We start from the raw sequence: 72089 nt of genomic DNA, 5'->3' as shown, positions 1-72089 counted from the left end.
TGTATCTTTTTCATTCTCCATGTCAGAATGCTTGCAGCACAGAAATGGTGGCATCACATCGTGCCACTTTGTTCTCTGATGAGCTCTCTCACCCTTTGACAAGTTACGTAAATGGGCTTTCCCATTATATTAGCTGTAAGACCACTTGGGTAGGTGTCCAGCAGCCATTTGATATTCAATGCACACTACGAAGTGATCATTGCATCCAAAGAAACATGTTAAGCTGCTAGAATTACAAAGATGAATAAAATATAGTTCTTGACTTCAGGGAAGTTATACTCTCACAAGGAGGTGGTTATATAATTCATAATACATAAATTACTACAATAAAGTAGTCACAAAGTTTAGAAAAGACTGAAGAATGGATTGGTCTCTTATATCTTGGGGTAGTGTTGAAGAAAGGCTGTATAAAGAAGGTGGACTTCGCACATTTTTATTAAAAATAAATTTATTTATTTATTTTTGGCAGCATTGGGTCTTTGTTGCTGTGCGCGGGCTTTCTCTAGTTGCGGCGAGGGGGGCTACTCTTCGTTGCGGTGCGTGGGCTTCTGATTGTGGTGGCTTCTCTTGTTGCGGAGCACGGGCTCTAGGCGCCGGGCTTCAGTAGTTGTTGCATGAGGGCTTTAGTGTTTGTAGCTCATGGGCTTTAGAGTGCAGGCTCAGTAGTTGTGGCACGTGGGCTCAGTAGTTGTGGCTTGTGGGCTCTAGAATGCAGGCTCAGTAGTTGTGGCGCACGGGCTTAGTTGCTCCGCGGCATGTGGGATCTTCCCAAACCAGGGCTCGAACCTGTGTCGCCTGCATTGGCAGGTGGATTCTTAACCACTGCGCCACCAGGGAAGCCCTCACACAACATTTTGGAAGAATGGAAACATACTTTAGAGGTTGACAAGAGGAGCAAAGACAGACAGGCATGGAAGGGGCTGGCATGTTTGAGAAACTGCACACAGCGTGCCTTACAGCTCTGGAGGTGTTGATTAGTAAAATTCAAGTAATTACTGTCTTAATAATGGTAAATTTCAATGCAGTTCAATAAATTCAATTCAATAAACTTTCAGTTCAATTTAATTAATACCTAGCAAAGCAAATGACTGACTGAAAATATTCCATCATTTAAGCAGTTTCTATGCACTTAACACTCCCCCAGAGTCTGTGGAGGGTCCGAAAGAAAAATTCCTAACGGATTTTCTGGTCTTGATAGAGAAGTAGGATTTACATGTGTGGAATAATCACAGAGAATGATGAGAGAATTCCTGAGGAAGGCAAAAAAGCAGAGTTTCAAAGAGACTTAAAAAAAAATAGGCCAGGGTTTTGTTCTAATTTGAGCTAATTTTGTTGGTAATGGCAGCCAACACTGAGGACTCCAGGGCATGTCAGGTCTTGTATGAAGCACTCATATTACCTCATTTAAGCTCAGATTCATGAACAGAAAAATCGAGGTCCCAGTGACTTGTATTATGGATATTTTTATATCCATTATATCCAGAAAAATATAATGGATATTTTTCTCCCATGTTTTAACTGTAGGTACTGAGAATGTCATCCCCCAAGTTTGCCTCACTCAACTTTAGTTGGTCTTCATGTATACATGGGGCTTGGGGAGTGCAGGGAGGATGGGGCTGTGTAGCATGGGATGAGACTGACACAGGGAAGTCTTTGGCCTGCCTGACTATGGTGAGACTTGCTATGAACAGATGAGCTGGGCCAATGTGATTCCTTCTCCAGGCAAACTGGTCTGCAAACGCAGAAAAAATCTGCTAGTTGGACGAGAGAAGGAAGAAGGGAGCAAATACATGAAGAACAAGAAGCTCAATCACATTAATGCCCAAACACCAGTGAGAAGCTCCTATGGCCCAACCTAACTGCCCTTCTGATTTTAGTCTAGATATTTGGATTTTTCCAAGGTCTAGATATTTGGATTTTTCCAAGGTCTCTTTGCACATTCATCCTTTTATAGGTGGTATGAACTTGAGGTCTTAGGATTAAGATGTGCAAAGATGTTTTTCTAATTCAACTGTCGTTTCAACTTTGGTTTCAACTCAGTCTCTTTTGGGTAAATACACATCAAATATGGAATTATCCCTCCCCCTCTTCTTCCTTTCTCCCTGGAGGGATGTAAATCCCACAATGGAGAGGAACGGGCCCTGGCAGAAAGAGGGAACTCTGGCCTGTGCAATGTTCACCCTCCCTGAGGCCCATGTGGTCCTGGGTGATCTCCTTCCTTTCTACGGCATCCCTGGCTGATGACCTAACCCTGATAGCTCTGAGGCTGGTCCTACACTGTGCCTCTTCCTCCTTCAGTGGCCAAAGTTGTCACCCCCACTTTTTCTTTGAGGGTCAGAGACTCTCAGTTGTGTTCCCTGAACCATGCAGGAGTACACTGGACCTGAGAGGATGCCCTAATCTATGAGACTGACATGCTGCCTACTGCACTAAGGAGGCAGGTTGGGGATGCCCTAATCTAGTCCGAGACAATCTAGGATGTGCCTGGACCCCACCCCCAGCATCACAGTCTACTCAGGAACAGTGTTGGATGCAACACTTCTCTGTGAGGCTTGCACTCTCCCCAGCTACAACCCTGGGCCCAGGCACAGCCCCTTCTGTCCTTGGAGCTCCCCAAATGCTAGCTTTCATTTGACAATCTGCACTCTGCCACACATGATTTAGCCAGGCTGAATAAAACCCAAGTCCTGGATGAGTTCTTCTAGAATCTTCTTTCCCATTCCCTGCTCAAAATTCACTTTGGAAAGATAGGTACCCTGCTCTTGTATGTTCATGCATGCTTCTCCTCTCTGGGGGTTGTTGCTTCATGTTCTCAGTACTGAGCCCTTTCAGGGAACACAGGCTTGCCTCTCTCAACTGGTCTGGCTCCTACATTAGAAAATTTACTTACAAGATTAGTTTCATTTCTCTTCTTAGTTTTAAGAATCTAAATTGGAACTCAGAGGTGAAGAATGATTTCTTTTTTCTTGCCTTCACACACTCTCTTCCAGTGAGCATGCAAAGTTGCCTGCTGTCTGAAAGGGAGAGTGAGTGTAATGGTTACAAGAAAGCTTGAGGAGAAAACCTTAATCGTATTGCAAAGTGTTATCTACTATATAACAATACTTGAGTATCTTGGTGAAGTTTCTTACAACCTGTGCAACACACCACCGGAATCCCCTTTAAAATGCTGCTATTTGTGCTCCAGGATAATTTACAGTATAGACTTCCTGAATTACAGTACAAGGTTTGCATGACATAATTTTGTCCACGGGAAACTGTCCAACCTACAATACAACCAATTCTTTTTAAAAAAAAAAATAAATTTATTTATTTATTTATTTTTGGCTGCATTGGGTCTTTGTTGCTGCATGCAGGCTTTCTCTTCGTTGCGGTGCACGGGCTTCTATTGTGGTGGCTTCTCTTGTTGCAGAGCACAGGCTCTAGGCACATGGGCTTCAGTAGTTGCAGCACATGGGCTCAGTAGTTGTGGCTCATGGGCTTAGTTGCTCCGTGGCATGTGGGATCTTCCTGGACCAGGGCTCGAACCCATGTCCCCTGCGTTGGCAGGCAGATTCTTAGCTGCTGCACCACTAGGGAAGCCCAGATACAACCAATTCTTGAAATAGCTTCATTACTAGATTTTTCTACAAAACTAGTTCTTTCAATTTTACATGTAAGATATCTGAAACCCACAGATAATCTACTAAATTCATTTTCACCATTATCTCCAACATCAATCTAAACATACTCTTTTTATGGGCAAGAGCAATTACATCTAGTAAAATAATTAAAATACAAGTGTGGAATTTTTCCTTTTCCAATCCTTGAGGAAGATACTAAGGAAAAGGAAACAGAAAAAAAGGCAGGACATGATAAAATGGTAGAGATTTTAAAAACCCACTCCATTTGGAACAATTAATATTATTAAAATGGCCATACTACCCAAAGCAATCTACAGATTTAATGCAGTCCCTGTCAAAAAACCCAGGACATTTTTTACACAACTAGAATAAATAACACTAAAATTTATATGGAACCACAAAAGACCCCAAATTGCCAAAGCAATCTTGAGAAAAAAGAACAAAGGTGGAGGTATAAGCCTCCTAGACTTCAGACTATACTACAAAGCTACAGTAATCAAAACAGCATGGTATTGGCATAAATCAGACACATAGATCAATGGGACAGAATAGAGTCCAGAAATAAATCCACACAGTTATGGCCAATTAATCTATGACAAAGGAGGCAAGAATATACAATGTATACAAGAATATACAAAGACAGTCTCTTCAACAAATGGTGCTGGGACTGGTTAGCTATATGTAAATCTATGAAATTAGAACACTCCCTCATACCATATACAAAAACAACTCAAAATGGTTTCAAGACCTAAATATAAGACCTGAAACCATAAAACTCCAAAAAGAAAACATAGGTGAAATACTCTTTGACATAAATTGTAGCACTATTTTCTTGGATCAGTCTCCTAAAGCAAAAGAAATAAGAGCAAAAATAAACAAATAGGACCTAATTAAACCTAAAAGCTTTTGCACAGCAAAGGAAACCATCAACAAAATGAAAAGACAACTTACAGAATAGGAAAAAAATATTTGCAAATGATGTGACTGACCAAAGGTTAATATCCAAAATATACAAACAGCTCATATAACTCAATATCAAGAAACAATCCAATCAAAAAATGGGCAGAAGACTTGAACAGACATTTTTCAAAAGAAGACATACAGATGGCCAATGGGCACATGAAAAGATGCTCAGCATTGCTAAACATAAGCGAAATGCATATCAAAACCACAATAAGGTATCATCTCACACCAGTCAGAATGGCTATCATCAAAAGTCTATAAGTAACAAATGTTGTAGAGGATGTGGAGAAAGGGGAACTCTTCTACATCGTTGGTGAGAATGTAAACTGGTGCAGCCACTATGGAAAACAGTACAGAGGTTCCTTTAAAAACTAAAAATAGCAATTCCACTCCTGGGTATATAGCTCCCAAAACCAAAAACACTAATCCAAAAAAATGCATGCACCCCAATGTTCATAGCAGCATTATTTACAATTGCCAAGATATGGAAACAACCTAAGTGTCCATCAACAGATGAATGAATAAAGAAGATGTGGTATATATATATACAATGGAATACTACTCAGACATAAAAAAGAATGAAATGCTGCCATTTGCAACAACATAGATGGATTTGGAGGGTATTATGCTAAATGAAACAAGTCAGACAGAGAAAAACAAATACTGTATGATAACACTTAACATGTGGAATATAAAAATAATATAAATGAATGTATATGCAAAACAGCAACAGACCCATGGATATAGAAAACAAACTTCTGGTTACCAAAGGGGAGAGGAAAGGGGGAGGGACAAATTAGGGGTATGGAATTAACAGATACAACTACTATGTATAACAAAGATAAGCAACAAGGATATACTGTATAGCACAGGGAATTATACCCAGTATCTTATAGTAACCTACAATGGAATATAATCTGCAAAAATACTGAATCACTATGCTCTATACCTGAAACTAACACAATTATTGTAAATCAACTATACTTCAATAAGAGAAACAAATTTTTAAAAACCCAATCCATGCTAGGATTATGACTATGTAAAATGAATGCATGCAAATTCAGGGCATAAAGGAAGTCTGGAAAATGGAAACCCAGCTGACTTTTCAGTGAGGTGGGATTGTGATTTTTTTAATCTTTAAAATTTTTAGCTAACATTATTGTGTTAAATAGAGGAAACATTCTAAAGCACACAATAATTTGGATTTACAACAGAAAGATCATTGTTAAAGATTGAGAGGAAATAGGAGAGAGAGTAGAAAAATAAAGTCTAAATAATCTTAAAATCTTGGTGAATTCTAATTAATCAATTCTACTCATCTGGGAAGAAATGACAAGAAATCTACGCTATTTAGAAATCAGTTAAAACAAAACTCCACTGTCTCTCACATGTAGGCCTTGCGTAATTCATTTCATTAAATGGGTGTGCAGAAAGGAGATGGTTTCCCTCCAACTGAACAATTTAGATGTCTAATTTGAGGTCGGATCCCTTTTAGCAGAAGATTTTTTTGTTTGTTTGGCAAACACAGCAAACGCAGAGCTTCTCCTATTTATCCTCTCTCTGGATTATTTGCTTACTCTGGGAAATGAAAGGATGGCATGGTTTGTGAATCAGGAGTTGTTATTCTTTGCCTGCATATCATGTTGGCTTTTTTTGGTTAAGAAAAATCACAAGAGTATATAAAAATTTTTGATGAATAGAACCCTTTATTTTTAGGAGAAAATGGATGGAATGGTTTGGGGTTTTAGGGCCGCCTGTTGCTCTTGGGTGAACGCCTCCCACTGCCTTGACTTTTTATTCTGCCATGTACTTGGTGCCAAGATTTACATGGCCGCAGTGAGGAACAACAGGATTTAGCATAAGTAAGAATAATTGCTTTTCCCCTGGGGAGAGACAAAAAGGATAAGTGCACAAGGTGCAAAGACAATATTACCGGGAGTTATATTCCTGTTTGGCTCTTTTATTCACTCTGAATCCTGGATTCTGTTGCAAATAATAAAAGCAAGAAGCCAGTTGGCTTAGAGCCAAGGTCTGGGATTAGCAGAAGAGACTATTTTATTTGGGGCTAAAAATATGTTTGCCGGTGATGGTTCTGTACATTATAAATATGGCCATTTGGATTAATAATTGTTCCTTTTTTCTGCAAACTGAGACATTGCCAGGAAAACACAAATTAATAACGATTTGAATTAGGCAGGGAAAGACAGGTTTCTATGAGTACCTGGGAACCCACACGCGGTGCAGGCACACCTGTTACTTCTTGCCACACTTTCTCAGTTTGCACCTGTGTTCTCTGAATTTGGGTTGGATTGTCATTAGTCTTTTAATAACCTGAATCTTGTTCTCTCCGTTAATTCAAATCATGAGATACTTTTTACTCTAGCACTCTAAAATCAAATGATGTCCATAAACAACAAGGTGCTACTGTAGAGCCCAGGGAACTATAGTCAATATCCTGGAATAAACCAGAATGGAAAAGAACATGAAAAAAGAATGTCTATATGTGTATAACTGAGTCACTTTGCTGCACAGCAGAGACTGGCACAACACTGTAAATCAACTATATGTCAATTAAAAATTATTTTAATTAAAAAAATAAAATAAAATGATGTCATTTTTTTCCTTTTTACCCTCCTTTCAAATATCCCCCTTTTCCCCCAATAAAATACATCGAGTTAATTGCAAGAACTCATTTTGAATTCAGGCAAACCTGGGTTGGAATCCTAGTTTCCCTGCATGCTACCTATCTTTGTGATCCTGGGGAAATTAATTTTTTTTCATTTTAATTTCCTCATTGATAAAATGAGGAATCATAATAATACACATCTTGTTGAGTTTTGTGAAGATCAATGAAATAATACATAAAGAACGTTTTGCATTGCACCTATGCAATAGTAACGTTGCATAGTAATGGTAAATACTCAACAAGATCTTATCTCGATTGTTATTGTGGGGTAAAGTGGTATTCAGAGGGAAATTTATAGCTTAAAAATATAAAAAATACGAAAGCCCTAAAAATGAGATAAGCATTCAACTTTAAAAGTTAGGAAAAGACAAAGAAAATGATTGTTACAAATATGATGACTTCCATTTCTGATTATATGGAAGACTAGATGTCCAGAGAAGTCTTCCAGTACAGAACTAAAAATTCTGGATAAAACATACTTTAAAAATTTTTTTAAAAAATACTTGGCTGGCCTATCAGGAAAAGGAGGACTATCCCTGTTATAGATAGTAAGAAAGTAAAAATTCAGAGAGGTAAGCCTATCTGATGCTGATGTTTGCCACGGAGGTGTCTGGCTATCTTAGGTGGCCATGTGCTGAGGAGGAGAGACAAAAGCATGAGGCCTGTAAAAGCTGAGATGATGGGCTGGAAAACATCCGCATGAAGCCAGGATTCCAGAAAGGTTATACTAGGTACGTTCAAGAGCACTGATCTGAGATATGATGGTGAGAGTGGGGTGCCCTAGAGAGAGAGAGAGTGGAGGGAATTTACCTATCGTCCTTGCATCTAAATGAAACGTAAAAATGGGGAAAAATACTTGGAGAATATCTAACCACAAGTTTGTCATCACATGTGTTTGAGGCCAGAATTAATACCATCTGTGTTACACACACCCCAATCAACCTGAGCCAAATATTTGGTTAACGGGAACAGAATATCAGAATAAGCCTTAAAAAGGCAGAAGGATGGAAATAATGAGAAAAAATTAATGAAATAGAAAGTGAAGAAACAGTACAGTCCTTTGAAAAGACTAATAGTAGTGATAAACCTTCAGAGAGTTGCCCAAGAAAGAGGAGAAAACACTAAAAACGTTAGCAGTGGAAAGAGGACGTAATTTGCCAATAAATTTGAAAACAGGTGAAATGCACAAATTCCTACCACAGTGTTTCTCAGATTTCAGCATGTATCAGAATCACCTGAAAGCCTTTTTTGCTGATTGCTGAGACTCCTCCCTAGGGTACCTGATTTAGTAGGTCTGAGATGGAGTCTGAAAATTTGCATTTTTAGTTAAGTTCACAGGTGATGAAACATTGAGAACACAGACATAGGGAATATAAATTGCCAAACACATTCTGAAAGAAATAGAAATTATTTTCTAATCCAGTGCTTTCCTACCTTTTTCACATCATGTCACATACACACAAAACCCAGCAACACTGTATGGCACACCGAGGTAAACAGCGGAGGCTGCCCTTGGCTGGGAATAATATGCTCTTGAACTCGGCTTATCCCGAGACCGCCTCGACCTACCTGTTCTTGGCAGCCCCAGTGGTCGAAGGAGCAATATCTGGGTTTACCTGTAATCCATACTCCGTATACCAGTGTGCCTTGCTGCACCTGCTGGGAAGCACTGTGCTAGGATTTATACTCAGACATACTAATTATCTATTGCAGCATTAAAAATTTCCCCCGATTTAAACGGCTTGAAACAACGTACATTTATTAGCTCACAGTTGCTATGGGTCAGGAATCCAGACGTGGCTTAGCTGGGTCCTCTGGCTCGGGGCCCTAACAAGGCTGCTATCAAGACGCGGGCAGGCGCTGCAGTTATCTTCTGGGGAAGAATCCGTTTCCAAACGCAATCATTTGGTTGTTGGAGGGAATCGGTTCCCCCGGGCTCTTGGGCTGAAGGGTGCTTGGCTCCCGTCTGGTTGCTGGCTGCAGCCCTCAGTTCTTCGCCCTGTGGGTCTCTGCGTTGGTTCAGCTTGCTCCAGCAACTTGCTTCTCGCGAGAAAGCAGGAAGCGCTAGAGAGCGAGAGCGAGGCAGAAGTCAGGTTTTTTTTTTGAAACCTCATTTCAGGGTGGCGTCCCACCACTTTTGATGTATTCTATTAGAAGCAAGTTACTAGGTGCAGGTCACCCTTCAGGGGAGGGAATTACACGTGGGCATGAAAACCGGGAGGTGGAGATTATTGGGAGCCGTCTTAGAAGCCTGCTTACTACACCAGAAGAGAAATCACTGGGTTAATGCACATGTTCAGCTTTACTGGATAGTTCCAGATTACTATTTATTAATACTGTGTGATGGTTGCCATTATTACAAATTCTCACCGACACTTGCTATCGTCAGACTTTTTAATTTTTGTCAACCTGGTGGGTATGAAACAAGAACTTCTATTTCTCTAGTAACTAATGAGGTTGAACATAGTTTCGTATGTGTATTTATCACCCAGATGTGTTCTTCTGTTCAAGGCTGTTCATATTTGTCGATTTCTGTATTAGATTTTTATATTTTTCTTATTGATTCAAAGGAGCCCATATGTCTGGTTATTAACCCTGAGTCCACTCTATGTGTAATGAGTATCTTCCTCCAGTTTTTGGCTTCTGTTTTCACTCTTGATAACTTGATATTCTTTGAGAAACAGCAGTTTTATTATAATGTAGTTGAATCTGTGCTTCTGGTTTTATGTTAAGAAATCCTTTGTTACCTCAAAGTGAGAAAGATACTGTTCTACATATTCTTCTGAAGTTTTAAAATCCTGTCTTTAAGGCCTTTATCTATCAAGAATTGATTTCTCTGTACAGTTGTGAGATAGGAATTCACTTAACTTTTCCCCTCACATGGTTAATCAATTAACACTTATTGAATAGTCTGTATCCCTCCTCCTAATCTGCAATGCCATAGATAAGTTTTCCTTATATTCATCTGTTCATGGGTATTATTCTGGACTCTGTTTAGGTCCATTGATCTATCTCAGAATTTATAACATGTTCTTAGTTTTTAATGACTTAATAACAAGTCTTAGTATCTGGTAGTAAGACCATTGCTTCTCCTGGTTCTTCTCCAGGATTGTTTTGGCTATTCTTGGCTCTTTGCTCTCCTGTATCTTAGAAGCAGCTTGTCAAGTTCCATGAATAGAATGTCATTAAATCTATAGGTCATTTTAGCAAAATATTGTTTACATCCTCTTTAATGTCCTTTATTGACATTTTATGATTTTTTTCCATAAAGGACTTGTACATCTCTTGTTAGATCTATTCCAGGTTGCCTTATATATTTTGTTGCCATTATAATTAGCATCTTTCTTTTAATTTTGTCTTCTATATATTTATTGCTAAAGGGTAGACTTGCAATTATATTTTGTCTGTTGATCTTACAGTGGCCTGAAAACCTCTTTTCCCAGTTCTTGTCTGGTTTTAGTGTCAAGGTTGTGCTAGCCTCAGTTAATGAGCTGGACGCTATTCCCTTTTTTTTTTTTTTTCTGTTCTGCAAGATTTCATGTATGATTGGAACCATCTCGAATATTTGACTGTTCTTGCCTTTAGAAATAGCTAGGCTTAGTTTTTTCTTTGTTGCAAAATTTGTTACTACTAATTAAATTTCTTTAATAGTAATAGCAGAGTTTTCTATCTGGTGTGCCATGTAAGCAAACTGATGTGTTCTGAATGGGCTTCAGGGTTTTGAAACCCTCAGCCCTGACGAGGCCAAGGCAGATAGGTGAGAAGTGGACATGGGCTGCAGGAGCCCCTGGACCAATTGCCTCTGGTCATGAGCATCCTCATCCCTTCACCCCACTGTACCTTTGATGTATATCACTGAAGCTTTTTGATTTCTCCATAAAGATCTTGCACATGTTTTGTTGGATTTATTCCAAGGTGCCTTATAATTTGTTGCCATTACAATTACCATCTTTCTTTTAATTGTGTTTTCTAATTATTTGTTGCTAAAATATAGATGTGCAATTTTATTTTGTCGACTGATCTTATTTATGGCAACCTTACTAAACTTTCTTATGAATACTCACAATTTTTCTATATAATAGCTTTTGCGTGTATGCCACGATGGGAAAAAGGTTGGTAAGCATTGCCTCAGAGAAAGTTTAGCCTTGGTTTCTTCATCTATAAAATGGGATTGAAAAAGTGTCTGCCTTATAAGATTGTTATGAGGATTAAATGAGTTAATCCAAGTTAGGCAACAGAACAGTACCTGGTAAACAGTAAGTGTTTAATTATTCTTCCTTTACCTAAGACTACATGTTCCCCTCCTGCCAGGTACATCCTGATACCTTAGGCTTTCAGCAGTAGTTTTGACCTTTTTTTGCATCTTATACCCACTTTTAGAACCTGAGAGAAGCTTTGGATACTTACCCCAGGAAAATGCAAAAATACATAATTTTGCATATAATTTGAGGAATGTCAAGATCCCCTTATCTTTGTGCTTAGATCTTCCCCTGCCTCCAAAAGATTTATAGAACCAAGTTGAGAATCCTGCTATAGAACAATCTTTCTGGATTCCTAGAGGAATTTGAACTGTTCTAGTGGGATACCCTGTGGATTCGGGATTGATTTACTTCGTTCCTAGTTCTGGTTGTGACATTGTGCCCCCATCTGATAAATGGGATTCAGTCCTGCTCCTCTGACCTGCAGCCTAGCTTTGGTAATCAGGGCCAGGTCTTACTTTCCTTCTCGAGCCTGTGCCTTGGCAGACAGCTCAGAAGCCCTGACATTCCTGAGATAGGGGCCATGCCCTGTAAATGTTAGTGTCTAGGGCAGGGTTTCTCCACATTGGTACTATTGACATTTATACTGGATGATCTTCTTTTGTGTGTGTCTGTGTGTAGGGGCTGCTCTATGCATTGTAGAATGTTTAGCAGCATCCCTGGCTTCTGCTCATTAGATGCCATTAGCATCTCCCAATTATAACAATTAAAAATGTCTCCAGACATTGCCACATATCCCTTGAACATGAGATTTTTTAGCAAATCACTTATCATCTTTGAGCCTCAGTTTTGTCACTTATAAAACAGAAATAAAACTAATGTTTCATAGAGTTGCTATGGTGACAACACAATAAAGTACATGTGAAATGTCTGTATATGGACCTATGGTAAACTCTGAAACACTGATCAAATCATAGTCCTAGTAATTATTCTGCAGCACCCTATGATATTTTAAGTGATTGAATACGGTATGTGAGCTGACACGCAGGGGTTAATGTAGTTAATTAGCTTGTCATAGTATGGGCAGCTGACTGAGGAAGGGTTGCTAAACTGATGTTGGAAAAAAGCTAAAATCATTAAACAATTGAATTTCCACTTGTAAGAACAAGTGGAAATTTTTCACTATGAAAATATGTATCATAAAATTTTAGATGACCCGATAATCATTTTCCCCAAATAAAACATTTAATATGATTGACGAAGGATGTGAAGAAGAAATAGTTCTTAAGTGTCTCGGATTTACTGTCCCTACCTCCTAGGATAAGGAGCAGAAAAAATGGACAGGATTTGTATCTGGAGGGGTTGTATGAACCAGAGAGGAAATGAGGGTTTTCCAAACTTGCTGAGGTACTTGAGCATGTTTGTAATATCCATAGATTATTATCAACCGTTATCTCTGAGTGATGGGATTTAGGGGTATTTTTTTTTCTACTTTTTAACTTGTCCAAATTTCCTACAATGAACATGCATTGTTCTTTTGTAATAAAAGTTGTTTAAATGCTAAGTGTTGTCAGTGTTCAAAGGAGATGTTGAGGACTTCCCTGGTGGCCCAGTGGTTAAGAATCCACCTGCCAATACAGGGAACATGGGTTCAATCCCTGGCCTGGGAAGATCCCACGTGCCGCGGAGCAACTAAGCCTGTGCACTACAACTACTGAGCCTGCGCTCTAGAGCCTGTGAGCCACAACTACTGAGCCCACGCACCACAACTACTGAAGCCCATGCACCTAGAACCCATGCTCCACAACAAGAGAAGCCACCACAATGAGAAGCCTCTACACTGCAGCAAAGAGTAGCCCCTGCTCGCCACAACCAGAGAAAGCCCGAGCGCAGCAACGAAGACGCAACGAAGACCCAATGCAGCCAAAAATAAATAAATAAATAAATAAAAATAAGTTAAAAGAAGATAAAGTAGATGGTAGGTTAGCTCACCTTGTTAAAACAAAAACTGTGAAGCATTTGCTTATTTTTTCTGGTTAAAAAAAAGTCATGGTTCCTGGAAAATCCCATCAACCATGAAGCATGTTCTTTACACTTCATGTTTCCAAGATAAGCCACCCATGAAGGTGGAAAGATTAGTGGTCAAAATGGTATGCTGCCTTAGTCACTCTTGGGATCCATTGTATGTCATCAGTCCCAGCTATAAAACCTTGAATTTTCTCTTTCATATAATGACTAACATTGAAAGAAAAGCTGCCTAATAGTCAGTCACCTGGAAATTAGAGCACTAAAAATCACGAACAGAAAATATTTTCTTTAAAAAGCAAGGTCCAAGAACTGGCTTGAATCAACACATTACAGTATTGAAAGTAGATACTCACTTCAACCCTACCCTTTATTTGTGAAGTCATCATGTTTTAGGTAACTGGGAAAGAGGAGACACAGGTGTCCTCAGTAGTGGGGAATGTAACCTTTGTCTTTGCTCTTCAAGTGTGGTCCACTGACCAGCCGCAGCATCACCTGGGAGCCTGTTTGACAATCAGAATCTCGGCCTCCACTCCAGATCTGCATACTGACAGACTCTGCATTTGCGAGGTGATTCGTAGGCACATTAAACCTTGAGAACCACTGATGTGTTGAATGTCTGGCTAATTTTGAGCTGCCCTGACAGTATTGGCTAAGAGATCCAGCTGTTGTGGAGGCACTTGTAGAATGTGGAGGTAGGTCACTGGTGTCATCACTTCCAAGAAGCTCATCTTCGCTGATTCATTGAAAAGCCTGCCCAAACTGGTCAGGAGTAAAGATAAAAGGTGGGGTAATTATTCAAAGAAATTATCAGGGCATTGTGCAAAAAAACATGTTACAGGAATTCGTTGCAATATTTTTTATAACAACAGAATAATTGAAAAGAATCTAATGTTAAACAACAAGAGGTTAAAGAAATTATGGCTGCAAAGTAGCCATTAAAAACCATGTCACAGGGGCTTCCCTGGTGGTGCAGTGGTTGAGAGCCCGCCCGCCGATGCAAGGGACATGGGTTTGTGCCCCGGTCTGGGAGGATCCCACGTGCCGCGGAGCAGCTGGACCCGTGAGCCATGGCAGCTGAGCCTGAGCGTCTGGAGCCTGTGCTCCGCAACGAAAGAGGCCACAACAGTGAGAGGAAAAAAACAAAACAAAACAAAAAAACACCATGTCACAGAAGAAAGTTTACTGGCATGGGAAAATGTCCACATTGTATTCCTGAGTGAACAAAGCTGGCTACAAAACATGGCCTGATTCCATTGTTATGTTTTAAATACACATAAATGCACAAGGAAAAGGAACTGCAAGGACATGCTCCCATGTGTTAACAGTGGTTACAGATTTAGAGTGATTTTTTGTTTTATTTTCACTGTACTTTTCACATTTTCTGCATCAAAGCAATTTTTACTTTGTACAAAGAGAAAGAGTGTTATAAGCAAAAAAAGTGATCAAGACACAACCCTGTATTTCTGGCCATAAGTGGTAGAAATTTTTATCAAATAGAAACTCATTTCTACTATGAATCAATTATAGCCAATATTCAAAATGACACTGACTTTTGCACTAGAGCCATAGGTCTCAATCCTGGCTACATGTTATTATCACTTGGGGAGCTTCAACTAACCAGCCAACCAAACAACAATACAAAAACAAGGTCTGGTTCCCCCCACCCCCGCAAAAAAACACAAAAAACCCTGGGCACTGAGAAGTTTTAAAAGCTTCTCAGAGTTGAGAACCACTGCTAAGTACGGATGGAAGGATATTCATAGTTAGTTCATTCCTGAAAACGATTCCTACATTGTCTGTTTTAGTTATAAAACCCTATGGTTATATATTTTGGGTTGTTTATGAAAGTGCAGTTTTTAAAGTCCTCCCACCATCATTTAGTTTTATTTATTTATTTTTTTGGCCATACCACACGGCTTGCGGGACCTTATTTCCCTGACCAGGGCTTGAACCCAGGCCCCAGCAGTGAGAGTGCTGGGTCCTAACCACTGGAATGCCGGGAAGTTCCTCCACCATTATTTTATTTAACAATATTTAACAAACATTTATTGAGCATATAGACTATTTGTTCCCTGTGAGTCTCACAATAACCCAGGAGGTCAGTAGGAGAGGTATGAAGTCCATTACACAGAAGGGACAGCTGAGATCCCACAGTTCCTTAGGGAAAGGGCCCAAATCTGTGTTCCCAGAAGCAAAGCCAGTGTTCTTCCTGTCATCACATTGCTCCTAGTTTACCACGTTTATGTTCAGTTTAGAGAAGGCACTTTTCTAGTTCATTCGTTCTTTTTCTTTATACATCTCAAGCATACTTAGAATGTTTACATCTGAGGGATGTGCAAGAGTCTTCCTTTACACTGCTTTGAAAATTAGGCAGTGTCAGCTCAGAAATTTCTGAGGACCACTCTGATAATCATCATTTTGTTGCCAGAGCTGGCACCAGATCCTTGCTCAAAACTCACCAATTCCCACCTTTAACAGGAGTTAATATAAATCTTTAAATCACAGAGTCTGAAGATAAGAAAGGAAGCTATAGCAAGAGAAAAACAAAAACCAGCTGCAACCAGCTGGAACCAAGATGGCAACGAATCTGACCTCCAACAGACCTTGAGTCTCATTATATGCTGATTTCACTACATTAGCATATTAAATGACACACTTACTGGTGGCCATAACTGGAAGTCAAGGACCAAAAAAGGATAAAAAGAGGGTGTCACCCCACTCCCTCAGAAAGCCCTGTCCCTTTCCTGGAAAACTAATGCATATGCCTCCCCATCATCAGCCTCACTTCTCCCTCTGTCTCTACTCTTTAAAATCAAATCCCTCTCTCCAGGTGGGCGAGACTACTAAATTCCCACTTCTCCATTCTCTGGCCATTGAATAAAACTTGTGCGGCTTTAATCTCTGCTTTGGTTTCATTTTTGGCTGCACCAACCCTAACAGAAAAAACCTTCCCCACCAAAGCAGAGGGGCCATAGCTGGACTAGGGTCTGAGCAGGAGTCCATAAAGCTTAATGTGTTAACACTTTGGGGCTTAGGTGCTAAGGGGTTCAGAGCTTCCGGATCTGGCAATGTAAGACTGAGTAAGAAAGCTAGAGACTTGGTGTGACATTTCCTAGCTGAATCTGGATTTTAGCCATAGTGTCCTACAAGAAGAGGCCACTGGAAGCAGCTGTAATTTATCTGCTGTCAAATGATTCTGCCCTTTGTAAAATGCAAATTGTTTGAAAGACTCTTTCTCTGAATATTTTAGCTGTTGACTTCCACTGTACCTTCACAATATAAATGTCTTATTATGTGAAATTATTCACATGACTGGTACACTTTGGGAAATAGGCGTGGTTTTAAAATAGTAAAGAATTTCAGCAACTATATTGAAAAAAAAGGAAAGAAAACAAGGTGAGGCTGTTTATACTAGATATCAAACTATTGTTTATGTTACTTGTGATTAAACCTGAATAATTTTTAATTGGAAATGGTCACAATGCTTTTCTAAATCCCAGCACTAAAAGAAACAACCAAATCTGACAAACTACAACTGCCCTGTTGGTGGTGAGGAAGTCAATGGCGGCCTTGGTTGCCCTTGGAGGCCGCTGGTTGACAGCCGTGCAGTTGCTGCCACCTCGTGGACAGTCCAGATAGCACAGCCAGGGAGGCGGCCTCAGCCACCCAAGGTAGCAAGGGCTCCACAGCCCAGCTAGTCAGTGACACTTTGATAATGCTTCAGCTGAGCTCACTTATTACCTTGGAAGACGAAGGGCCTGTGTGGTTTATTATGGATTTGTGGTGTTTATTAATCCACAACACTATTGTTTTTGATAGACAACCTAAGATTAAGGCCAATAAAGGACTCGGAATGTTGAGAACAAAGAAGAAAGTCAGTAAATAGTACCTGGATCCTCCAATAATTACTCCATCTTATAAATTACTGTTTTCTCTTATTCCAGCCCACAGTCTGTCATTCTAGAAAGTATGATATATTAATTTTTAGCTAAACAATAACCACAGGGAGTAATCAGAGTCAACACTGTACAGGTGTTTTTCCAGTGAAAAAGGTTACTATTGGAATTATTTATAAACGACAGAACACTGAATATTAACGAAGTGATTTTCATCCGTTTATTAAGTATCTGAAGATACATATGCACCAAATCATGTCCTGGCTGATATTTGAAAGGTCATGTGTTATCCAAGAAAGAAACTCCTGCCTTCAAGGTGCCATCATCGAATTTCCTTCTTGTCGTTTTTCCTTTTCCTTTGAAATTTTATTTAAAATTTAATTATTATTAAATAGTTAAGTCTTACACAACAACATAAAAACATGAAATTGATCATGCCTGACCGCAATACTCAGCTTAAGAGACACAATGTTATCAGTACAGGTGAAGCCCTCTGTGTCCCCTTCCTTCCCATCACTTCACACTTTCCACTCCCCTAAATGTGGTGTTTGTCATTCCCATTTGCTTCTTTATGGTTTTGTCAATATATATGTATCTGTAAGTATTATAAAGTATCAGTTTTCATGTTTTAAAAACTTCATTTAAATGGTTTTTTTCCCGTAACTTGAATCTTTTTTCCTTCAGTGTTATGATTTATGAGATTCATCCATTGCATTACTTTCCTAGGGCTACCATAACAAATTACCACAAACTTGGTGTCTTAAAATAACAGAAATTTATTCTCTCACAGTTCTGAGAGCTAGAAGCTGTAATCAAGGTGTCCTCAGGGTTGTCCTCCCTCTGGGGTCTAAGGGAGAATCCGTTCCCTGCCTCTTCCAGTGTCTAGTGGCTCCAGACGTTTCTTGGTTTGTGGCTACATAACTCCAGCCTCTGTTTCCACCTTCACATGTCCTTGTGCTCTCTGTCTGTGTCATTGGATTTAGGGTGCACCCTTGTAATTCAGGATGATTTTCTCTCAGAATCATTACTTACATCTGCAAAGACCCCAGGTGTTATATGGTGGAGGCAGACTCCACCATGTGCATTTTTTTTTTTTTACAAGTGTTTGCTACCCAATTAACTCATCTGGGTTTTTTTGGGTTTTGTTTTTAATTTAATTTATTTATTTTTGGCTGCGTTGGGTTTTCGTTGCGGTGCGCGGGCTTCTCACTGCGGTGGCTTCTTCCGTTGCAGAGCCAGGACTCTAAGCCCATGGGCTTCAGTAGTTGTGGCCTGCGGGGTCTAGAGCGCAGGCTCAGTAGTTGTGGTGCACGGGCTTAGTTGCCCCGCGGCATATGGGATCTTCCCGGACCAGGGATCGAACCCGTGTCTCCTGCAATGGCAGGCGGATTCTTAACCACTGCGCCACCAGGGAAGCCCCCACCATATGCATTTTGACAGGCTCCCCTGATCATTGGATTACATGCCTCTAAGCTCAGATGGCTGGGACTGCCAGTTATTTAAATACAGGGCATCTCATGTGGCATTGGTTCTAATGTTTAGCCCACATAGATGAAAGTAGTACTGAGGTTACAGGTGGAAGAAATGTCACGCTAACTGGGGAGGTAAGAAATCTGGGCTCTGGAGTCAATCCTCTATTGACCCCCAAACTCTAAGGGACGAGAAGCCATTTTGTCCCTGTTCCTCTTCCTAACCATTTACCTGATTTAACTGGCAGGGAGGTTGAGAAGAAATAACCACTGACTGACTCCCTGGGTTTGGGCTGGGAGTGCACAGTAGGATTTTTTTTTTTTTTTTTTTTTTTGCGGTATGCGGGCCTCTCACTGTTGTGGCCTCTCCTGTTGCGGAGCACAGGCTCTGGACGCGCAGGCCTAGCGGCCATGGCTCACGGGCTTAGTTGCTCCGCGGCATGTGGGATCTTCCCGGACCGGGGCACGAACCCATGTCTCCTGCATCGGCAGGCGGATTCTCAACCACTGCACCACCAGGGAAGCCCCACAGTGGGATTTTTGAAAATACTTTTTTAAAAAATTATTATTACTGAAGTAAATAATCTTATGGAAATTTGGAAAATGGAAGGAAAAATGACTTTTAAGCCTACTAACCTAATCCATCTATTTCTCATCTATACATTTTTACAGGTGCAATCATTTGAATCTAGTTTTATAACCTATAATAACATATCATCATTTTCTTTGTTGCTATATAATCTTCATAAATGATTTTTTTAAAGACAAGTATTTTCATCTCCATTTTACAGTTGCAGAAACTGATGCTCAGGAGACTGACTTACTAAAGGTCTCACAATTAGTAGGTGATAAAGCTGAGGACCATGAAGAAATTGTAGTTTATAATGCCTAAAATCTGGTAACTGTTACAAGGTTGTATTTACATATGTGGATATTTCTAGTAACCATTTACACATCAACATCCCATTATCTCTTGCCACGTGACAAACCGCCCCAAAACTTAATGCCTTAAAACAATGATTGTATTTATTTTTCTCGTGAATTTGTAATTTGGGCAGGGCTTGGCAGGGACAGTTTGTCTTTGCTTCCCAGCGTATATCTGGGGTGGCTTGAGACTGCTGGCTGGGACCATCTGCAAACTCGCTTACTCACAGGTTGCCAGGTGATGCTGGCTGGGTGGGAGCCAGGACAGCAGCTGGGCTGTGGCCAGAACACCTCTACACGGCCCTTCCCTGTGGCTGCTTGGCCGCCTACCACAACGGTGGCTGGATTCCAAAGGCAAACCATGCCAAGAGAAGAGAAACAAGGCAAAAGCTGCCTCTTCTTTTGTGATCATCTGCGAAGTCACACAGGATTGCTTCTGCTACGTTCTGTTTGTTAGAAGCAAGTCACTGAGGCCAGCCACTTCCAAGGGAAGGGGAACTAGGCTGCATCTTTTGTTGGCAAGAATATCAAAGAATTTGTGGACATGTTTTAAGACGTCACAATCTGCCCATTGAACATGAATTATTTACATTTCCCCCTACATGTAAGATATACTCACTCGCCTCTCTCTGGATCCCTAAAACATTGTACCTACAGTAGCATCAGGCTTGAGGTCCATGATCTGGACACGTGAATCAGGGCCAGGGGTGGCTGAGGCTCCTTGGGTCCTGTCCCCTGTGTGCAGCTTCTCCCAGTCAGAAGACCTGTGAGTCAAGAGACAAGCCATCTGTCCACCACACCTAATACACGATGGCATGTCAAGCTATAGACACTTTTGTTCAAAAAGGAGAAAAATGGGAAGCACGGCAGTCCCTGGTTCACAGCTGTTTTGAAATCCACCTGAGTGTGTGTTGCCAGTTCCCTGATTAGGACCCGGTCTTCCTTCCTGGAAGTTGCTCACTATAGCTGGACTCGATTCCACCCTTTGAGTCATTTTTCCTTTTCCACTAAAAGTAGTCCATCTTTGCAGCCAAGTAGTTCTCTTAGACTGCTTCACCCTTTGGGAATTCAAAGGCCTGAATATCCCTCTTGGTCTAAGCTGATTATAATTCTTAAAAAAAAAAATTTTTTTTTGTAGGCTTCTTATGAATCAATCTATAACCAACTCTATTTGGCAAAAGCCACACCCACAGATCTCATTTAGCCCTTCTCTACCTCAGCGTCTCCAAAGCTGCTGTCTGAGAACATCCTGATGGTTTGCAGGTCTTTTGTATGCTTGAAAGGGTCAATGAAGCAACACCCTAAAACTTTCTGAGGTCTTAACAAAGAGTTTTTGTTGTTTTTTTTTCAAGATGTTGGGGGTAGGAGTTTATTAATTAATTTATTTTTGCTGTGTTGGGTCTTCGTTTCTGTGCGAGGGCTTTCTCTAGTTGTGGCAAGTGGGGGCCACTCTTCATCGCGGTGCACGGGCCTCTCACTATCGCAGCCTCTCTTGTTGCGGAGCACAGGCTCCAGACGCGCAGGCTCAGTAGTTGTGGCTCATGGGCCCAGTTGCTCCACGGCATGTGGGATCCTCCCAGACCAGGGCTCGAACCCGTGTCCCCTGCATTAGCAGGCAGATTCTCAACCACTGCACCACCAGGAAAGCCCAACAAAGAGTTTTATAGTCACACCCCTGACTTCACCTTTGGGCTGTGTTTCATGACAGGACTCTGGATTTGATCTTCACTTGGAAGCCATTTATTTTGCCATATGAAGAGGTGAGGAAAGAGAAACTGTTACTTCAAACCTAGCAATTCCTGCCTGCTATATATTTAACAGTTCTTTCTTTAGTTTCCCTCTCTTCTTGCATTCTACTGTAGTCAGTAAGAATAACCAGGAAGCAATGCAATGCTCTTCCTGAAAATCTCCTTAGATAGGTCATTTGCGTAATTTGGTATATTTTTAGCAAAAGGCGAAAGACTTACGCATTCTGAAGAGGAACCAGAGTATTGGTATATTTTTTATCTTCCATGTTACCATAGGTGACACTGTTGCTAACTTTCTACCACTATATGACAGCTCCCGATAACATTTCCTCACTTTCCTGTCACCCCTAACCAATAACATCTTCAAGAACCATGAGGTTTTCTTTAACAGTCTCTTAAAGACCCTCCTGAATTCTGCCTGCTGTCCAGCCCTGAAGTCGTTGCTGTATGTTTTCAGTTCTCATTGTGATACCAAAATCTGTTCCAGGTATCTGTTGCTACATAACAAACCACCCCAAACCTTCATGGCTTAAAACAGTAATGACATTTCTTGCTCATTAATCTACAATTTTGGAAGAACTTAGAGAAGACAGTTTCTCTCTGCTGTACTCAGTGTCAGCTGGGCTGGCTACAGGACCGGGGGCTAGAATAACCAGAAAACTCACTCACTCATTCACATGTCTGGTGGCTAATGTTTGGCTGTCCGCTGGGAGCTCATCTCTGTTTTTGGAATATCTAAAAAAAAGTTCACCTACACGTGAACTTTCCCTGCAACAGCTTGGCTTTGTCACTAAATGGTGAAGTGATTAGGCTTCAAGAGCAAGCATTCCAAGAGAGAGAGCCAGGGGGAAATCTGTCTCCTCAGAAGTCACATAGTATTATTTCTGCCACATTCCATTCTTTAGACGTGAGTCACTGAGTCTGGCCCATGTATAAGGGGAGGGGAATTGGACTCCACCTTTTTTTTTTTTTTTTTTGGCGGTACGCGGGCCTCTCACTGTTGTGGCCTCTCCCGTTGTGGAGCACAGGCTCCGGACGCAGAGGCTCAGCAGCCATGGCTCACGGGACCAGCCACTCCACGGCACGTGGGATCTTCCTGGACCGGGGCACGAACCCATGTCCCCTGCATCGGCAGGCAGACTCTCAACCACTGCACCACCAGGGAAGCCCTGGACTCCACCTTTTGATGGGGAGAGTGTCAAAGAATTTGAGGACTTGTTTTAAAACCACCAATAAAAAGGTATTCTTAGCTCCATTTTACAGATGTAGAAGCTATAATTCAGAGAGACTGATTTGCTGAAGGTCTTATAATTAGTAAGTGATAAAGTTTGGAACCATAGAGTGTACTTTCCATATTTAATTACATAATATGTAATGTACAATCTGTAAAGCATTATAATGCTACAACATTTTACTTAGGAAAGCAGAGCTGTAGATATCTGAAGGAGAGGGAGGCAAGGGCCAGAAGCTTTCTAGTAGGCCTTTACACACATAAAATACTCCAATAATGTTAGAAAATACACAGAGCACTAGTCCATGCATGTAATATCTACAAAAATCCTCAAATGGCACATTTCTGGATTCATATCATCTCAATTATTAATTGAGTGAACATTAAGATGATCTCAGTTGAGCTTTTTCTAGCTTCTTAACACAAGGACGAGAACCCATCAGCCGTATGGGTTATTAATCAAGGAACTTGATTATTTCTTGTGTGTAATGAAACAGGAATTTATTTTGCTGTTAGTGTTCTTTTAATGAATCAAACTGTCATAATGGCCAGAAACATCTTCAGTCCTGACGTCAGAGCACCTAACTAGGTTCTACATTTCTATCAACCACCGTCTAGTTTGACATACAGTACACTGGCTCCATATTTAGCTAAGATAACTGAGCACAGGGGAGTCCTTTAACGTAACATGACATTGGGCTTTTTGGATTCTCATAAAGAGGGAATATGCTCACCAACTTTTGCCCAAAGTTATTTTGGTCTCAAAGTGAAAGTCTGATTAGTGGTCAGTTTTCCTTGGTGAATGCCTCGTATTTCTTTTCTCAGATGGCCTTTATTCATTTCCGTGTGTGTTTGTGTTTGAATGTGAGTGCATGTCCTTATGTGAGCATGTTCCAACTAGTTTGTTTCTCAGTTGTTAATTACTGATAGGCCCTTGAATTTTCTTGGCAAGCACCTTATCGTGCAATGAGGAAAAACAATCAAATGATGATATATTAAAACCAAAATAAAGTGCTATATCTAGCAATGTAACTATCTTCTGAGAAGTATAAAAACAACTTTCCCTGACGTATTATGTCCTTTATGATCATGGTTAGTCTGTGTAGTTTTTCTGGAACAAAACACCAGTTCCTACTGATTTTGGCACATGTTCCCTATATTGGTCAAAATGCTCCACCCAGACCAAGGGGTGGTGGGAGAAGGAGCCAGAGAGGGGTTTTCCTAGGTGATGCCTGATTCGAGTTTTAGAGGAGATGCTGAATTTAGCAAGGCGCAGAAGGTGGGGCAATGTTTGGTCTGTTTTACCAGCTCCCGGCCATCTTGTAAGCTATTTCAGGGAGGTGCTTGGTCCTAACTAAGCCTTGCAGGCAACCACTACTTAAAGCAGTTAATTTGCCATATCAATGTAGTATTGTAAACCAGAATAGAATTGCAGAGACTATTATGCTATACAATAGGACCTTAGGTACTGTGTGTTCTTTACACACTAGTAACCAGTATTAGCTTCACAAGACCTTTTCCACCCTTTTTTCCCTCTGCTTCCCTCTTCTACTTCACAAACATTTTTTTTTTTCTGAAAAGAGATATGATTTCTGTACTAAGGAAATTAACTTATCCCAAAGACATCACCTGGGACAAGATCTATATGCTTTTCTCAAATGGATATTAGATGATATTATGCAATTAATTTATTTTTAGGAGATGCAAGCTGAAGTATCTATGGGTGAAATCTTATGTTTGCAACTTACGTTAAAAACTATGGTGGGGAAGGAGACTGGGAGAGACAGAGAGAAAGAGAGAGAAAGCAAATGTGGGAAATGCAAAATGTAAATTTTACATAAAAAAATTAAAAAATACAGACAAAACAAATGTGTACAGAGATAGGTACATGAGGTAATATGCACTATGTGAAGGCAAAGGCATTTTTTACATGGACTCTGAAAGGAATCTACTACTGACCAATTCAGTACTTTGTTCCAAGTGAGCAACCCATTTGTATTTTCCCAACTTTTTTTATGCAAAAAATTATGTGCAAAAAAATTATAATACTGAGGGCTTCCCTGGTGGCACAGTGGTTAAGAATCTGCCTGCAAATGCAGGGGACACGGGTTCGAGCCCTGGTCCAGGAAGATCCCACATGCCACAGAACAATTAAGCCCGTGCGCCACAACTACTGAGCCTGCGCTCTAGAGGTTGCGAGCCACAACTACTGAGCCCACGTGCCATGACTACTGAAGCCCATGCGCCTAGAGCCCCTGCTCTGCAACAAGAGAAGCCACCACACTGAGAAGCCCGTGTGCCACAATGAAGAGTAGCCCCCACTCTCCGCAACTAGAGAAAGACTGCGCACAGTGACGAAGACCCAATGCAGCTAAAAATAAAATAAATAAATTTATTTTTAAAAAAATTATAATACTGTCTGATGTGATTCTCAATAGGTAGAGGAAATATTTAAAACAACCATAATAAAAATGGGTGGGGAGGGAAGGTAGAGAATATAAATGGTGTTGGGGGAGAGGAAGTGGATGAGAATATAAAGGAGTACCATGAGAGATCTTTGTGGTGGTGTAATAGTTCTGGATCTTGATTGTGGTGGTGATATCATGAATCTACACATGATAAAGTGGCATAGAACTATATACTCACATTGTTCCAACGCCAATTTTATATTATACTATAATTACGTAAGATATAATCATTGGGGGGGCTTCCCTGGTGGCGCAGCGGTTGAGAGTCCACCTGCCAATGTAGGAGACACGGGTTCGTGCCCCGGTCCGGGAAGATCCCACATGCCGCGGAGCGGCTGGGCCCGTGAGCCATGGCCGCTGAGCCTGCGCGTCTGGAGCCTGTGCTCCGCAACGGGAGAGGCCGCAACAGTGAGAGGCCCGCATACCGCAAAAAAAAAAAAAAAGAACAAACGAAATAATCATTGGGGCAAACTGGGTCAAATAACTCTGTACTACATTTGAAACTTCCTGTGAGTCTATAATTATTTCAAAATTAAAATTTAGGGGTTTTTTTTAGTAGAAGAGGGGATATAAAATATAGAAATGTAAAATGACTTAAACTCTTATTTACTAAAAATGTATATAATTTTTAAAAATGAACAGAGCCTCAGTGACCTGAAAGCAAGATCAAAAGCTCAAACACATTGTAAATGGAGTTCTAGAATGAAAAGAGAGAATGGGGCAGAAAAATATTTTAAGACACAATGGCTAAAAATTTCCCAAATTTGATAAAAGACATAAATTTATAGATTCAAGAGGCTCAGTAAATGCAAAGCATAATTTTAAAAAAAGTACACCCAGGTATATCATAATTAAACTGCTGAAAAGCAAAGATAAAAAGAAAATCTTGAAGCACCAAACTGATCTCCCTGTGTTATGTGGCTGCTTCCCACTAGCTAGCTATTTCACATTTGGTAGTATATATAAGTTCATCACTCTCTCACTTCGTCCCAGCTTACCCTTCCCCCTCCCAATGTCCTCAAGTCCATTCTCTACATCTGCGTCTTTATTCCTGTCCTGCCCCTAGTTTCGTCAGAACCTTTTTTTTTTTTTTTTTTTTAGATTCCGTACATATGTGTTAGTACACAGTATTTGTTTTTCTCTTTCTGACTTACTTCACTCTGTATGACAGACTCTAAGCGGCCAGGAACAAAAGACACATTACCTACAAGGAAACAATAATACAACTGATTATTGTCTTCATTTGTTTGTTTGTTTTTGGCCACGTCTCCTGGCTTGTGGGATCTTAGTTCCCCGATCAGGAATCAAACCTGAGCCCCAGCAGTGAGAGTGCCGAGTCCTGACCACTGGACCTCCAGGAAATTCCCCTGACTACTGTTTTAATATTATAAATTATTGAGGCCAAAACACAGTAGAATGACATCTTTAGGGTGCCAAAATGAAAAATCTGTCAACCCAGAATTCTATGTCTAGTGAATATATCCTTCTAAAATGAAAATTATATAGACTATTTTTAGAAAAATGAAACCAAAGAAGAATTTATCATCAACAGAACTGCACTAAAGAATTACCAACGGAAGTTCTTCAGGATGAGGCTAAATGATGCCAGATGGAAACAGACTTCAGGAGGGGATGAAGAACACTGGAAAAGAAAATATGTGGGTAAGTTTTAAAAGGTTATATTTTTACTTCTGCATTCTTCTTTCTTTCTTTCTTTCTTTCTTTCTTTCTTTCTTTCTTTCTTTCTTTCTTTCTTTCTTTCTTTTTCTGTAAGAAGATTTTTAATTTGAAATATGGTCTGAGCAACATGAGTGTAATATGTCTTCATTTCTTTAAAATACTTATGATTATATAAAGCAAAACTTTTAACACTATATTGTGGGTTTATAATATATCTAGTTGTAATACAGATGACAAGAGTGCAAGTTGGTTCAATATTCATAAATTCATCAATGTATTTCACCATGTTAACAGAATTAAGGAGAAAAATAATATGATTATTTCAGTTGATACAGAAAAATCATTTGACACAATTTAACAATTTCACTCATGACTTTCAAAAAATTTCAGCAAATTAAAGTTCATCAACTGGATGAAGGTCATACATGATATACTTAATGATAAAATATTGAATACTTTCCCTTTATGATAGTGAACAAACTAAGAATGTCCCCCACACCAATTTACTGATGTTTGCAACATTTTGAAATGTATAAAAATTTAAGATCAAGTATTTGATGAATAAAGGGATGGATACATAGAAATATGATAAAGCTAATGTAGCAATTGTTAATTATAGACTCTAGGTGGTAGGTATGTGAATGTTATTCACTCTGTAATTCTTCACCTTCTCTGTATGTTTGAAAATGTTGAATAACAAGGTCCTATTTTATAGCACATGGAACTATATTCAACATCCCATGATATATATATAACTGAATCACTTTGCTGTACACCAGATACTAACACAACACTGTAAATAAACTATACTTCAATTAAAAACAACAACAACAAAAAAATAAATTTTGGCTTGCCTGCCCCCGCAAAAAAATGTTCATAATAAATGTTGAGGGAAAGTCTGCAAAGTCTTACATTAGAGAAATATGTTTGTTTAACTCTGTTTCCCAAACTTTTTTCAACAAAACAAAATAAACAAAACCCCTAAGGAGAATGTAATAAGTCCTGCAGAACATACTCTGGAAAACACTTCCTATTTAAATTTAGTTTACACCCATTTAGATTTTTAAAATAAGAATGGTGTTTCACATCCATTGATCTGTAACAAACCACCCCAAAACATAGTGGCTTAAAATGAGGACAATTTATTTCTCATGATTTTGTGGGTTGACTGGAGCTCACCTGGATAGTTCTGTTGATCTCACCTGGAATCGCTCATGCATCTGAGCTCATCTGAAGCTTGAACATCCAAGGTGACTTCTCACCCTCCAAGGTCTCTCTTTGGGTAGTCTTCAGGTGGTCTAGTCTAACCTTCCTCAATTGCATAATGGCTCAACTCCGAGAAAAGAAAACAGAAGTTGTGAGTTCAGTAAGATTTTGTGGATCTTCACTCTAGTACCTACCATTAATTTGAGTTGGCCACCTCCAAGACTCCTTCACTGTCCACTTGTGTTTCCTGTAATCTACTATCAATTCTTCCTCTCTACCATCAGCATTGTCTCTTTACAACATTGTTCTTGATTTCTCATCATTTCAGCCTGCCATGAAATATCATGGCCCTATCTCATCATCTAGACCAGGGATTGCTTTGGGCCTATGGGTCCAGTATGACCTGCACTGCTTTTGTAAATAAAGCTTTATTGGAAGCTTTATTTATACAGTCATATTCATTTACTATTGTCTGTGGTCTCTACTGGCTACAATGGCACAGTTGAGTAGTTGGAACAGAAACTGTGTGATCCACAAAATCCATCTGGCTCTTTATAGACTTTTTCCTGATCCCTTATGGCTCCTGTCTCTAGGCATTCATTTCGCTTTCATTCTCACTGACTTATTCTTGAAATATTTCCCAGTTCAAGTTCCTAGAAGAGAGAAAACCAAAATCCTCTGAAATGCTTATTCCTCAATCTGGAATGAAATGAAAGAGGACATTCTCATTTCATGCTAGGCCACTCCATAGTGTGCTGGCCAGCTACGGAGAGGCTGCACGTGGGCAACGTGTTCTGTCCCCGCCTCATCCAATTAGCTGTGACTGAGGAAATGCAGGTAATATGCAGTCAGTAAAATGGAGCTGCCTGGAAGGGTAGGGGCATGGTGGGCACTATTACATGTCTAGCACAACTGCAAATTGAACTGAATGAGCTGATATATGTAAAATTACATGACAATGTGCTTGAGCCATACATTTAAAAAGTGTCAAAAGTACTTGCCAATTAAGATCAATCTGAAATGAAAGAGTACCCAGGAAATTAATAATACAAATCAGTGACAAAATATGATGTAACTGATACAAATTCAATTCACACAATATCATGGCTCTATTGCATAACAGGACATATACTATTATGGTATGATTATACCTACACATCATAAAATACCATTAACATTTCCCAGGTGGCAAAAAGTACGTGAAAAAAAAGACTAAATGAGGGACATCCCTGGTGGTACAGTGGTTAAGAATCCACCTTCTAATGCAGGGGATGCAGGTTCCAGCCCTGGTCTGGGAACTAAGATCCCACTTGCAACAGGGCAACTAAGCCCGCATGCTGCAACTACTGAGCTCACGCGCTCTAGGGCCTGCAAGCCACAACTACAGAGACGCCTGCACCGCAATGAAAGATCCCGCATGCCACAACTAAGACCCGATGCAGCCAAATTAATTAATTAATTAATTTTTTAAAAAAAGACTAAATGAACAGTTAAATTAAGATTCGATGAGTATTGGCACTACTTAGATACTAATTATCCTTTTTTATTTGGAAAAAAAATCCAACAATTCATCCATTACGAATTACATATTTTCTCAAGGATACGTTACTATGAACATAGAGTTCTGTAATAACCAGCACTTTTAATAGGTTTTTTCCCCAACTTAAACTGCATCTGCTTTGATTGCCTACATCTTGGCTCCCTTCCACACTACAGAGTATATTTCCAGCTCAGATCCTATATGGAGAACACCATGACAGTTTTGAAACAGTCCTCTGATCCTTCTAGCAATGTAAAAGGTATGTTACTCAGAGTACAATTTATAGAGAAATTTGACAGCATTTTCAATAAGCAAACTTAAAAAAAAAATTTTCCCCATTGAAAAACAAACAAAAAAACCTGGGAAAGAAACTTTCAGAGCAACGCCTACAGGGACTTCCCTGGCAGTCCAGTGGTTAAGACTCCATGCTTCCAATGCAGGGGGCATGGGTTCGATCCCTGGTTGGGAAACTAAGATCCCACATGCCATGTGGTGTGGACAAAAAAAAAAAAAGAACAATGCCTGCAACTTCTTCAACTTCTTGTCTGGACAAATTGTAACATACACAAATAGCTTCCAAAATAACTTTTATTACTATATAAAAACAAGTCAAGAAAAAATAGATGCATTTTTTTCTACAAAATTATAAAATATTCAGGCTATTTAATATTTTTCCATAAATGTGTTGAGATAAAAATGCAAATTTAAACATAGAAATCTTTTCCACTTAAAGTTTTCAGGTATCTTGTAGGGGATAAAGAATAGTTTTTCTTCTATACTTTCCTATGTGTAGCTCTAAGACATAGCAGTTACAGCTTTCTGTCAGAGTTATCTAAAAAAGGACATACAAAGATAAAAATTTCATCATGTTGCAATAAAATTAGCAAAAAACTTTACTTTGGGCTTTGTATTTGTATTTTCAGATTTGGCAGTTGTAGTCAACCCGTATTGCACTGGAATTTCCAACTCAGCAGGGAAAAGAGCCTAATTAAAAACAAGGCATCCTCTTACTTTTTGTCCTTTAGAAAAGCAGTTCCCAACCTTTTTGGCACCAGGGACCGATTTTGTGGAAGACAATTTTTACATGGAAGTGGGGGGGTGGAGTGGCTCACTCGCCTGCCGCGCACCTCCTGCTGTGCAGCCCGGTTCCTAACAGGCTGTGGACTGGTACTGGTCCTTGGCCCAGGGGTTGGGGACCCCTGCTTTAGAAAACAGAAACCACTTGTCAGTATTCCTTAAAAAGTGCAATTACCTTCTTTGTCATTTGATCATAAGCTCTGAGATGCTGTTTCCAACACACACAGCTTAAATGAAACCATGAGAGGAAAGGGAAGAAGGTGCTTTGGAGAGTGGATTCAGTATGACACAAGGAGCACAGGAAGCTGTACACTTTTGATAACATTAATTCAAAAAGTATATTCATCTGAGTTTCTCAATAAACCCTTTGAGACAAAAGGCTTTAGTGTTGATTTAGATGAATGTTAAAGCGTTTTTTTTCTGAAATTAGATTATGGGGTAAGCCAAGCCAGACTATCTCTGCAGGTGATATAAGCTATAATTATTTTGGAAGATTTCAATCACTGTTTTAGAACTGATACCTAAGGCTTTCTTCTCCCCTGTTCTTTTTGTGGGCTTTTAAAAGAGATATTTTGCGGGGAGATGCTTTAGGCAGGACATACAAGCTTTTGAAAGATAAAGGTACAATTATCATTAGAATAAAAAGCCCATTAAAAGGAGAGTCTCAAACAGAAAGGTTTTCTACATATATTTGACTATGCATTGTTTTCATAAAGGTTGAGAAAGAAAGAAAAGAAGTTCCTATAATATCTGTAAGATTACCCTCACATTAGCCCACAAGACGGATAAAATAAAGGGCTGAGATGAGGGGTGTTCAGATACTTCTCAATGGAGAATAGTCTAGTGCCAAATCCATAATTAACTTTTAACTAATAACCTCTTTCTTGGCCTATATGAAATGGAATGGCAGCTTCAATCCTTGGGGCCATCACTATTCCCTTCCCCTTAAAAAGCCCTGGAATTTTGTGCACCTCTATGTAATGAAATATCCATTCACCAAAATATGTTTGTGTGTGACAATGCAATTATTCCTTCCACTTAGCACCCTAATTGTAGTATGCTCTACTTATACTGAATTTATGTGTCTACTACGTGCCAGGCGTTGGGCTGGGCACTAGGGATTCTTATGACACTATTGCCTATTTTGGAAATAGAATTAAGTAAGAAAACAGTGTTTTGGTGAGGGACTCTTGAATGGATATTGTGAAGCTTCAGGGATGTGACAGAGTATAGCTTGTACTCAGTCTATGGAAGTAATTACCAGTTACCCTAAAAGGAAATTCACTAAGCACCAAAAATGTTAAGTTTATTTGGTGTAAACTGTATGGTTTAAAATTGCAGGGAAACCAAAAATCAATCCCAAATGAAAAGCAACATTTCAGCATAGGCACCACTCTAGGTTTTAATTTAAGTCAGCCCAGAGCCTAGACAGAGGTCTCATGCATGAAAATTGTCATCTCTGAGTCTTAATTCGCTACTGAGAACCAAAGCACAAGATGTCCCCTAAAATTCCACCCAAATCAGGAGGGACCCTAGCTTTTGCCCCTGGGGAAGGGCAGACCATGAAGTCCATCTCTCCTATCTCCAAACCCAAAGCTGTTCAGCAGCCATATTCTTGCCTAAACCTTTCTTTGTTACCAAGACAGTTTTAAGATCAAAAGGGCATCAAGGTAAGCCATGGTTTGTTGGCCGTGGCAGGGTGCCCATGATGAATTTCCAGGTAAGGGTAGCCCTTTTTCCTTGGTTATTTGGGAAATCTGCCTTGGAAACAGAGCCAGAAGGTAAATTTTAACAACTCTACTGCATTCCACCAAATAAGGTTTATCTACAGGTGGGTCAAAACAGGTATAAATTAGCATATAACAGAAAAAACAATATAGTGAGGTGGTTAGGATCATGGACTGACCTGAGGTGCCAAACTGCCAGGTTTTGAATCTCAATTTCACCACTTATGAGCTGTGTGACCTTGGGCAAGTCACTAACCTCTCCAAGCCTCAGATCTCTCATCTGTAAAATGGAGCTTTTAATGGTGCCTACCGCAAAAGTTTTGTCTGGGGATTGAATTAGCTGAGATTTATAAAGTGCTTAGAATAGTGTCTGACACTTAGTAAGTTCCATGTTTAAAAATCCCAGAAACTTTGGGAAAAGTGCTCTTTAAGGTTTGTGGAGTAGCTTATAGTGTTTAAGCATTCAGGCATATTCTCATCCTAATTAAGTTTAGCATCTGGATCATAAAGTATACCGAACCCAAGGAAGCCTTGGGATTAAGTCAGTTTTGGAAAAACTCCCAGGTCCGACCAGGCAAGATCTTCAGCTACCTACAGCCCTATCACTGCTCCAATATGCCCTAATATAAACCCTGGTCTCCAGGGCCAATCTAAGGATAAAACAGCTGGGGAGGGAGCAAAGGGTAGGCACAGGGAAAAGGGAACCAGTTACTTTCCTAAATTTTTTTCTGTGCTCTAGTCATGACATCTGTGTAGCATTAATCCTGTCCCACATATTCATGATCTGATTCCAAAACTTTACAACTGGACTCCCAGAATTAACAGAGAATGACTGCATGACAAGAGGCCAGGGAAGCTGCCAGTTTATCAAATTTACCAACCGACAGATACATTTTCATCATTTGTTCTATGCAAGGCACTGTGCTAAATGCTTTGGTCCTCAACAAGAACAAGGTAATATAACCACAATTTACACCTGCTGTTATTTACATTGATCATCTCCTTTCCAATTCAGGTAAGTTCATAGGCCTCAATCAATACAAACGCTTTCAAGAAATCCTACTTTATGATTAGAATAAATATTGAGTCTGTTGAGCTCAATCATCTTACGGCTATATAAGAGAAGTTAAATTGTAGAACTAATGGAAGTTATATGGCTACATCTCTAGCCCAGTTTACATGGTGGATCTCTGTCCAGCCTCATCAAGGGTGATGTTTCTTTTCCTTGCTGCTGCTTCACTGTTTAACTCTGAATCTGATTTGTCCATATTGCCAAAGTTCACTGCCATGGAACCTTCCATTCCCTCTGGAGCGCCTCCATTTGGCTGAAGAAGGACAGAATTTGGTTCTTTAGGACGTTTCCATTGTGGTCTGGTGACTATCCAAAAAATGAGAGCCCCAAACACCAGAATCAGAAGGCCGAGGGTATTTGTGAAAACACCTTCTGGTGGGAATGTACTGTATGCAGGATTTTTCCTACAAAAAAGGAAAGAGTGTGTCCAATTACAAACAGGGTGATACACCAAGGGAGGAAAGCTAGGGGTGGTGGTGGTGGGATGAATTGGGAGATTGGGATCGACATATATACACTAATATGTATAAAATAGGTAACTAATAAGAAACTGCTGTATAAAAAAATAAAATTAAATTTAAAAAAATTAGGGAGATACAGCAACATGCCAAACAGTCTTGAATTTATCTGCTCAAAATGCACACTGGTACAGCTTCAATGTAAATTCCCTTAAAGCTTGACATGAAGAAGAAATTTAAGATATGCTATAATTCACTCAATGGATTAGTATGAAATTGTTAAAAATCATAAGTATGAAAATAATATAGCATCTAAAACACCTGTATTACTTAAAATTTTAAAAATTATACAAAAATGTAGGTATATCATAATTACAGTTAATATAAAAACATACACATCAAAATGATTGAAAGGGCATGTATAACTTCAATAGTTGTTTTGTAAGAGTAGTACAATTTGTTGGACTGTTTGGTTTTTCTTCCAAGCGTTATTAATGTTATATCACATGTATAATATAATACATTTTTTAAAATAAATATTTAAATATTTTATTTTCAACATTTAAAAAATTTTGTTACATTTATATTATATTTGTCCAATGAACAAGTATTTAACATTTTGTAGCTTAAGAATTGCAATTAGGAAAACTATGCAACTTACAGGGAAAAAATCAGTTTCTCCGTCACTCCCATAAGTACTGTTGCAATCACTGTTCCAAAGATGAGAAGTCCAGAATAAACATGTATGGGCATGAGAAGTGCTCGGAGAGAAAGTGGAGCCCAAGGAAGCAGAAAGACAAAAAATCCTAGGAGAAGCTAAACATCAAAAAGTACAAAAGTTATCAATTAACTAAGTTTTAACTAATTTTAAAATTATAGAAGCAATATGTACAAAATGAGAAAACATTTCATATAGAACCAAGGGCATAAAATGAAGTTTCCCCATTCCAGTTCCACTCCCTCTCTCGAGTATCCTTCCAGGAAATTTCTATGACTAAACAAGCGTGTGTGTGTGTGCGCACATGTGTGTTTAAAGAGAGAGTAAGTCAGACATAGAAAACAAACTTATGGTTACCAAAGGGATGAATTAGGAGGTAGGGATTAAAATATACACACTACTGTATAAACAGCACAGATAAACAACAAGGACCTACTGTATAGCACAGGGAACTATACTCAATACCTTCTAATAACCCATAATGGAAAAGAATCTAAAAAAGAATATATATGTGTGTGTGTATATATATATATATATATATATATATATATATATATATATAGTGTGTGTGTGTGTATATACATACATATATATATATAAAAAACTGAATCACCTTGCTGTACACCTGAAACTAACACATTGTAAATCAACTATATTTCAATAATTTTTTTTAAAAAAGAGTGAGAGGGACAGTTTTTTAAAGTACAAGTGTATCTTGGAGATCTTTTCATACTGATGCATGTACCTAGTTTATTCTTTTTAATGGCTGACATTCTAAGACTACCAAATTAGTTCCCTATTAATGGACATTTCTGTGTCTAGTTTTCTGCTATCATTCACAAGGCTACAGTGAACATTCTGATACTTATTTGTTTTTTATCAATTTCCTTAAGGTTGCCAAGTAGGAAGGGAAGTAAAAGATTTTTAAGTCACTAAATCCAAATACAATAGAACACATTTATTCAATTCAACCTAAAAAACTATGTGGAAAAAACCTGGCGACTTTGTTTTATGAGGAAGAAATGAGTTCTGCAGAAAATTCTCTCCATTTCCTTGATAATTAAATCCCTAGTGGGATACTTCTCTGCAGAGAAGACAGCAAGATTATTATGTAAACTAAAGTCTGTTAATGCTTTCAGTTTTGTTTTGTTGCCCCAGACCCCTGCCCATTAAGCAATCTCTTCTCCTCCAGAAAATAAAGACGACTCAGTGACCACTGAGTTACTGAGTTTAAAGGGACTTTTTTTTCAGGTATCTCTTTGGTATCTACCACTCTAACAAAACAACCATGAGAATGAGGCGAAACACTAGCATCACTGTTCATTTTCCTGACTGATATCAAAGGACTAACGGGGGACAGAGAGGAATGAAGGCAGAAGGGGTGTGATGCCCTAAAACACATTTAGAATCAGATTAAAGGCAACAGTAATGAATGGAAAGTAACTGAAAATGCACGCAATAGGCTGGTTTGCATATTTTATTGTCCATTAATACCACAAAAGCCTGAGTATATTAGCAATGGTTCAGAGTCCTCTTTGGTGGTTCAGTGTTCCTAATTCTCCTTCAGTGATTGTTAAAAATCACTTCAGTGATTTAGTGATTCTTTAGTATCAAAGGGTAAGCATCCTGATGTACAGGTTGTGCTTTCTATACAAAAATGGGGCTCACGTGAGTGACTGTCAAGGATTTAGCACAAATACATTTCTACGAGTAAGTCACCATATCTTTTCTGTGACTTACCCATGTAAATATATATTTTATTCCATATTCCTGTTATCCTGCCTCTTCTATTCCTTAGATTCTTATTGTTTTGAATGATTCTTACTGTTTTCTCTTATTTCTTTCAGGATTTATCATGTGTGTCTCTTGTAATCCCATACAGCTTAATGATCTAAGTAGATGGGACATCAGAAATTTGCATACAGGACCCCAGGACGATTTAACTCTCCTAAATCTTACTTTCCCCATGAAAACATTTTTTTTTCAACAACAGAAAATTACTTTTAAAAGGAAAGGAAAAAAATTATAGAACACTTAACTTTGATTAAAAGTGTTCCAAATTATGCAAATGTATAATAACTTATAAAAAGTTAAAATTTAGGGCTTCCCTCGTGGCGCAGTGGTTTAGAGTCCGCCTGCTGATGCAGGGGACACGGGTTCGTGCCCCGGTCCGGGAAGATCCCACGTGCCGCAGAGCGGCTGGGCCCATGAGCCATGGCCACTGAGCCTGCACGTTTGGAGCCTGTGCTCCGCAACGGGAGAGGCCACAACAGCGAAAGGCCCGCGTACCGCAAAAAAAAAAAGTTAAAAAGTTAAAATTTATATTAATCATTCTTTATTTCCTTTTAACCATCTTAGCCTTACATATTACAAGTAATATGGCAACTTAAATCCTAGTGGACTGAATATTACAAAATCCTCAAGTCCCTTTAAGTTAGTGTTTCTTGAAATGTTGTTCATAGAAGAAGACCTATATCGGAATCTCTTAAACAGATCCCTGTGCCACATCTAAATCTGCTAAATCAGAATTTCTGGAAGTAGGGTTTAGGAATCTGCATTTTGATGGAATGCCAGGGTGATTCTTATTACGTGTTGCAGTCTGAAGACCACTGCTTTTGATTCGCTCAAATTATTTCAGAGATATGGGTTAAGTACATTCTGGAAAATCCCTAAAAGTGAAGGCAGTTGACTGTTACCATCAGTCTACAAACACTTAAGGGCAAACGAAGTGCTCCAGAGTTTAGGAACCATCACCTACAGAAAACTGTTCTTCACCACTATGGAGTTCTTAGGAGAGCTAAAGAAAAGTAAAATCTCATTTAAAAAGTTATTATTTAGATATGAAAGTGAAGATGTAGTATGATTCTAATTATGCTTAAAATTTTTTCTTAACTATATATTCATGGGCATAATAAGAGCCTAAAGGAAGTAAACCAAAATATAATGATATCTCTAGATTATGGCATTATCAGTGATTTGAGGATTTTTCTTTCCATTTTTCTGATTTTATAAAATTTTAAATAAATGTATATTACTTTTATAATTAGAAATAGACAATGAAAGTTTACTTTTAAAGTTCCTGTGTTAGATATCTGGGCTTTTCTCTGTTAAATATTATTGTCCTTTAGAGATACAAATGTATTTTACTATGCCAGTTTTATCTCACTTTATGAAACAGATGAGTTTTTTTAAAAAAGATATGTGTAAACTTTTAGACATAATAAAAGCTTTTATTTGCAAAAGTCATTAATGAGACCAGGAAATATCTGCTTAGCTAGCTTTTGTATTAGGTATGATTTGCTTCTTTTAAGGGTAGAGGTGGATTTAATGAGAATCAAGTGATTTACAGATTATTATATGGAGGCTCCTCCCATCTCCTCTTCATTTTTCTGCTATTGTATACACAGCCAGCAGGGATTCAACCAACTGCTGATGGAAAACATTTTTTTTAATTTCCAGAAAGTTCCAAAAAGCAAAATTTGAATTTGCCAGGCAATTTTTTACATAGCATTTACATTGTATTAGGTATTACAAGTAAACTAGAGATGATTTAAAGTGTACAGGAGGATACACATGGGTTATATGCAAATACCACACCATTTTATATAAGGGACTTGAGCATCCACAGATTTTGGTATCCATGGGGTTCCTGGAACCAATCCCTCACGGATACTGAAGGATAACTATATTCACTCATTCCTTCATTTAAAGCACATATTTCTGGGCCGCATCCCTAGAGTTTCTGACTCAGTAGGTCTGGAGTGGAGCCTAAGAATCTATTTCTAACTCCCCTGGTAATGCTAATGCTGCTGTCCTAGGGAACCACTCTTTGAGAAGCTCTGTCTTAGGTTATTTGCAAGTTGTGTTTTTCAAACATAATGGCATGTTTCTTCTAGGGGTAAAAACATCTAATCAGAACCAACTAGAATATGTCCATATTTTTTTGTAAAAAGAAATGACAGACATTCAAATTGAAGTCTCCTGTCAATATCCTACATTTTCTTGCTGCACTGTCTTTCATCAAGTCCACCTGGCAATACCTCAACCTGGCTCAGACATCTTCAGGACTACCCCTGGTATGCTAGGTCCCACTGGAGTAAACCATGCAGTCAAGGGGACGAGCATCGCTATAAATTCATGGTTATGATGCTCGTAGCTATAAGCACTTCAGTGCTGCTCAACAATCCTTCTACTGTCTGATTTATCACCTGGTCCTCCATGTTTCTCCCATGCGCAAACCTCTGGCTCTCTTGCGTGCCTCCCCACTATTGGCAGATGATCCTACTACCACCTCATGGGAAAACAGAGGCAACTTCAGAGAAGAGCCTCAATTTTCTGCCACCAAACTAAACAAACCAAAAAACCATCCCAAGCGAACAATTCCTTTCCTTCTTCAATTGCAATGGAGTTGGTGTCCTCCAATTTTCCAGGAGTCTCCACAACCTACTTCTTGAAGACATAGCTATAAATTATTGCATCTCTCCAGTATTCACTACCTTTCCTTCTCTATGGTGCTATCCAGTGAGCATTTTAACATGCCCAAGCTTCTCACAACAAAAGGAAGTAAAAAAGAAAGCACCCAAGCACCTGCCTTGACTCTTGTCTCTGACCAGTTACCACCCTCTCTTTCTCTTCCCCTTCTTACCCAAACCTCTATTGAGTTGTCTCTATTTTCTCACTGTAAACAAAGGAGGAAAAAAGAGAATTTTGCTCAATACCCAATTCTACAAGGATTAACCTGCTGCAGTCACTGACCAACAGACAGAGGAAAGGAAGACATAAACAGGATGCTCTGTTCTTTGGACAAATAGGCCCCTTAGATAGTTAGATGTACATCTCAAGAAGAATTCTAATGAGCTCAGACTCTTGCATCTTCCCATACATTAGAAAAACACCAAAGTCATAAATTTGAGATATCTGTTCTTTGGGACTAGCAGTAATCTTTTACCAAGATGTTACTTGACTGCGTGTATTCCCAAGCCCCAAATCACATATATACTTACTGGCTTCTCTCCCACCTCTTTGGAGTCGTTTACTCAGAGCTACTGAGTGATTGTCTCCCACACTATAGTCCCCAGTAAGACCCTGAATAAAACTTAAACTTATAGCTCTTAATGTTGTGCATTTTCATTCAGTCAACATCACCTTCTATTTCCCATTCAATTTACTGAAATCTGGCTTCTGACCACCAAGGAAACTGCTCTCCAGGGCCATCAGTCACTTCCAGATCACTAAATCCAATGGATAGTGTTTTTTTTTTTTTTTTTTGCGGGCCTCTCACTGTTGTGGCCTCTCCCATTGTGGAGCACAGGCTCCGGACGCGCAGGCTCAGCGGCCATGGCTCACGGGCCCAGCCGCTCAGCGGCATGTGGGATCTTCCCGGACCGGGGCACGAACCCGCGTCCCCTGCATCGGCAGGCGGACTCTCAACCACTGCGCCACCAGGGAAGCCCAATGGATAGTTTTTATACCTTATTTTCCTTGACTTCTCAGTAGCATCTGGCACTCCTAAAGCCCTCCTCTCCCCCTCTAATGTTCACTTTCTCATCCCCCCACCCACTTTTTCAAGCCCAAAAGTGACTCTCTCTCAGCCCCTGTACCACTGACTTTCTAAATCTCATTAATTCTATCTCCTAAATATCTTTAGGAACTATACACTTTGCTAACTGCTATTGCTACTCCTCCAGGCCACCATAATTTCTCATCAGAACCTTTGAAAACATCTTCAACCTAGTCTCCCTAAATCTACTCCTGTCCAGCCTCCAATTCATCTTCCATACCCCACTCCAGGCAGCTCAAACTCCTTCCTGTTTCTCAAATAAAGCAAATTTTTACCCAGATACTATTCCATTCATAGAATACTCTCTCCGCTTTGACCACAGACCTCATGACTCCAGTTCTTGTTCTGACTTCCTTTATTCTCTATACCATATGAGAGCTCTCCTAGAACACTCCATACCCATCCAATCTACCAAATACTCAATGACCTGTCTTCCCCTGTAAGCTTCATGAGGGCAGAGAGCATGTCTCTTTGGGCCCATGCGTGTCTTGTGGAACAATGTATCCCCCATAACCTAGACAGGTATCTGACACATAACAGGTATTTAACTCTGTTGAATAAATGGATGGATTTAGGAATAAAATTTCAATGACATAAAATGCATATTCTTAACCATGAAGGTGTCTATGATCTACAGTTGAAATGAAAAATGCCATCTTCAGGTCATAAAGGAGCCTACCACAAGACTTACACTTCTAATAACAACAGCTTACTTGTGTCATTCCAGTATGCTAAGCCCTAGGCTGAGCCTTTCCATGCACTATTTGTCTTTGGCTCTTATGATGTTGTGAAGGATGTATGAAAATCTTAATTTCTAGGTGAGTAAACTAAGTCCAAAAAAGTTCAATAACATGTCTAAGGTCACAAATTACAAATGAATGAAACTGATTCAAACTGAGGTCTTCCTGAGTCCAAGTCCTGTGTTCTTAAATACTACCAGCTCTCTGGACCTGAGCAAGGAAGAAGCCAGGGACCACATTTTCTCCTGCTAAACAAAAGTCAGAAAGTTGTGACATGACATTTCTGAGAAGCCTAGTTAGCACACAAATAAAACTACCGGAGATAAGAATCTGAATATTTCAGAGGGCAGAAGAGAATCTTGAAACAATTAAAAATGTTTTCACTTCATCCAAGTTTAATATTAGAAAATCTAATAATGTGATTGATTACATTAACAAATTAAAGAGGAAAAACCATATTCATCTCAACATACACAAAAAATATTCAATAAAATTCTACATCCATTCATGATTTCAAAAGAAAAACAAAATGGTTTCACAAACTGGAATTAGAGGAAATGTAAAGCATCTGCACTGAATAGTGAAATATTAGAAGTATTCTCTTTAAAATAAGAACAATTCAAAGATTCTTATCTCTACCTCTATTCTATACCTTGTAATACTTCTATATACTTCAATACTTCTATACTCTTCAATTCCACTGGCTAGGATGCAGAGGAAAAGGCATATGACAAAACTAGCAGTGCAGGTAAGTGGCAAAGACAGGGACGATTCAATAAATGGTGACAAAGAAAGAGTTTATCAATATGGAAAAAAATGAAGTTAGATAACAATATCACATCATGAACTAAGTTAATTCTAAATGAATTAAGTACTTAAATATCAAAGACAAAACTTTAATATTCTTAGAAAACATAAGAGAAATTAAAATTTCCAATAATATTACTGTAATGTAACCTCTTGGCTATTTGTAAGCTTTTGTCTAAGACCAATTGTTCTCAAATATCAGTGTGCCTCTGGAGGGCCTATGAAAGCACATACTGCTGGGCTCGCCACGTGCCCCCCCCCCCACTGCCCCCGCAACCCAGAGTTTCTGTTCCAGGAGGTCTGGAGTAGAACCTGAGAATCTAGTTTGTTTTGACCTCAGGGTAGGGAAGCTTTCATACACAAGGCATCAAAACAAAAAATAATAACCTTAAAGGAAAGATGATTAATTCATTTCATTAAAATTGAGAATTCCTATTTGTCAAAAAGTACTAACAAAAGAGAAAATACAAGTTTCAAAAGCTTGAAGATATATGCAATACATATAAATGAAAAGGAATTTGACAGAGAACACCTATAAATCTTTAAGAAAAAGGAAAACAAACTCATTTTTGAAATGGACAAAAGACATGAACAGGTATATTTTTAGAGGTGAACCATAAGTAATCAGTGAAATAAACAATAAAACCACAAGAAGACACCCTTTTTTTATACCCACTAGTTTGGCAATATTTTAAAAGTTTGAAGAGGATGCATGTTGGCAAGGATGTGCCATATGGGAACTCTTATTTGCTGCTGGCAGGAACATACTTGGGTCATCCACTTTGGCAAACAAGTTGATGTTACTCTTTTAGACTGAGTATATAACTGCACTCCTAAGTATACCGCCAGAGAAACCTTTGCATATGAGGACCAAGAGATGTGTATCTGAATGTTCAGTGCAGCATTGTTTGTAACAGAAAACAATTGAAAATTGCCCAAAAGTCTAATAGCAGGAGAAGAGATAAGTAAATGTATGGCTTATTTGCACAGTGGAATACAAAAGTAAAAATGAAGGGCTTCCCTGGTGGCACAGTGGTTAAGAATCCGCCTGCCGATGCAGGGGACACGGGTTTGATCCTTGGTCCGGGAAGATCCCACATGCCACAGAGCAACTAAGCCCGTGTGCCACCACTACTGAGCCCAGGTGCCGCAACTACTAAAGCCTGCGCACCACAACAAAAGCCACCGCAATGAGAATCCTGTGCACCGCGACAAAGAGTAGCCCCCGCTCACGGTGCACAGCAACGAAGAACCAAAGCAGCCAAAAATAAATTAATTAATTAAAAAAAAAATTCTTTGAGAGGAAAAAAAAAGTAAAAATGAATAAATTACACCTAGAGGAATCAATATAGTTGAATCAGTAGAAAGAAAAAAAAGCTGTAATTGAATACATTTGATACTGCTTTTTAAAAAGTAAAAAATAAAAACTAAACATATTGTTTGGGAATTTACAGCATGTGGTAAAATTATAAAGAAAAACAGGAATGAGAAAAAAACTTCTGGAGAATGGTTACCTCCAGGGTTGGGATAGGTAGAAAGATGTGGGATCAAGCTGGGGGTGAGGAAGTGTTCTATGTTTTCTAAATTAAGTTGGATGGTGGAACCATGAGAGTTAACTTTATTATGATTCATAACTTCTACATACACACAATGGTTTGTTATTTTCAAAAAAATCCCCCAGAGGCTAGATCTCACAAGTAGAAAAAATAGGTATTTTTTAACTTAAAATGCTTTGCAATTCATAGACAAACACGAGGAAGGGTGAAGACTTTTCAGCTTGTATTGGTTGTATTGCTTTGTTGCTAGCCCCCTTTCTTTCCTCCTTTTTTTAAAAAAATTTATCTATCTATTTATTTTCGGCTGCGTTGGGTCTTTGTTGCTGCACACGGGCTTTCTCTAGTTGTGGTGAGCAGGGGCTACTCTTTGTAGTGGTGAGTGAGCTTCTCATTGCAGTGGCTTCTCTTGTTGCAAAGCATGGGCTCTAGGTGTGCGGACCTCAGTAATAGTGGCACGTGGGCTCAGTAGTGTAGGCTCTAGAGTGCAGGCTCAGTAGTTGTGGCACATGGGCTTAGTTGCTCGCCGGCATGTGCGATCTTCCTGGACCAGGGATCGAACCCGTGTCCCCTGCATTGGCAGGCAGATTCTTAACCACTGTGCCACCAGGGAAGTCCCTGATTTCACTCTTGATCAGTAGACATAGTTATGTTCTTTGTAACAGCTGTATAATATTCAACATGGATTTACCACGAATTATTTAGCCATTCCGTTACTGATGGACATTTAGGTTGCTTCCCGTTTCCTGCAAACATTGCCGCACTAAAAATTCTTCTTAGAGAAGACAGTATTTTATTTCCACTCTCCCCAAATGTGGGATCACTAGGTTAAAGAGTAAGTATACATATATATATATACTTAAAATTTTTACTGGAGTATAGTTGATTTACAATGTTGTGTAAGAGTTAGTATATTTTTTAAAAAAATAATAGATATTAACAAACTACTTCCCTAATTCAGTGGAAATTCATTTTCCCACCAGCAGGGCAGAAGTGCATCCTTACCTCACATCTATGCCAGCAATGGATATCACTATTGTTGTTCTGTCGGTCTCATGGGAGAAAATGTTACTTTATTGTTGTTTTAACTTACATTTCACTAACTTCTTAGTGAGGTTGGACATTTTATCATATGCTCATTGGTGATTTAATTCTTCTTTGAACTGCCTATTCAACCCTTTTGTTCATTGTTCTATTAGGTTGACTTTTTATTATTAATTTTTAGGAGTTGTTTTGTATATAAACACATTAACCCTTAACACATGACATGATTATTCCCCATATCTCCTTGTGCAGTACCTGCCGACTTGAATATATTTTCTCACATATAGTCAGCCCTCCAAAGCCACGGGCTCAGCATACATATATTCCACCAACCACAGATCAAAAATATTCAAAATAAACAAATTCCAGAAAGTTCCAAAAAGCAAAATTTGAATTGGCCATGGACCAGCAACTATTTATATAGGATTTGCATTGTATTTACAGAGCATTTACATTGTATTAGGTATTACAAGTAATCTAGAGATGATTTAAAGTATATGGGAGGATGTGTGCCGGTTACATGCAAATACTACACCATTTTATACAAGAAACTTGAGCATCCTCGGATTTTGGTGTCCGAGGGGGTCCTGGAAACAATCCCCAAAAGATACTGAGAGATGACTATAATTTTAAAAAAATGTTATGTAGTCATAAATGTCTTTCTTTTCCTTTATGGTTTCTAGATTTCTTGTCAACCTATGGCCTCCCCCACCTCAATATTATACAGATTATATGCTTCTTAATTTTCTTTTTCTCTTTTCACTGATTTTGGATTTTTTATACTCATACCTTTAATTTACTGTATCTGGAATTTTGTTTTTCTTTTGTGTGATGTACAGAGTCTTTTTGTTTGTTTGGTTTCTTCCAAATGGATAGCCAATTATGATGGTAACATTGATGAAATAAGCATTCTTTCCCTGGTAAATTGAAATACCATAATGTCATAGAAAAAGTTCTTATACACACTTGGGCTGTTTCTGTCCTCTCTGTTCTTGCCATGGATATATTTTGTTTATTCCTGTGTGAACACCTTGTTTTGAATAAAGCCAGGTCTCCCTTCACGTCTTCAAAATTTTCTTGGTTATCCTTGGATGCTTGTTCTTCTGCATAAAGTTTAAAACTCCCATTGGGTTTACAATTAGAATTATATTAACTATAAATATTAGTTGAAGAGGGAAGGATGTTTCTATATTAATTTTTCTCTTTCAGTAACATGGTATCCTTCTATTCATACCATGTTTTCTGTTTTGCAATAAGATTTTATAGTATTCTACTACAAGATTTACAGGATTCTACTTCTTATTCTAAATGGTTATTTCTAGTATGGGCAAAAGTTATTGGATTCTGCATGGCTATCTTATATCCAGATACCTTTCCAAATTCTCTCATTATTTTAGCCATCTCTTGGGTTTCTAGACATGTATTATGATCTGCAAATAGGAAAAAAGTCACACATTTTCTATTATTTATACAGATTTTTTTATTAGCTCATGCATTAGCTAAAACCTCTAAAACAAAGTTGAATGACGAAGGTACCAAGCATCAGTGTCTTATTTATTTAATGGAAATGTCTTCAGTATTTCACAGTTTAAGCTGATGTTTGCTGTTGGATATTGGTAAAGGTGTTTATCATCAGAGCTGCCACCTTAGATGTGAAGTATGTAGTGCACAATGGCAACATCTAAGAGGAGTTTGTTTTCTCCCAGTGTACTGGATCAGTTTAAAGTATCTGTTCCTTGTAGGTCAAAGGTATAAAACAATCTGGACCTGATGTCTTTTTTAGTGATAGATTTCAAATGACCTTACCAGTTGCTTATAATGTTATTGGTCTATTTAGGTCTAGTTCCTCTTGGGTCAAATTTGGTAGTTTATATTTGGCAAGAAAACAATCCTTTTTTCCTTCTTTAAGATTTTTAAGAATATTACCATATATTAATAATTTAATTAAATTTAATAAACTGTCCTAATTTTAAAATATTATTTATATCTATGACTATATTTCTTTCTTATTCTGAATGTTGTATATTGTGTTTCTTCTCAGTCAGATTTGCAGTGGTTTATCTATTTTATTCTACTTGTTTTAAAGAACCAGTTTTTCATTTTATTTGTAATTTATTCTATTTTTAATTTATGGTTGTGATAGACTAAATCATGCCGCCTCCCAAAGATGTCCACAACTTAATCCCTGCAAGCTATGAATATGTTATGTTACATGGCAAAAGATGCTTTGCTGATATAATTAAGGTTATGGATTTTCTGATTGGGAGAAAACTCTGGATTATCTGGGCAGCCCAATCTAATTACATGAACCCTTTCAAAAACAGAGAACTTTGGCTGGAGGAAGAAGAGATGAAGAGGAGAAAGAAGGAGAAGTCAGAGAGATTCCAAGCCAGTGAGACAGAGGGACAGAGGGGGCCATGCGCAAGGAACAGAGAGAGGAGCTAAGGACAACCCTCAGCCAACAGCCAGTGAGAGTATGGAGACCTCAGTCTTACAGCTGCAAGGAGCTAGATTTTGCCAACAACCTAAATTAGCTTGGGAGCTGATTCTACCTCAGAGTCTTTCCATAAGAGCCCAGGCCAGCTAACACCTTGATTTTGACCTTGTGAGACCCTGAGCAGAGAAACCAGCCAAGCCAATCTGGACTTCTGATGTAGAGAAACTGTGAGGTAATATATTTGGGTTGTTTTAAGCCACTACGTTTGTGGTAAATTGTTATGGCAACAATAGAAAACTAATACAACTGTTCATGGATTTTTTTTGGTGTTTACTTTTCCTTGTATATTTTGCTGTTCTCTTTTAGTTTCTTTTTTTTCTCCTGGTTTTATGGAGATATAATTGACCTTCAGTTTCTTAAGTGAATACTCCATTTACATATTTTAAGTTTTTCTTTCAATAAATAAAGGCATTTAAGCCTATTTTCCTCTTAAGCCTATTTTCCTCTGAGAACCATTTTATCTAAGACCCATAGATTTTCCAATAAATATTCTATTTTTAATAATTCCTAGATATTTCTTAATCTTATATATTAAGATATAGAGCACAGTATACATTTGTTTTTAGAAATTCCAGATTAAAAGGTATATCTAGTATATGAAACTTCTTTTCTTAGCTTTAAAAGCTTTTATTGTTATACAGAATTACATGTGTATTTAGAAGATATAAAAAGTGAAAAGAAAAATAATCAACTGGAATCCAGCCACCTAGAGATCATTTCTGTTAACATTCTGATGCACATCTTTCCAGATGTTCAGAGAATGCCTTGGCATATAACTAACGCACTAAAGGCATGTTATCTAAACCATTTTAACTACTGTACTCAGAACCACAGAACCCTCTCACAGGCAAGCTACATAAAGTTTTGGGTAGTCTCCATTCTGTTCCTCAGAAATATGGCCGTCCACTGAGGATGATCAAACACGGGCTGAGTGATGGTGGGGATGTTGTGGAAACAGCAGGACCATGTGGGGAGAGCTCAGGATTGGAAAGACTGAGTCCCAGCTCTGCCACCTGCTGTGTAACCTGTGTGTCCTCAGCATCTGTAAAGACTACCTCACTTGAAGGACTACGTGAGATAAGCAGAATGCCTCACACTGCGCTCTGGCTCTAATATCCTGCATTCTGGCGTGGCACAAAGGAGGTGAGGCAAAGTGAGGGGAACAAACCGCTGAAAGCAGAACAGAAAGCTAGGAAAGTCCCGAAAAGATGCTAGTAGACCAAGGGGGTCCCCAAAGCAACTGGTAGCATCTCAATGGCCCCTGCTCTTGCCATCCTACTCTCTGAAGGGAGAGGGTCCACAAGCTGGCAGCAGAGGAGGACGCTGTCTCCCAGATGAGAACACTGAGGGAAAATCAACTTTGAGGGCAGGAGATCTGGGCTAGGCTCAGCCACCCAATTTGAGATATTTTCCTTGTTCCTTCTTGATCAGTAAGATCATGTTTGATACATGGTTCTCCCTATGCTCCCCTTCTGTCTGGCACCTTGCAATCTGCCAATCCCTACCTCCAGGCATGCTAATGCAAACTTAAATTATTAATACTGTCCATATAGATATCAACTTTTACTTACTTAAAATTCAAAAAGGCTTAAGGCTTTAAAAACATTACTTTAAGAAGCAGAAAAATGACAAATAAATGTCTGCTAAGAGATCCTTTTTTAAAGAGGTCATAAATTCATATATTCTAAAATATGCCTTGAGGTTTTATGAACTCACTCCAGTTTCTTCTCCTATATCCACAGAAAAGTAAGTTCACAATGATGTCCCAATCAGGAGTTGGATATATGTACTAAGGAAGGGAAGTGAATTGACATAGTTTGTCAAAAAAATTGACAAAGATTTTTCAACAAAATGGTTAACACCAAAAACATTAAAAATTAACCTTGGACTTCCCTGGTGGCACAGTGGCTGGAAATCCACCTGCCAGTGCAGGGGACACGGGTTCGAGCCCTGGTCCGGGAAGATCCCACATGCCGCGGAGCAACTAAGCCCATGGGCCACAACTACGGAGCCCACATGCCACAACTACTGAAGCCCACGCGCCTAAAGTCCGTGCTCTGCAACAAGAGAAGTCACCCAGTGAGAAGCTCGCGAACCGCAGTGAAGAGTGGCCCCTGCTCGCCGCAACTAGAGAAAGCCCGCATGCAGCAACAAAGACCTAAGGAAGCCAAAAATTTAAAAAAAAAAAAATTAACCTTTACTTTTGTGATCTAGAACAGCCAAATTCCTATCTCACTCCATTAACTTACATTTAAATATAGTGCTCTTAAGAGTATGTGTTTTTTGGGGACTTCCCTGGTGGTCCAGTGGTTAAGACTCGTGCTCCCAATGCAGGGGACCTGGGTTCGATCCCCGGTCAGGGAACTAGATCCCCCATGCCGCAACTAAGAGACCGCATGCGGCAACAAAGACCTGGTACAGCCAAATAAGTAAATACTTTAAAAAAGAGTATGTGTTTTTAGTAAATGAAGACATTTAATAAATGGAACGAAAATAAAATAATCACTGAGCCTTCAAAATCTAACAAAGATGTAAAAATTCATCTCTTTACTCATAAAGTTAAACCTAGAAAATAGAAGTGACAGAGAATGTGAGAAAGAAACCTATAGCTCTTGCCTATGCTAGTTTATCCAGCACATGGAATTTAAAGTCCAAACAATGGCAGCCTAGATATTATGAGATGGCAATTTCTCTACATACATATGTCCTTATTTATTTATTTATTTATTTATCATCTTTATTGGAATATGTCCATATTTAAACCCTTACATTAAGCTCATAACTGAATTCTGCAGTTCTGGTGCCCCCTCAAGGGGAAATACTTATAATGGAAACAAATGGAACAGTGACTGGTGGGAATGAGATGATTTCCAAGAAACTATGAATAAATGGAAAACATCGAAAGTATCTGAATTGTTTTACTTTTTATATCTTGTTTAGAAATACACTGAGATACTGACCTGTAAGATGTAGAGAATGACAGCTGTCAGTCCAACCCAGCTGTGCAGACTATACATATTGGGGATGTTCTTGGCATTGTGGAAATCAAAAACAGCCACCAGAGAAATAATTGCAAGAATGGCAGCAACAGCGTTTAACCCTGCATGGATGGATTTCATCAGGAGCTTGCTGCATTTCCAGGTCCATGGCAGTCTATATACGATGATGGCTAAAAAGAAACAAAAGGGGACAGAATGTAGTGGTGCTGTTTTTTTTAATCAACACAAGATGAACAGTTCGACACAGTGAACACTCCCTTTTGTGAAACCTTTTTCTCTGGCTTCTGCTTTCCCCCTCTTCCCTGCCTCTCAGTGGTTCCTTCTTGGGCTCTTTGCTGGCATCTTCTTTACTCCCAACTTATGAACAAACCTTGCTGCCTCTCAGGCTCAGTCCTAGGATTTTTTTCCTCTCTTTGCTCTCTCTCTGCGTAATCTCATTCACTCTTCCATTAAAATGCCACCTGCATGGTAGGGACCACAAAATTCTCATCTCCAGCCCAGAACTTTCTTCTGAACTCCACACCCACATAATCCAATGGCTTCTTGACATCTCCACATAGCTGCCTCTCAAATATCGTAAACTCAACATGTCCAATATGAAATTCTTAATCTTATGATCTGGTTTCTTCATATAAGTGTCTTAATTTGACAAGAAAAAGAGACTAAACAATAGAAAAATATGAGCAAAGATTTAAATAGACAAAGAATATCCAAGAGTATATCTAAATATTTCACAAGAGTATATCCAAGTGACTAATAAACATAATAAAGATATCAACTTCATTGGTCAACAGAGAAATGAGAATACTTCTACCACATACCTGAATGGCTAGATATGGAAAATACTGAGTATTGGAGAGGTTGTGAAACAATCAGAATGCTCATGTTCTGCTGGTAAGAGTTTACATGAGAACAAACACTTTGGAAAACTAGCACCATCTACTTAAGCAAAACATATGCATAACTTATGATCTAGTAATTCTACTCCTGAGTATATGCCCCAAAGAAGTATGTACATACATTCACCAAAAGACAAGTACTAGAATATTATTAAAGCACTATTCATTGTAGCCCAAACCTGGGAACTTCCCAATGTCCATCATTAAGAGATTGTATATGAAAAATCTGAGAGTGAAATTAAGAAAACACTGCCATTTACCATTGCAACAAAAAGAATAAAATATCTAGGAATAAACCTACCTAAGGAGACAAAAGACCTGTATGCAGAAAACTATAAGACACTGATGAAAGAAATTAAAGATGATACAAATAGGTGGAGAAATATACCATGTTCTTGGATTGGAAGAATCAATATTGTGAAAATGACTCTACTACCCAAAGCAATCTACAGATTCAATGCAATCCCTATCAAATTACCACTGGCATTTTTTACAGAACTATAACAAAAAATTTCACAATTTGTATGGAAACATAAAAGACCCCGAATAGCCAAAGCAATCTTGAGAATGAAAAATGGAGCTGGAGGAATCAGGCTCCCTGACTTCAGACTATATTACAAAGCTACAGTAATCAAGACAGTATGGTACTGGCACAAAAATAGAAATATAGATCAATGGAACAGGATAGAAAGCTCAGAGATAAACCCAGGCACATATGGTCACCTTATCTTTGATAAAGGAGGCAGTGATGTTGGGAATAAGTGATGTTGGGAAAACTGCACAGCAACATGTAAAAGAATGAAATTAGAACACTCCCTAACACCATACACAAAAATAAACTCAAAGTGGGTTAAAGACCTAAATGTAAGGCCAGACACTATCAAAATCTTAGAGGAAAACATAGGCAGAACACTCTATGATATAAATCACAGCAAGATCCTTTTTGACCCACCTCCTAGAGAAATGGAAATAAAACCAAAAATAAACAGATGGGACCTAATGAAACTTGAAAAGCTTTTGCACAACAGAGGAAACATAAACAAGACGAAAAGACAATTTTCTCCCTCAGAATGGGAGAAAATATTTGCAAATGAAGCAACTGACAAAGGATTAACCTCCAAAATTTATAAGCAACTCATGCAGCTCAATAACAAAAAAACAAACAACCCAATCCAAAAATGGGCAGAAGAATTAAATAGACATTTCTCCAGAGAAGATATACAGATTGCTAACAAACACATGAAAGAATGCTCACCATTATTAATCATTAGAGAAATGCAAATCAAAACTACAATGAGATATCATCTCACACCGGTCAGATTGGTCATCATCAAAAACTCTAGAAACAATAAATGCTGGAGAGGGTGTGGAGAAAAGGGAACACTCTTGCACTGCTGGTGGGAATGTAAATTGATACAGCTACTATGGAGAACAGTATGGAGGTTCCTTAAAAAACTACAAATAGAACTACCATACGACCCCGCAATCCCACTACTAGGCATATACCCTGAGAAAACCATAATTCAAAAAGAGTCATGTACCAAAATGTTTACTGCAGCTCTATTTACGATAGCCAGGACATGGAAGCAACCTAAGTGTCCATCAACAGATGAATGGATAAAGAAGATGTGGCACATATATACAATGGAATATTACTCTGCCATAAAAAGAAATGAAACTGAGTTATTTGTAATGAGGTGGATAGACCTGGAGTCTGTCATACAGAGTGAAGTAAGCCAGAAGGAGAAAAACAAATACCGTATGCTAACACATATATATGGAATCTAAGAAAAAAAAATGTCATGAAGAGATTAGTGGTAGGACGGGAATAAAACACAGACCTACTAGAGCATGGACTTGAGGATATGGGGAGGGGGAAGGGTGGGCTGTAACGAAGTGAGAGAGTGGCAGGGACATATACACACTACCAAATGTAAATTAGATAGCTAGTGGGAAGCTGCCACATAGCACAGGGAGATCACCTCTGTGCTTTGTGACCACCTAGAGGGGTGGGATAGGGAGGGTGGGAGAGGGTGACGCAAGAGGGAAGAGATATGGGAACATATGTATATGTATAACTGATTCACTTTGTTGTAAAGGAGAAACTAACACACTATTGTAAAACAGTTATACTCAAATAAAGATGTTTAAAAAAATAAAATAAAAAAATTAAAAAAAATTTTAAAAAGAGATTGTATAAATAAATTGTGATATATTCACACCATGGAATAATATACAGCAAAGAGGATGAATGAACTAAAACTAGAACTTCACCCAATGATATGGACAAACCTATAATGTCAATGCCAAGAAACCAGACATAAACAAGTATACACTGTATGATTCAATTGATATGAAGTATAAAAACAGGCAACACTCATCTCTGCCATAAGAAAGTCAAGATATTGGTTGCCCTTGTGAGGAAGGGGTATAGTAACTGGAAAGGAATGCACGAGGGATTTCTGGGCTCCTGCTAATAATCTGATTTTCAAACTAGGTGTTGGTTACATAGGTAATCACTGAGGGAAGATTCATTAAGCTATATATTTATATGTATACTTTTCTGCACGTAGATTAAACTTCAACAAAAAGATACTTTAAAAGCTTTTTTTTTTTTTAGTGTCCTGGCTTAAGCAATAGGTTATATATCCACCTTACCCAGCATGCAATTAATTTTTGTTCTGAAGACAATATCCTGCCCCAACCCACCCTCATTCCACTCCTTCAGTCCATGTCAGGGAAAATTTAGATATCTGGAAATATATGGCAGATTGAAAATGTTTAAAGAATACTTCCTTGGAAAATGGATTCTATTAGATCAGCAGTGAATCATGTATATTTCTTAATTCCAGAAAAGAAGAAGCAGACACTGCTGCTGCCTTTTCCCTTCAAAGACATTCATAATTTGAATAAATGAAACTTAATTGGATCATAAAAATGTAAAAGATTATCTTGTCCATTTTCAGGCAGAAACACAAAAAACCTACAAAGATAGATGTGAATTCAGCCTCTTCAGAGCTTTCAGCACAAGATGTTAACCTTCCTATTATTTGGTTCCATTCCAACACTTGACAAGCCTCACCATTAGGACAGTATTCCTTTTATGTAATACAAATTCTGAAGGACTACCACTTACTAATTTTAGTGCATATATGGCTATCTTATAAATGTTGATTGATTATATTTCCTTGAGGATATGGAAAGTTTTTAGACAATCATTTCTATATTCAACAAATTTTTTCAAACCATTTAACACAACACCTTAAAAGGTACACTTTGTTTTTTTGGTCGTGCTGCACATCTTGCGGGATCCTAGTTCTTCGACCAGGGATCTAACCCTGGGCCCTGACAGTGAAAGTGCCTGAGTCCCAACCACTGGACCACCAGGGAAATCCCAAAAGGTACACTTTTAAAAGCTAGTTCAGGGAATTCCCTGGCAGTCCAGTGGTTAGGACTCAGCACTTCCACTGCCATGGCCTGGGTTCAATCACTGGTCTGGGAACTGAGATCCTGTAAGCCCTGCCACATGGCCAAAATAATTAATTAATTAATTAAAAATAAAAGCTAGTTCAAGTCCCCTTCTCATCCCTACTTCATCCTCTGAAGGCAAAAATGTGTCTTGCTGTTTCTCCTTGTACCCCCAGAGCCTAGGACAGCCCTGGGCTCAAAATATGTATGCAGCTCCATTAGTTATTTTTTTTAACTTATTTTGAGATACTGTAGATTTACATACAGTTGTAACAAATAATACAGAGAGATCCCATATACTCTTCACACAGTTTCCCCCAGTGGTAACATCTTACATAACTACTGTACAATATTCTCATACATATTGGATTTTCTAGATAATAATCAATTATATGTTGACATACAATTGACATATAGATTATTTCCAATATTTACTAACTTCAACAAAAAGTTGAAGTAAAATAAATTTCACTGTCGTAATTATATGATTTTTTAGTTTTTAAGGAAAGCAAATGCCTCTTTACCCAAAGACTTAGTAACCTTTTATCTACACAATCGAGTTTTTTGCAATCAATCTGTGATCAGGCAGCAGCAAAATAAAAATCTACAAAATATTAAAACCTAATAACGTGGGGCTCCCCTGGTGGTGCAGTGGTTAAGAATCTGCCTACCAATGCAGGGGACACGGGTTTGAGCCCTGGTCCAGGAAGATCCCACATGCCACAGAGCAACTAAGCCCGTGCGCCACATCTACTGAGCCTGCGCTCTACAGCCCGCGAGCCACAACTACTGAGCCTGCGAGCCACAACTACTGAAGCCCGTGCACCTAAAGTCCGCACACCACCACGAAGAGTAGCCCCTGCTTGCCACAACTAGAGAAAGCCCACGCGCAGCAACAAAAACTCAACGCAGCCAAAAATAAATAAATAAAATAAATAAATTTATTTTAAAAACCCAAAAACCTAATAACGCATTTCCCTTTCTCCTGGTTTAGCCTCATTTATTACACACACACAAACACCAGAGCCCTTGCAAGGTAGTAGGCACCATGCTAAGTGCTTCACATGTTTACGTTATAATTCTCGACTCAACTGTGTGAGGAAGGTATGGTTATTATAACCATTACACAGAGCAGGAAGCAGAGGCACACAGATGTAAAGTAGTTTGCTCAATATCATTTAGTGTTATTAAATTAATATCACTGTTGTTATCATCATCGTGGTCACCATCATTACATGCTCCAGGCACCACCCCAGGGGAAGGAATCTTAGATGAGGGAACTTGAACATCCACATGCGAAAAGGAAATACTCAGGATGTTTGCTCAAATAGCAAATTATAAGCAATAAATCACAAAAGCTTTTCCTCCCCTGTCTGGGTCATATTATATCAAAAACTTCCAAAATCAAAACTAACCTTGGATGTTAGAAATCAAGAATAGTTATCATGACTGAGGAGAGTTACAGGGGTTACCAAGGGGATTCTGGGGTGCCTGGAATGTTGTTTCATGATGGGTATATGAGTGTGTTCATGTGATGGAAACACTTATGATTTAGGTACTTTTCTGCATGTATGTGGTTCTTCAATTAAAAGTACCTTGAAAAGGTTGCCCAAAATTCAAAGACAACTATGCTCCCAATGAAGAATTTTCACTCTTCTCAATACTATGGGCACCACAGAGAAATATGTCAAATTTTCCAAAAGACTGAAGTCTACCCTCTTTGAGAGTCAAAACTTGACTTTTAAACTTTTCACATTTACTCAAATGTTCTTCAAATTGGGTGCACACTAGCTTTCCTTCTCTAGCAGTAGCATGAGTGGAACACAATTTAATCTTTTATTGATGGTTTGGGTGTTATCAACAAAACACACTGTCCTATTACTATAAGAGAAAGCCCCTAGGAACTTTTGAAGCAGGAGAGGTACTTGCCTTGATCCAAACGGGCCCACACAATTACGTTTCTCTTTTAGTCCCTGGGTCTAGTGCAGAATTTTTCTATCTCCTCTTTTAGTTTCTTGCTCAGGTTAGGGTGCCTGCCTCCAACCTCTCCCCTCCATCAGCCTGCATTATCTATTATTCCTACTAGTTTTAAGTTCTATTTAAGTTTATAAACTTTTATGATGGCAAAAATCTTAACATCTGGGCTTCCCTGGTGGCGCAGTGGTTGAGAGTCCGCCTACCAATGCAGGGGACACGGGTTCGTGCCCCGGTCCGGGAAGATCCCACATGCCGCGAAGCGGCAGGGCCCGTGAGCCATGGCCGCTGAGCCTGCGCGTCCGGAGCCTGTGCTCGGCAACAGCAGAGGCCACAACAGTGAGAGGCCCGCATACCGCAAAAAAAAAAAAAAATCTTAACATCTGTTAAATCTGGGCGATGAGTACATGGGGATATGTTATATTATTTTCTGTATGGTTGAAAGAGTTCATAATAGTTTTAAAGTTAGAACAATATTTCTGTAAGCTTGCAAACCCAATAGCCAATTAGTCTCAACTGCTAAGTAGGCAGCTTGTGGAAATCTCAGCAGCTCTCATAGGAGTGAGGCATAGAGTTTTCAGCACCTATCCTGGCAACAGAGAAGTTCTGTGGGGTAGCTGACTATGTTTCAAAATGCTCTCTGGAAAGGTGGAGGATAACTGCAAAATGCTGCATTTGCATAAGGTGTTTATATGCTTTTTAAAATGCGTAAGTAACCAAAATACGGTGGACTTCAGGAGAAAGGGCAACCTTAACAAATCAACCACATTTCTTAAACAAGTAGCTCTTCTCAACAGTAGTATAAACTGCCTGGAGAGTGGAATTTAAATATTTCTTGCTTCTTTGGCTTGGCACTTACCTAGACACCATTCCTGAGGTTCAGTGAGAAGGAAGAAAAAGGTCTCATAAGCCCATGAGGAGGGAAAATGCTATCAAACAGCTACTTGTGACTGAAACAAGGGTTTTTCTGTTAGAGGCCCTAGTTGGCAAAACAATTTTCGCCCAGAAAATGAGGGGAAACATGAACACATATAATGTGAAAAATACATTTTAAATCTTTCTAAAAGAAAAATTATTGGTGGTGGAACATGCTATTGTGATAAACTTAAAAAGGAAGGAAGGAAGGAAGGAAGGAAAGGGAAATCAATACCTGTGTACAATTATTCTTTCAACAATGAAGGGAAAAATGAAGTAACTTGAATTGAATTTCATTATTAGAAATTTTCTCAGTTCCTAGCAGCATAATCAACTCAGGAATATGTGAAATATATATTCTCCAAGATGTAATCTCTGGTTTGACACCAGCTTTCCATCCATATACCATTACAAAACTATACACATATACAAATTTGTCTCATAGGAGGCAATGCAAATTTAGAATTTGTCAAAGTGAATATGGGGAGAAGGGCACTTGGAGGGAGAGAAATGTCCCCAAACATAGAAAACAATTTGACTCCAGTTCTTCTGTGTTTAAATCTTATGATTTACGTAGGAGTACGTCAGTCTTGTTCACTGTCAGATCCCAGCATTTAGCACAGAGCCTAGCACATAGCAGGAATTCAGTAAGTATGTGTTGAATATACAAATCTTGATAAAGTACAGTAATTTATTATTTCCTGGAAAATGAGCAGATCCTCTTTTAAAATGCACAAATCAAAACCTCAACTGCTGACCCAAGTGTTCGTTCATATAAAACCAAATGGTTGGGCTTCCCTGGTGGCGCAGTGGTTAAGATTCCTCCTGCCAATGCAGGGGACATGGGTTCGAGCCCTGGTCCGGGAAGATCCCACATGCCACAGAGCGACTAAGCCCACGCACCACAATTACTGAGCCTGCACTCTAGAGCCCCTGAGCCACAACTACTAAAGCCCGCGCACCTAGAGCCCGTGTTCCAAAACAAGAGAAGCCACCGCAATGAGAAGCCTGTGCACCGCAACCGAAGAGTAGCCCCTGTTCACGGCAACTAGAGAAAGCCTGCGGGCAGCAACGGAGACCCAATGCAGCCAAAAATAAATAAATAAAAATAAATTTATACTTTAAAAAATTGTCCTTTCAAATAAGTAAAAAGTATTCTGCGCTCGGCCCCACCTAATAGCTTTAGGTAAGCTTTAAGTGAACCCCAAAATAAAATAAGAGTAAGTTATTGAGACTGAAGTACACTGGAATTTTAAGACACTTATAAATTCTACTTAAATATGGTGTGCCCATTACACTTTTCTTAACACTTTGAATAATGTATTACTTTGACCTCCTTGGTAGAATGTTCCAAGCACGATTATCAAGATTTACAACTTATTTCCCTGTGCACCTAATAATTCACCTGACTCAGTCCAAAGGACCTCAAGCTTAAATGTAAAAGCAGAGAATCCTCTTTAAATACACTTCTTGAAAAGATTCCTGCAGTGGCTACCAAAGAGAATCTGAGCTCTGAAACATGCCTGTGCTCTCAGACTGTCTCACAGCATGAATATCATGAAACTGAAAACCTCTGGAGAATCCAAATGAAAGAAGTGATCTGGATGATTTGGAAGATTTGTTTTAGCAACTTGGCACTAGAAACATCTCTTTGAAGTGACTAAAACCCTCACAAAGGCACCTACTTGGTACGAAATAGTGTATGAAAAGAGAGAAATTCAATTAATTGGCTAGACATTTACAAATACCCAGAAACACCAGCTATATTTTCTTATGCCTCATATCAATATTATGACATTAGAACTAGTATTGGCTCTGATATCATTGGTGGTCTAACTCTGGTTAGGCATTTGATCTCTAAAATTAGGAGTTGAACTTCAAGTCCTAGACAGCTCTAAATATTTAGGGGTCAGGTTTTCTAAAAGAAAACCATAACTCGCCTCTAACAAACTCAAATGAGAACAACTTGTAGATAGGGCTACATCTTACTCATTTGTTTTACACTGTCTGGCATACAGTAAGTGCTTAATAAATGCATGCTAATTAAATAAATAGGATAATATATGAAAAAATCAAATGAATGAATGAATGAACAGACTTAGAAAAGTACAGCTGGGACTTCCCTGGTGGAGCAGTGGTTAAGAACCCGCCTGCCAATGCAGGGGACACGAGTTCAACCCCTGGTCTGGGAAGATCCCACATGCTGCAGAGCAACGAAGCCTGTGTGCCACAACTACTGAGCCTGCGTGCCACAACTACTGAGCCCGCGTGCCACAACTACTGAAGCCCACACGCCTAGAGCCCATGCTCCACAACAAGAGAAGCACCGCAATGAGAAGCCCACTCACCGCAACGAAGAGTAGCCACTGCTCAATGCAACTAGAGAAAGTCTGCGCCCAGTAACAAAGACCCAACCCAGCCAAAAATAAATAAATAATTAAAAGAAAGAAAAGTACAGCTGAAGTCTGCAATCATTTCAAAGCCTGTTTCGATCTTTTAAGAAAGTTTCTATAGGAAGAAAAACAGTTATAACAAAGATTTCTGGTTTATCTTTCTTAAAAGGGAAGATTGTTCTACTCTTTAAGGGAAAAGTTTAAAACCCCACCAAGTCAAGATGGAAAACTCTAGAAGTCACTGGAAGATATATACTGGATTTGGTCCACAGATGTGTTTTGTTTGATCAGCACGATTTGGGGGTTATATTTTGGTTTTGTGGTTTGTTTACTTTTAGATTGAACCAATTTTTTAAAATCTAGATTCTCCTGGATAATGAGAAACTCTGGTCACTGTGGGCATCCCCACATAGCCACAATCTGCTGGAGCTAAGAGGTTCCTATTTTGCCAGGAGTAGGCAACCTCCAATTCCCTACCTATACCCTGCTGCACGAGGATCTGACCTTTGGTCAAATGCGCTAGTAAACAGAGGTTTCTCACCGATGTTATTAGGCAACACTGCTTATAATAAAATTGGCCTCTTGATTGGTAAACTGTGTCCGGACTGGGAAGAACAACAAAAAGTCTGTAAAAACCTGATGAAAATACCATACTTTGGGCTTCCCAGAGTGCAGTGGTAACTGTTATATCCTGTATTGGTTTCCTAGGGCTACCATAACAAAGTACCCAAAACTGAGTGACTTAAAACAACAGAAATGTATTCTCTCACAATTATGGAAGCCAGAAGTCTAAAATCAAGGTATTGGCAAGACTGGCTCCTTCAGGAGGCTCTGAGCAAGAATCCATTCCATACCTCTCTCCTTGCTTCTGGGATCTGCCGGCAATACTTGGTATTCCTCGACGTGTAGACAGATCACTCCAATCTCTGCCTCCATCTTCACATGGCCTAACCTCTGTGTGTCTGTGCCTCAAATCTCCTTCTCTTTTCTCTTATAAGGACATCAGTTATTGGACTTAGGGCCCATCCTGAATCCAGGCTGATCTCATCTTGAGATCCTTAACTACATCTGCAAAGATGCTAAAGCCCTATTCACAGGTCATTGAGACTAGGACTTGAACATATCTTTTGGGAGCCACTGTTCAACTCACTATATATCTTTTTCAGGGATAAGAAAACCAGGTCCATAGAGTATTTGCAAGAGATACACAACTAAGCTTGTGTGCCACAACTACTGAGCCTGTGCTCTAGAGCTCATGAGCCACAACTACTGAAGCCTGCACACCTAGAGCCCGTGCTCCACAACAAGTGAAGCCACCTCAATGAAAATCCCGTGCACCGCAACGAGGTAGTGGCCCCTGCTCACCACAACTAGAGAAAGCCCGCACGCAGCAACGAAAACCCAACACAGCCAAAAATAAATTAATTAATTAATCTTTTTAAAAAGATGACAGAAATTATAACACATTGAAAATAATCCAATGGGGGAGAAACTTGATGCACAAGGAAAAGGGGAGAATTGATGGAGTGAGGAGGCACAGGTGGTAGTTAGGCAGTAACATTCTAATGAGCTTGAGGCCTTTAGAGTAGAGATGCGCTTCCAATATAACATGATGCCCATTCTCCCCTGAGGCTGACTAAAGCAGTGCTTCCAACCGGGCTGCAAACAGCAGAATCACTGAGGGGAAGGGAGGGCACTTTTTCTTTGGATGCTACTATTATCACCACAAATGAGTGGCTGTAAAATTGCATTTTGTTACTAACAATTGACGATGGTACTGAAATAATCACTCATTCATTCAACAACTATTTATTGGCCTACTTTGTGCCAGTTCCAGGTGTTATTCTAGATACTGGAGATACAACAGGGAGCAAAATAATCATGTCTAAAACATTTTTATTAGATGTACTACAAAGAGATCTGCATGTACTTATTTGTAACAAAAAAAAATGTGTTTGGGGTTGTCTTGAATTGTGTCTTTATGCTTTGTAAAAACCCTCATTTCTTTATGAATGATAGGTTTAATTGTCTATGGTGTCCCAAAGGCTGGTTTTGGAGTAGGTATTTGGGGCACTTTCTCCATTCTATTCTTTGCCAGGTTTCACCCCAAGAATCTTTCCAAATATATTTAAGTGGTCTTGGAATTTGGTCACTTTTAGATACATTAATAGGATATCCCATTTGCCTTTTAGCAACTACTCTTAATTTCTTTTTGTTATTCTTTTAAATGTGACTTAAATGAAGTTATATTCTCTCACAAAACCAACTTGAGATCATTATACTATTGAATTTCTCTTCCTTCAGTTTATACAGTCAAAAGAGTTCTACATGTGGAAAAGTAAGGAGTATAGAATTGCTGAGACTTCTTTTCACTAAATTTATATACTTGAATTTTCTACCTTTTACTAAAGAACACATTCCACCTTGCTGAACCTTTTAAAAGATCAACAGCCACTTTGAGAGCATTTATTCGTTTCAGTCTTTTCTGTGGCCTTTTCAAGTTTTGTTTCTCTGATTTCCTGGCAGTATACTTATTTCATGGGAAACAGTCCTTTCAGAGAAGCACAAAGGTCTTCTAAAGTTCTCTTTGAAACTTCCTCATTCATGTTTGCTGGATTTCCTACTAGTTTAAAATTTTATTTCAGTTTTAACTATCCTGTAGTCTCTTATACTTTATTTTAGAACACATATATTTTCCAAAAGACACATAGATATTTATTTTGTAACTTCTATGTTACCCTTGCTTTCTTCAGAGCTTACTTCTTTTTTTTTTTTTTTTTTTTTTTTTTGCAGTACGCGGACCTCTCACTGCTGTGGCCTCTCCCGTTGCGGGGCACAGGCTCCGGACGCGCAGGCTCAGCGGCCATGGCTCACGGGCCCAGCCGCTCCGCGGCATGTGGGATCTTCCCGGACCGGGGCACGAACCCGTGTCCCCTGCATCGGCAGGCGGACTCTCAACCACTGCGCCACCAGGGAAGCCCCAGAGCTTACTTCTTAAAGGTGTTTCAAAGGACACATATTTATTCTCACATAGTTTTAAATATCGTTTACTGTTTGCATTTGTAAAGCATTTTATGCTTAGAGTAATAACTGTACTTTGGCCTTCTCATCTCTGAACATTTGCGTATCACAGAACTCAATTACATCATGTTCACTATTAGAGATCTGAAATAACATAGCCTAAAAATTTGCTCCCTAAAGCAATTATACACAGTAAAAAAGCTTTTATAACATGGCTAGTCTGTAACATGTGTGTTTCCCCCGGCCTATAAAGTCAACTATTTACTCCTAGTCCTTCTACTGGAGGGTTCCTACTGCTGGATGTGAGGACATGCAGGTGGGCCAAGACTTGCAAGAACTCATGAGTGCTATGCATGTGCCTATATGTATGAGAAAGCTTACGTTCATGTCAATTAAATGTGTCACCTACACAGAGAACAGACTTGTGGTTGCCAAGGGGGATGGGAGGTGGGGGAGGGACGGATTGGGAGTTAGGGGTTAGCAGACGCAAACTATTACATATAGAATGGATAAACAGCAAGGTCCTACTGTATATAGCACAGGGAACTATATTCGATATCCTGTGATAAACCATAATGGAAAAGAATATGAAGAAGAATGTATACATGTATTCCTGAATCACTTTGCTATACAGCAGAAATTAACACAACATTGTAAATCAACTATACTTCAATAAAAATTTTTTTTTAAATAAGTGTGTCATCTGATTAAAGTGCTTTTCATATCTGGAATCCAAATAGTAAACAGGATGGGTAAAGTTGACAGGACAAACATTCCAAAACTAATACAAATACAGGAGTTAAGCTTAAATAAAAGCAGCAGATGAAAATTTCCAAAATATCCATCTACACATTTTTGCCCCAAAGTGAATATAAACAGATTAAGAAAAGTCCAAAGTTTAGACAAATTATAAATTCTTTTAGGAAAAGTGTAATGGACTCTAACATGAACGAAGAGTTACAAAGTGTATTTTACGTGAAGCTTTTTGCTTCTCAAAAAGAATATCTTACAGAAAACAAGCATATTGCCATAAAAGCAGAGAAATGAACCTTGAAAATAAAGCCCCTGAAAACACACTACTTCTGTGTAGTAGTGCTACACAGAAGTAGCACCTGCTCTGTGCCTCAGTTTACTCTTATATATCTGTGAAATGGTGCAATTAGTGGGCACACAGAAGGCACTCAATAAATGTTAGACCGTCTCCTCTTTAGAAGTCTTCTAGCCCCTCCGGAAAGTTTCTTAGTATTAGAAGCTGCTCTGAGGAGTTGGTTTGAAGAGACTGTTCCTACTGCTGTGAGCAAACAAAAGGTGTTGACAGCTCTGGCCAAACTTAAGGGCTCCATCACAAAGGAAAGAGTGCTTCTGCCAACACCGACTTTGGAACTTGAGTATGTTTTTCTCATTTTAGTTTAGTGGCAAAATACGCAATGAATGACTTAGCCAGCCAGTGGTATTCACACCCAGGTGCCCATCTCACACCAGGGAAGCCTCAGAACCACAGCTGGGCCTTGGCAACAGCTTCCAGTACCTCCCAGAGTGGGAGGTTGCCAGCCACGCCAGCCACACTGGCCAAGGCTGCTGTTCTCGTTTGTTTGTGGAAAGTTAAATACTGGTGGAGAAAAGGCAGCTTGCTCAGAGGCAAGGCTTAGAGGTTTCAGCTGGTGCGCACCTCTTTCCCAAGTCCTTTCCACTCCTCTCCATTACTTTGTACGACATAACTCCAGTCCACTACTTTCTGCCTTGTTCTAAATACTTTCTCTGCCAAGGCCTTGACTTCACTTTTTGGAAGGCGATTACAAATAAATGGCGCTTGGACCACTAGCTAGAGGTTCCTCCAGCTCAACAGCAGCTGAAGGAAAGAAGCTGTCAGGACATTGTGAGCAGCACTAGACAAAGACAACAAAACCGGACACTGACGGAGAGAGGAGGTAAGGGGGGAAATGGGGGTGAAGGTGGTCAAAAGGTACAACCTTCCAGTTATAAGTCCTGGGGATGTAATGTACAGAATGATGGCGGCAGTTAATAATATTATACTGTAGATTTGAACATTGCTAAAGAGACTAGATCTTAAAAGTTCTCATCCCAAGGGGGAAAAAATTGTAACTACGTGAGGTGATGGATGTTAATTAGACATTTCCACATATAATCATGTTATACACCTGAAACTAATATGTCAATTATATCTCAAAAACAAGAACAAAAACTGCCATCCGCTGAGCGCTCCCTCCGTGCCAGCCTCATCCCAGAGGCTGCAGGCCGAGGCAGCAAACCCCAAAGATGTTCCAAGCAGAAGCATCTCTCCCAGCCCAGCAGCCGCGGAGCCCCCTCGGGCATCTCTGGCCCCTCATTCCGGGCTAGCGCCCAACAGGAAGCCCCGCAGGGGAACTTTCTCTGGGTAGCAGCCACAAAAACAACTCGGGCTCAAGACTGTCCAATAACCAGGCAGGGCAGCAAAACACCCTTCTGAGTCTTGGCAGCTTCTCGGCTCGACTGCGTTTAACGCTCTAGGAGTGAAACCAGAGCGGATGCTTCCTTCACTCACCCTAGCTACCCGCTGACGGGGCCCTTCGCTCAGGGCTGTGGATGAGACAAGAAAAGGCAAATTCTCGCCCCTCCATTCCCCCCGCCCCCGTTGCCTTCCTCTCCTAACCCGCAGCCTTGAAGCAAGTTCAACGAAAGGCGTCGCCTCAAGAGATCTCCGCGCCTGTGATGGCGCAAGCTCGGTCCACAGGGGGAGATTTTCGGGGGCTCGTGGGCTGCCGGGCCGCACCACGCTCCCGCATCTCTCCTCCGCTCCCGCGTTTGGTGTCGTCTGGGGTCGCCTCGCAACCACTCGCAGCAAAGAGTTAATAACCAAGCCGGGCCAGCGCGCCCGGCCAGCCCTCCGCGCCGCGTCAGTGCCCAGCCGACCCCGCCACGCGTCTCACCGCGAACCCCAGCCCCGCGCGCTCCGCCCCAGCGCTCGCCAAGTCGGCCCGGCCCGCGGCCCCTGGGCCTCGGAGCCCGCCCACCTCCCTCCAGCGTCGCGCCCCGCCGACTCCGCTCCCGGGCCGCCGCGAGCTGCTCCCTCACCCCCTCCCTCGCCCAACCCCACTCTGTTGGAACTCGGTCGGGAACTCCCGGCCCCTGCCTCCCCGCCTCCTCCCAGGAGGTGCCAGTACCGATGCCCTGGATGAAGACGAAGCCGGTGACCACGAGCACAGGGTGCCAGTTAAACTCGAGCGCGGTCCCGTCCCAGCCGAGCCCTTCCCGGTAGTGGAGGACCCAAATGAGGGTGAAGATCACAGACAGGAAGCCGACGAGCAGCGCCGACACCAGCAGCCCCAGGAAGCCCCTGTAGCCCTCCATGGCCATCAGCGCCCCATACTCCGCGCGGTGGTAGCCACAGGAACTCCGTGAAACGGCGGCGGCGGCCTCTGGGTACTGGCAGCGGGACGCTGCGTCGACTTCTAGGAGCTGTCTCCGCCCAGGGGAGGGGTTTTCTCGCTTGCCTGGCTGGGAGGCGGGGCCTCTAGGGGGCGGACAGCTGGCCGGTGCTCAGAGACTAGCCCCACCCCCGGGCTCTAGTGGCCGCCCAGGGCTCTCGATGCGGGGTGGCCACCCCTGGCCCGGCGTCCGTGCTTGCAGAAAGCTCGAGTAACCGATCCCGTTACTTATTGAGAGCGAGAGTCCTGAGGGTTCCATACCCACCACTTTCTTTTAACTCTTCCCGTGTCTCTTGTATGAGGGGAAGCAGTGGTGCGCACTCTAGGTTAACAGAAGAGAGGGGTCCGTAGGGTGGCTTTGTGCGTGTGATATTGACTAACGAAGCCTCATGAGTCGCAGTTCTAGAGGACTGACTGTCTTTGATGCCAAGGAGGAAACTGTGGGACTGTGTGGACCTGACCTTACCTAGCAAGGAAACTACTGGCAAGTATGTGCTTAAGAGAGAGAAGGCAGATACCTCCTGGACCCTGGACTTGTCCATATGTGATAAAAATGGATCTTAAAAGTGCCACCTTCTCAAACCTATTTGAACTAAAGCCCCACCTTGGTGGAGTGAAGCTCACTCACTCCCTGCCTTCTTTCCAACATTAAGTTTAACCTTCTCCATTGGACAAGAAAAGTGTCAGTGTTATCAACTGCTGTTAAAGAAAATGGGGCTCTGGCTGTTAGGCTCCCAGAATGCACTTGGGAACGTTCACTTCTAGCTCTCTCCTGTAGCTCACCTCCAAGGACTAGTTTACCAAATTGTCATCTTGCCATTTTGAAAGGCCTTAGAATATGCAGGAGGTGTATGGGAGTGATTTTCAATGAAAAAGACAGGTTTTAGGCAAGGAAGTAGGAGTGTCAAGCACTGGTAGTGGGGCAAGATTGAGTTCTAAGAGTAAAGGGCTGCAGACTTCACTGATGTCACTATTTTTCCCTTGTTGGTAAAAAGAAAGGGAGAAAAAGAAAGAGAGTAAACAAGTGGAAAAGAGGACCCCTACCCACAGTATAAGGCTTTCTACGGTCTGGCCCTGCTGTCCATAGCTTCTCTCCCATCTCCTCACCACTCCCTACCCATGTCCCTGCCTCTAAAATTGTCCAACCCCATCTCCACCAAGAAACCTTCGCTGAGTCTGCCTATGCCCCTATTTTACACTTCTACCCACCTCCCCATCCAGTGCCTCTCTGCATCACTTATCAAGATGTGATATAACCATCTGTTCCTGTGGCTGTCACCACTCCCCAGACAGCCTGCTTGAGAGTAGTAGCTGTCTAGTTTATCATTTTATTCTTCCTTGAAATATAGTAGCTACTCAGTAAATGTTGGGAGAAGAATGGGACTGAGTGTGTCAGTCAGGGTGCTGGCAGGAAACAGATGGCTCATTCCAGTTGGGCAATTTTATAACGAACAGGGCTACTTATAAAGTTGCGGGCAGGGTGTGGGAAACCACAAGGGTTTTGCAGTGCCCAGGCCTGAATGGGAGGGGGTTACTGAAATCCAGAGAGAGAAAGAGAGAGAGAACAGTGTAAAAAGGGCAGGCTGACTGAGGCTATGGCCTTGAGTTGAAGGATGCAGTCAGCTGGCAGGGACCCCACAGGGAGGAAGAATGGGAGGCAGCATGAATATTCCAGCCTTACTCTCTTCCCCTCCAATCTCCTGCCTGGTCCCAAATGGCTGACGCTAATCTGAAATCCAGAGGGAAGATGATGTAGCCCATATAGGTCAGCCTCCAGGACACAGCAGAGTGGAGAAGGGTGAGAATAGATCCATAGGAATAAACAGAAACTATCACTGAATCTTCCAGTTTTATTTTTTCAGACCTTTGGGGTTCCTGAGTGCTACAAAGATTCCCTGTTTAATTTTATGCTGTTTCTCTTCCTCTTCGACCTTTAACTAGTAATTCTTTAACAACAATATCATTGTGTCCCTATTCTTCTCCCTAAAAGTATCTAGTTCTTGTCCCCAGGTAACTTCTTCACCCCCTTAGCCCAACACCTTCAGTCCACTCTCTAGCTGATTTTACTCTGCAGCAGCAGCAAAGAAGAATCTATGGGATTCCAGATTCCATTTAACAAAACACCTCAGGAAGTGAAAACATGGCCAAATAGTACCGATGATGTTGAATCATCTTGAATACCAGCTAAACTGAGAAAAATTTCAACTTTTAAGTTGTCCTTTAAGGACCTAACTTTGATAAAACTTGTCACTTGAAAGAGGGAACTTTTTAATAAAGTTTGTTGTGGCTTGGTATTAACAACTTTCAAAAACAGATCTGTTATATAAGCTTCCCTCAGGGGGTGGTAAACAATTTGCCACCAAAGTACTCACTCAGATACTTTGTGAAGTACTTTGTAAAGTTTACAAAGTTACTTTACTCAAGTACTTTTTACATCAATGCTATTAAAGGACTGCCTGATGTGTGGGGATGGGGTGGGGCATTGAACAAGATAGCCTTCAAAAAAACCTATGATTCTAGAAACATGTATATATTGGCACAGATTTTTATTGTCTCTGACAGGTACAAAATGCAGAGTGAGGAGAGCTGTGAAGGGCCAGGGAGAGAAAATCTAAACCCCACTCATCAAGAGATCAGGAACCAGGGGCCCTGTTTGCCATTTATCTGCTGATCTTCCACGAGGCAGTGTTGCATTTCTTTGGCATGTACAGAAGTCCAGTATTCTAATGTAAAGTCTAATAAGTTGTACTTAGTGGTTTGCTGTCTAGAGTAAGTGGACCATTTTTTAAACATTCAAATGTTGACTGTGTGTTGGTTACTCTGTTTTCCCCTCCACTCTCCACCCTTCCTGGTCTTGCCCTGTGCCCTGAAGACTCCTAGTCCTCTGGCTTCCAACTGACTTCGGTCAATGGGTGGTGCTGGAAGATCAGAGGTGCAGGAAGAAAGAGGAGTCATTGACCTATTTATCCCACCATGCCCCCTTGGTTTTTACAGTGGTTGTGTTCCTCTTTTGGAGGAACACATGGGAACTTTTGAGTGTCCTCTCTTCCCCAGCTACAGCTCTCCCTGGGACCAGTAACACCATGCCCACTCCCTTCTACAGGCCTGCGCGTGGTATCGGCTGCCAGCTCGCACTTGTCCCTGGTCCTCGCCATTCCTTGTGGGGTTCGTAACCTAAACAAACAGAAGAGTCTGTTTGAACCCCTGTAAATAGTCCCCTTATTAAACTCTCTTGAATGAAAGACTTTGTGCAAACCAGCTGATTCCTGCAGGACCGTGACAGAGACAAGTGGAGAAATACTCTTGCCTAATACTACTTTTTCCCCAGCCTTGTCTGTGCCTTCTTAGGACATACTATGAAAGGAGGAATATATGAAGCAAGAAAAAAATCACAAGCAGGAGAAGTGAGCTCACATATCTTCCTCTCTTCTCTTCTACTAGACCAGAGATTTGGGGATCAGAAAGCTGTCTCAGATGACTAAGATAAAGTGACACAGCTCACGCCATGACTCATGCTGTAATCCAAGCCCAGGCAGTGCTCAAAGGCTCCTTAGGGAAAGAAAACAAGGGTTACAGTTTTGAAAAGAACACAAATCCACGTTAATGGGAGGAATATTCTTTCCTTCTGTGTTGTCTTCAGGGCAAAAACCAAATGTCTGCTTTGCTGAAGTGTTTTCCTCCGAGGGAACTGCTGAGGAGATTGGCCCCCACCCCCCGTTCTGGTGGTGGAGCCCGCCTCTACCACCTCCCTCACCTGAGGCTCCCAGAGTCCAGCCCCCCTAAGAGGGCAGCAAGGAAAGATTTCATCTGTATCTGGCACAACCTGCGGAGCCCCAGTGTGGGAAGAGGCAGCAAGTAACTCTCTTCCAGACTTTACCAGACTAGGGACACCATCCCCTGCCCCATCACTACAGGGCCAGGTGCCAGCCAACTGAGGACACCCCTACAAGCAGAGCCCGCCGACATCATTCAAACTATCCAATGGTAAGTTTGTTCCACCTGCTTGTCTTGCTTCGCTCATTCTTTCCCTTGAAAACCACAACAAAAACTCCTGCCCGCAGTTCCCTTCTCTGCCTGCTCATCTCGCTGTGGTGCTTCCCTGTGTGGCCCTGCATGGCGTGCTGTGCCTCTTGCTCCTAGGGCACTGTGAATACAAGAAAGGAACTTCTTCCTTCGTGGCAATCATTTTTGTGTCTGTGTGTCCTACTACACTTGCTCAAAACAAATCCCAGCACATTTTTAGAACACAGACCTTGGAAGAACAGCAACAAATAAGACCAAATCCTCACCCTGAAGGAGTTTATGTTTTAACCTTGGCTTTATAAATTTGCATGGGGACCAGGGCTCTAGAATAAACAGAACCTAGATGGGATCAAGCCCCTTTCCCTTCTTCTTCACCTGGTTATTTCCTGCTAACCTATGGAATAAAGGTGGCAGATGAAAATTGGGGAATTGAGGAATGTATCCTATTTCTCTTCTGTCTGGATGAATGCCTCAGCTAAATGCCACTCCAAATGTCTGCCGCTGAGGAGATAGGGCCATTGTAATTTTATCTTGCCAGATGATTAGGGAGTTGCAAGATGATTAGGAAGAGATACCAATCTCTTTCCTAAGTGCTTCCTGTTTCACCAAACTCAAACGGGATGATGATGGAAGCGATTTCAAAAATTAAGTGGGGACTTCCCTGGTGGAGCAGTAGTTAACGAATCTGCCTGCCAATGCAGGGGACACGGGTTCGATCCCTGGTGCAGGAAAATCTCACATGCCGCAGAGCAACTAAGCCTGTGCGCCACAACTACTGAGCCCACATGCTCTAGGGCCTGCGGTGTCGCAATTACTGAGTCTATGTGCTGCAACTCCTGAAGCCTGTGCACCTAGAGTGCGGGCTCCACAACAGGAGAAGCCACCGCAATGAGAAGCCCACGCACCACAACGAAGAGTAGCCCCCACTTGCCACAACTAGAGAAAGCCTGTGCGCAGCAACGAAGACCCAATGCAGCCAAAAAATAAATTAAATTAAAAAAAATAATAATCAGCGCTTCCCTGGTGGCGCAGTGGTTGAGAGTCCGCCTGCCAATGCAGGGGACACGGGTTTGTGCCCTGGTCCGGGAAGATCCCACGTGCCGCAGAGCGGCTGGGCCCGTGAGCCATGGCCGCTGAGCCTGTGCGTCCGGAGCCTGTGCTCCGCAATGGGAGGGGCCACAACAGTGAGAGGCCCACGTACCGCAAAAAAATAATAAAAATTTAAAAATAATAATAATAAAATAATCAAAGGGTCAGGAAGATCTTACAAAGCAGCGTGGTGTGGAAGGAACAGAAGCAATGCCTTGGTCTAACCTACGCCCCCTCCCCTGACATGGGGAAGAAGCTCTCTCAAGCTGGGCCTTTCCTTGGGCACCTCTCAAGGTGCTTTCCACACTCCTTCCTCTTCTCCTGGGTCTAATAAAAGGAGCTGAGTGGGGGGATAGACTCCAAAGTGGTCAGTCTGCACAAAAAGGCGTGCTATCAGGCAAATTATATCCAGGAATTAGTTAACCCTGGGAGGAGTGGTTTCCAGTCCACAAGGCCCCAAATGCTAGAGCATTAAGAATACAGAAAAGATGCTCAACATTGCTAATTATTAGAGAAATGCAAATCAAAATTACAGTGAGGTACCACCACACACTGATCAGAATGGCCATTATTAAAAACTCTACAAAGAACAAGTGCTGGAGAGGGTATGGAGAAAAGGGAACCCTCCTACACTGTTGGTGGAAATGTAAGTTGGTGCATCCACTGTGGAAAACAGTATGGAGGTTCCTCAGAAAACTAAAAATAGAAGTACCATATGATTCAGCAGTCCCACTCCTGGGCATATATCCAGACAAAACTATAATTTGAAAAGATACATGCACCACTATGTTCATAGAGGCATTATTCACAATAGCCAAGACATGGAAACAACCTAAATGTCCTTCGATAGATGAATGGATAAAGAAGATATGGTACATATATACAATGGAATACTACTCAGCCATAAAACGGAATGAAATAATGCCATTTGCAGCAACATGGATGCAGCTAGAGATTATCAAACTAAGT

General features: G+C 40.2%; 1 protein-coding gene and 1 long non-coding RNA gene across 3 annotated transcripts; both read right to left on the bottom strand.

Moving 5' to 3' along the window:
- Window positions 1-19199: 19199 nt before the first annotated feature.
- LOC136793599 (uncharacterized) lies at window positions 19200-28732 on the bottom strand. The gene is made up of 4 exons (XR_010839131.1): window positions 28118-28732; window positions 26807-26877; window positions 26390-26439; window positions 19200-20552 (listed from the first exon to the last, which is right to left on the bottom strand). It is a non-coding gene; the product is annotated as an uncharacterized lncRNA (long non-coding RNA).
- Window positions 28733-30231: 1499 nt separating this feature from the next.
- On the bottom strand, window positions 30232-66090 carry CYBRD1 (cytochrome b reductase 1). 2 transcript variants are annotated; one of them, XM_059053557.2, is made up of 4 exons: window positions 65745-66090; window positions 49875-50083; window positions 34657-34811; window positions 30232-33941 (listed from the first exon to the last, which is right to left on the bottom strand). In XM_059053557.2, the coding sequence occupies exons 1-4, from the start codon at window positions 65935-65937 to the stop codon at window positions 33641-33643; spliced, it is 858 nt and encodes a 285-aa protein (XP_058909540.1). In that variant the 5' UTR covers window positions 65938-66090; the 3' UTR covers window positions 30232-33640. The 2 variants fall into 2 exon arrangements, with proteins under 2 accessions (XP_058909540.1, XP_058909541.1); XM_059053558.2 differs by lacking the exon at window positions 49875-50083 and having other exon boundaries at window positions 65745-66035.
- Between the last annotated feature and the right edge of the window lie 5999 nt (window positions 66091-72089).

Source organism: Kogia breviceps, chromosome 2, assembly GCF_026419965.1.
Source record: "Kogia breviceps isolate mKogBre1 chromosome 2, mKogBre1 haplotype 1, whole genome shotgun sequence".
NCBI classification, from domain to species: domain Eukaryota; kingdom Metazoa; phylum Chordata; class Mammalia; order Artiodactyla; family Physeteridae; genus Kogia; species Kogia breviceps.
This window is presented reverse-complemented; position numbering and strand designations above follow the sequence as displayed.

Excerpts from the sequence above, each read along its gene's own strand:
- CYBRD1 (XM_059053557.2), bottom strand. The coding sequence starts at position 65,937 with ATGGCCATGGAGGGCTACAGGGGCTTCCTGGGGCTGCTGGTGTCGGCG. Across the intron at positions 34,812-49,874 it reads TCATTCTCTACATCTTACAG|CTTCTCCTAGGATTTTTTGT; the intron begins GTCAGTATCTCA and ends TTTGATGTTTAG. Across the intron at positions 33,942-34,656 it reads GAGAAACTGATTTTTTCCCT|GAAAAATCCTGCATACAGTA; the intron begins GTAAGTTGCATA and ends CCTTTTTTGTAG.